General features: G+C 35.8%; 3 protein-coding genes across 3 annotated transcripts; all 3 read left to right on the top strand.

The window, feature by feature from the left end:
* Positions 1–10,881: 10,881 nt before the first annotated feature.
* LOC117907712 (patatin-like protein 2) lies at positions 10,882–13,256 on the top strand. Its single transcript, XM_034821355.1, has 7 exons — positions 10,882–11,157; positions 11,517–11,698; positions 11,832–12,018; positions 12,165–12,326; positions 12,424–12,726; positions 12,820–12,995; positions 13,099–13,256. Exons 1-7 carry the CDS (start codon positions 11,023–11,025, stop codon positions 13,172–13,174), a joined length of 1,221 nt encoding a protein of 406 aa, XP_034677246.1. The 5' UTR covers positions 10,882–11,022; the 3' UTR covers positions 13,175–13,256.
* A 16,378-nt stretch (positions 13,257–29,634) lies between these two features.
* On the top strand, positions 29,635–31,774 carry LOC117907295 (patatin-like protein 2). Its single transcript, XM_034820795.1, has 7 exons — positions 29,635–29,782; positions 29,931–30,115; positions 30,240–30,429; positions 30,556–30,717; positions 30,805–31,107; positions 31,279–31,451; positions 31,541–31,774. Exons 1-7 carry the CDS (start codon positions 29,648–29,650, stop codon positions 31,632–31,634), a joined length of 1,242 nt encoding a protein of 413 aa, XP_034676686.1. The 5' UTR covers positions 29,635–29,647; the 3' UTR covers positions 31,635–31,774.
* Positions 31,775–65,196: 33,422 nt separating this feature from the next.
* On the top strand, positions 65,197–67,306 carry LOC117906166 (patatin-like protein 2). The gene is made up of 7 exons (XM_034819127.1): positions 65,197–65,411; positions 65,560–65,744; positions 65,871–66,060; positions 66,187–66,348; positions 66,436–66,738; positions 66,907–67,079; positions 67,168–67,306. Exons 1-7 carry the CDS (start codon positions 65,277–65,279, stop codon positions 67,259–67,261), a joined length of 1,242 nt encoding a protein of 413 aa, XP_034675018.1. The 5' UTR covers positions 65,197–65,276; the 3' UTR covers positions 67,262–67,306.
* The last annotated feature ends 1,688 nt before the right edge of the window (positions 67,307–68,994 follow it).

The following is a 68,994-nucleotide window of genomic DNA, read 5'->3' as shown; positions in this document are numbered from 1 at the left end:
CCCAAAGTTTGACAATAGGTTAAAAACTTGCTATAAATTTGCGCAGTGATCCTCCAGTTTCTAGCTTTTTACAAGTATATCATTTATATAAACTTTCATTGTTTTGCCTAACATTAGATAGAATATCTTTGTCATGAGTCACTGATAAGTGGCTCCTGCATTCGTAAGGCTGAAAGACATAACATTGTAACAAGAAGTTCTAAAAGGGATTATGAATGTTGTCTTTTTTGACAACATTTTATGCCCTGAAGTGGCATCAACTGTTTGATCAATGTGTGGTATAGGGAAACTATCTTTTGGGCACGCCTCATTCAGGTTAGTAAAATCAATATAGACCCTCCACTTGCTTTTTTTTTTTTGGTACAACTACTACATTAGCTAGGTTCCCAAATGAATCCATCATCGAACAATTGGGATATTTCATGCTGAACTATTTGCTGCTTTTTTTGAATTGAGTCTCCTTACTTTCTAACAGATAGGCTTTGATTCTAGGTGGATCCCGAGTTTATGGCTAATCACTTCAGGGGATATTCCTAGCATGTTTGAAAACTTCCAAGCAAAAAGTCTGGCATTCATATCTAGTTGGTTAATAGCTATTTCTCTTGCCATGTCAGCATAAAGCTGACATAGGTAACTCTATCTGGTCCCTCATTTTGTATTTCTATGCAAACGAGCGGGTCAACAACTGGAGGCTCTTACTCACTCCCTCTCTTTTAGTAATTGTTATTTCTGTTGGGCCTCACTGTTAGTGCAGACACTTTCGATTTTCTCTCCTACGAGCTTGACATTTACCTGATAACACTGCCTTGCGGTTAGTTAGCTTCCAATTAGATCAACCTGTCCCATTTTTGTAAGAAAACTGACTTTTTGGTGATAAGTTGTTGGGGTAGCTTTCATTTTGTGAATCCATTCTATTCCCAGTATAGTGTTATAAGGCGAAGGATCTAATATGACTGAAAAACAGGCGTTTAGGGCTGGCTTCTGCTAGCAAAATTATTTCCCCTAAAGACCGAGATATTAAGCTATTGAAGTTTGTTAGTACTCTGTCTGGGCTTCCTAAAGTAGAAATTGGGATGCCCATCTACTTATAAGCCGAGATGTGGAGAAAATTAGCTAAACTGCCAAGATCAACTAATACCCAACAGACTTGGAATCTGGCAATTTTGAGTGACAAGACAAGGGCATCTTCATGGGGCACTATTCCAAGGCTGGATCCTAAGGGCTAAAAGAGACAACCCCATCCATAGGTTCCATTGTCCCTGGAACAAAGGAATATTGTTCCATGCTAATCTTCTCTACATCAACTGCTTCTTGGATCATTGCTCGTCGACGGTGCTTTGACTTCCAGCGTTGATCCACAGGTCCTCCTTGAATGATGTGAATGATTGGCGGGGTTCCATCTGGTTGAACCATGCCAACTGCAACTTGCTTGTTACTCCCAATGGTCGATCGTTCACTTTTCTTGACATATTGGGAGAGCAAGCTGACTCTCACCATGTCCTCCATCAAATAACAAAAGTGTCTGCATTCCTTAGTAGTATGTTCATGTTCTTTGTGATATTCACAATGCCGAGTTTGATCTCGCTGTGTTGAGTCCCTTAAGAGCGAAAGGCCACTTGAAATCGGGCAAACTACTCATAATGAGAAGCAACTGTCCATAAGTGAAGCTAAGTGGGGTTCACCATCAGGATTCTTTTTTACCTTCCTTATTCCTACACAACTTCTTGTCTTGTGAGGGTTACCGAGGCCCTAACATTTATTTCCTGCATTTTTTCTTGCTCGTGTTGTCTGTGTTGATGCCAAAACAGGGCTGGCAGCAACCTGTAAATCTTTTTCCAACAGGACATACTTATTGGCCCTTTTAAACAAGTCATCAACCATCTATGTCGATTTTTTCGAGAGATATTCAAAGAATAAAGTCCCAGGGCCAATACTACGTTTGAATGCTTGTAGTAAAGCATCCATATTGCACCTTTCTATCTAGAGCATTGTTTGGTTGAATCTGTGCATGAACTGACCCAAAGTCTTACTTTCTATTTTATTCTAGTTTTGAAGACTACTTATGTTAAACTTCTGCCTTGCTAAGCACAGATAGCTGCAAAGACTTCTGACATCTCCCTAAAGGTGTGAATAGAATTAGGGGAAAACCGGTGAAACCAAGCTAGGGTGGTGCCTTGGAGACTCGTTGGGAACACCTTACAAGGGAGTTCATTGTTGTCAATATCTAGCGTCATCATTTGTCGATAATGCATCAAATGGTTGAATGGATCGTATGTACAATCATACATGACGAACTTAGGAATGGTGTACCCTCTTGGGGGTTCATACATCAGAATATGTTGATCAAATGACGTTGTCATCATATCATTCAAGTGGCAAGTTGTGATCCCTAGGGGCAATTCGTTTGGGTGTTCCTGAGGGAGCCAAACTACTAAAGATAGGGGTCGAGCCATCCTTCTCGTGACTTCAACCTAGGACAACCTCATTTGTTGTCGGTTGCCCGAGTTTGAATATAATGGGGGTTGGGACCCCCGCCGAGAGGTGCTGTCTACCTCGTCGACTCTTTCAGTGACCAACATTCTTGGAATCCTGTCGTCAGATGGGCGGTGTCCCCCATGCGAGTTTAAGATGGTGTGAGGAGCTTGACCAAGGGGAACTGCATGATCTAAAGGCTCCACCATGTCATCATTATCTTGCTAGCGTATATGATCAAGATTTCTTGCTGGTTGATGCAACATTTGAATGCAAACCTATTGATTTTCTAGTTGTGTTTGCAACAAGGCATTTTCTTGCCTTAGAAACTCAGTTTGAGCAAGGATGGATTCCATTCTCCTTTCCTGCTCCACCTAGCATCTTTCAAAACCCTCGCAAATAGTTTTTAAGGCAATGGCCCTTCGGGGGGTTGTTGTACTAATTGAATCCCACGGCTAATTGTCTCCCATTGCCTAACTTCCAACACCAGACAAAAAGAAAAAGGGTTCTACGTCAAGTTCAAAGTGAAAGCTATACTTCAACATAGAAACTTCCCATAGACGACACCACTTGTTGGAGTTGAAAATTTCTTAAGGCTATAGTCCTCTACTTGCCATGCGTTTTTTACTTGCAACACAAGGCTTACCTAGTATAGCCCTGGGATAACCTCCTTTGATGGTTAAGTTAGTTGGCTTTTTTTTTGTTTTGTTTTTTTTTATATATAAAAAAGAGTATTTATTATTGTTCTTTCTTACCTCTCTATTGGTGATGGCCTAGCCAGTTGTATTGATATACCCTTCATCTACTGATAGGTGCAGAGACTATGGGGGCATTTTCCTCCTCATTATTGATTCTCTCTTTGCCATTTTAAGTAGTTACAACTCCAAGCGCTAACTATCCCCACTACTCCTCATGGTTAGCTCTTCCACATCTTACTTTGCCATTTTTCTTCTTGGGCCATTCACGCTGGCCAAGTTTTAATCCTAGCCCCAAACTAGACCAACTTTGAAGACATAGAGGAGGGCCTTAGATAGGCCCATTACCCAAAACCCCTATCCTTTTACTTTCTCTGCCTAAAACCTTTGTTATCAGCAACATTGCTTTTTGATTGAAAAGCTTAGTCCATAGGTGAAATGGAATGCTTGTTGATTCTTTGCTCATGTGGTTTTAAGCGGCTCCATTAATTATAGTTCTTAAGAAATCTTTGGATTCTTTAATTGCAGCAACTACATGATCAAACTTTTTTGACAACCTTCTTAGAAACAATACTTTTTATTTTTCCAGAATATCATTACTAAGGCTTCTAATTTGATTAATGATCTCTAAAGCTCAAGAGGAAACCTGATAAATGCTTTCACTTTCTTTCATAAAAAAAAAAAAAAATCTAAATCCCTCCATAGTGATTGAATCAATATTTAAGCATTTCAATCCCCACCAACACAACCCCACAATTAATGCCACCTACATCCACTAGCCTCAGAGCGCTCGTGACAAACAACTAACCAAAACCCCATCACCTTCAAAATGACATATCATCCCATTCTAATAATAATATTCAGCACATTACTTCAGCACCAATATTCTCCATTTTGGGAGCAGATATCCAAATCCGCATCTGTTGCACAAGGCATCAAATGAAGGGGTTTGGGCGTCTTTTCTTTCTGTACATATAAATGCTCTTTCTGTATACATAACTGCTACAGTAGTTTTTCTGGTTGGGTTGGGCAAATTTGGTTTCCCCGTTTTACTCATCCACTTTCCCAAAGAAATGCAGTGTTCATTACTTGTGCCCCTCTGTGTAAACAACAGTGAAAACATCTTAAGGAGGTTTCTCCACATAACAGAATGGTAAACCAGAGTTGACGACTCCTGAAATTGTTCATAGCAAAAAGGTAAATCAAAGTTGAAAACTCCTGTTATTGTTCATAACTGAATGGTAAACCAGAGTTCATTTTTGGTTCATGCATGCTACACTCAGCTGCCTTCCTTGATCGAGGCTTTGACTCTTTCGTCATCAACTTGATGGAGGCTTTCATCATTGTCATATCATCAATATTATTTCTCATTTTTTGAGGCCCGTGGAATTGATTTGATTGAATTTGCACCAATTGATTCTTTTGCACCTTGATAAGGCACCACATATTGCAAAAAAAAAAAAAAAAAAAAGTAGATGTTTATATAGAATATAAGCGCCACCTATTACGAAAAAAAGTTGGTGTTTATATAGAATGTAGGCGCCACCTATTGTGAAAAAAGTTGGTGTTTAGAATGTAGGTGCCACCTATTACGAAAAAAAAAGCGACATTTAGAATACTACAATTCAAATTAAGTTATTTATTTAGAAATTGTGGCCTTTGTTGTTTAGGGTAATAGTTTGGTTGGATTGATGCATTCCATTTTTAGCTATATGCTTTTACCTAATTAGTCTTGCCTAAAATTCTTAGAGTAGTACTCTACCTACAATTCCCATATTGAGTGCCTACAAGGGCCATCTTTCCATTATGATAAAATGAATTTAACAGTTGTTTTTCACTTGAATGATAACCATGTTAGTGATTTGTTCCCAATTGGTGTCTCAGCTGATTCATGTCCAGCTGGTGTTCTTTGACTGAGAGAGTAATCAACAAAATTTATAACCTATATCACCATGCATTAAGATAGCTTAGCTAATATAGCATAGTGGCTTTAGGATCGTTCACTGGGAAGGGTTTTCAACTCACAACTGATACCAATTCAAAGTAAATTGGTGCTTTTTCATTTCAAGGTTAGCTTAAGAAATAAAATACAAACTTTGTTTAAATGAGGTTTTGTTTAAAGCTAACTAAAAAGAAAGTAATGGAAATTACTTATAAAGAAAAACATTCCTTGGAGGTTCAGGTTCACAGGGGAGGTTCCTTATGCAAAAACAGAGCTTTGGTCATTTGGTTCATTTCCTCGCATTAGAGAATTAACATATAGTCGATTCTCTAACCGGTGTTGTACAGATGTAACCTTTAAATGGATTTCAGCTCTAATTCCCTCTCATTGATGCAACTTGCAATGGCTCGTGCCTCTCACCTAGCATTTGCCATTCAAGGTGATCTTTAACTTTGGACTTCCCTTCTCAAGCTCGCAAGAGATAACTAATGGATGTCTCCTTGGAGTCCAAAAGCTTGCCAAGTGTTGGCAATTCTATAAAATCCTTCCTCCAAGTCACTTCCCAAAAGCTCGCAAGAGATAAACAAGTGCATCTCCATGGACGGAGATCACGTGCCTTACCAAGTGTTGGCTCAAGTGAATTGAAGGTGTTTTAAGTTAACTAAAAACATAGAAATCATTAAAGGATCACACTTTCTATTCATTAATGGTTGAAATCACAAAGCTATAAATTCTTGCACTTGGAACCTTTCCCGACAACCTTAACTCCAAGGAACTAAAAGTCTAGCCACTCATTCTCTGGGGAAACTTCCTTAGAGCTTGTTTGGCTAGAAAGAAAACTAACGAGAAAACAAATATATGAAGGAAAAACAGAGCAAGCTCTCTAAAATATATTTCTTCCTTCCACTAATTACATAATAATTATCATTTCTAAAGAAAATTAAAAACTATATATATGAGGTTATTCACTCTTTTCCTTGCTTAAAGACTAAGGAATCCTATGATAGGTGGATTACAAGGAGAGTTTGGGGATTTAGACATCAAATATCTAAAGCAAAATATCCCAAAATATCTCAAAATGTCGGTCGGAAATATCAGGAAGCTTCAAGAGAACACCGCTGCACTGTATACTAAGAGAAAAACTCTACAGGTAAGCGTTATTAGAAGGTTCAGATATGTCTATCCGGAGAAGTTGAAACGTCCTCCTCTCCCATCCGGCTGTGAGATATCCGGCTGTAAAATGTCGGCGCATGGAATTCCGAATGTGAAATGTCGGTGGACGGAATTCCTCCCTGGGTGGAATGAGCTATGCTGAACAAGGGGGACCGTGGAGCGCGCAAGGATATCCGGATCAACTCCATCCAGATTCCCCAAGAGGACCTGCGGCGTGCTCCCCTATCCGAACTCCCTTAGGGAGAAGCACACGACACTCATGAACATCACACCCGGACGATATCATATCCTATCCGGATATGTTGTCCGGATCATTGACTTAATGTGAGCAAGCCTTGCTATAGCCCATATTCCGCCGCCATCCTGTCCGGACGCCTTGTCCGGACATCTTTTACTCCTTGCATTCCAGATTTGCTTATGGCAAAGGACTTCAAAGTTTCGGTTCTACATGTTTCTGAGCTTTCCATTGCTTTGCCATGGATTCCAAAGAATTCTCCTCAATCTCGGATTGCTTTGGTGATCAAAAAGCTATCAAAACACCAAAACTTAACACAATTTGATTAGAATTGATTGTAAGGGTCCTTAATATGTTAATTGGGTTAAAAGGTGATAACTACTACTCAAAAGTGTTTAAAAGAGTTAATTACAAGCTATGAAATAACACTTTTTGAGTAGTAATCAGTTAGTGATCATCATATCCAACCAAAGCCACATCGAGGAAATTACATGTAGGGACGAAGTCAAAGCAATAAGTATAGACGGTGCACTAATGAAACTTAGGGGCAAAATTAAAATACATACCATGCTATAAACATAGATGCCCATTTTACGTAAGTCTTCCATATTCATAGATTCTTTCTCTTAACTTGGTAGAATTTTAATAGCTCATGCGTTACCAAAGAGTACTTCAGTCTTACAATTTCTTTTTCTAGGAAAATTTATTTTGAGATCTTATAATTTTTTTCTAAAAAAAGTCTATACATCTCTCTTTTACTTCATAGCATCATGGAAGGAGCAAATTAAAATCACCCTAACAACCTCCAACTTATGGGAATCTAATTAATTACCATCCTAAACATTGATGAAGGTGGGATAAAAAGGATTATCCTAGGAATTAACTACCTTAACTTTCTAGAGTCTGAACTTCAAGTAAGATCTAAATATCAACAAGCTCCTCAAGCATCAGGAGCATCACTCTTCTATTCCATATATGGAGTGATACTAATCATGACATTCATATCTACAATCTACCTCTGCCATATCAATTCAACCAGAATTTTGTCATTTATGCCATTTTTCACTATGTGTATATTTAAATGAAGGTGTTTTTGAAGCTGCAACAATTTTCTATATTACCACTTTATTTGTGTTGATGTTAACAGTGGTTCTTATAATGCAAGTATTAACTCTAAGTGGTTTCTACTAGGTTTAGAAGTTGGATGGAGGGGATTGAAGAACTGTAAACTATTTTGATATGATGCTGGGACAAGCACAGGTGGTCTTGTGACTGTCATGCTAACTGGACCTAGTAAGACAATTTCCCCATGTTTGCCGCCAAAGGCATTGAGAATCTCTACCTTAATCAGTCTCCTAAAATTTGCCCACAACCAAAGAATTCATGAACCAGTATAATTATGTTGAATTGAATGTCACAAAGTTACTATTTTTATAGTTGTTAACATGATTTTTTCTTCTTCTTTTTTTTCCTAAATGACAGTTATGTTTTACCTCATTATAAATCCTGTTACCTTGTTACTAGTATTGGTTTCACCCTATTAGTGAATGTGTTTACTCAAGCAAGCACAGATATGGTAGACTTCCATATTTCCATGGTTTTTCAAGCCCTTCTCTCGGGAAAGAATTACCTTCGGATTCAGGTAGGCATACATTCTCATGCACGTCTTTATACAAGCATTGATACAACATCAAAGCTATTGTTGTTAAAATCCTCTATATTCTTGGAGATGAAAAATGATTTTCTTCCTTGTTTTCTGGTCCACCATAACACTAGTTTTGACACCTTCAAATAAAAATTAAACTGTTGGATGATACCCTAAAAGGAGTAGTATCTTCAGTTGATATTGCCATGGAAGAAAGTAAAAAATCTTGTAAAAGCTGGGGAACGACTGCTAAAGAAACCAGTTTCAAGGATGAATTTAATTTGGAGTCGGGTATCTTTGTTCCTACTAATCAGGAGACCAATGAAGAGGCTCGCATAAGGTTTGTAGAAATACATTTTTTATTTTTTATTTTCTGAATCAATATCACAATCACAATAAGTAGCTTTCAATCCTGCAGGTTTGCAAACCTGCTCTCCCAAGAAAAGAAGCTTCATAGCTAAATCGCCTCATGGACATGCAGCATGTAGGGCATCATCAATTTAAAATTAGCTATTTTCTTCTATAATTGATTGTGCTGTAATAAACTTCCCCTTAGCTTGGGTTTGGTTAGCTGCAATCAGCCTTAATTTAGATTCATAACCATTGTTTAGAGAGTGAATAATCACGGGTAGACTGTAATATTGCTAATGAACTGTGAAAGAATGAAATATTCTTTTGGACTTCTTTTGTGTGTTTGGTTTGCAATTCAATTTTGCTACAATATTCTTCTATTGGATACATGTGAGTTAGATTTCTGATTTTTTTTTTTTTTTTTTTCAGAAAACAACGTTTAAGATGTCACTTGCTTGAAATTGTTGACTCCATAAAAGTTAAAAACCTGCTGGATGTGGAACAAGCAAAAACCTGAAGAAGTCAGAAACTATAAAGTCGGGTATGTTTGACACGGAATGATTAAAAATTTATGAATGTCCTACAGATTTTTCTGTGGTTTCTCTCATACTATATTAAACCATTGCTGGGCAGCGTTTCAAGACAGCAAGGACCGGTTTACAAGGCAGGGGTTACAGTGAAGGACGTGGCAGCATATAATTGACTGTATTTATGAATGGACATAAACCACTGATGGGTGGTGGTGGATCTAGGGATCCAATAAGGTAAAGTAAGAGAAACTACAAGTGAATCTACCTTCTATATTTGCGCTTCTCCCTTCATCTAATTAGGTGAAGCAAAATGGATGGAATATTAAGAAAACTTCAAGCACTTTTCCTTCAACTCCTACATGAAACTTGGTATATGTTGACGAAGTTTTTCAATTACCAAGATTTCCATTTAGGAATGGTATTCTTTTTTTTTTTTTCTTTTCATTTTCACCATTATATTTTAGATTATTCTTTTTTTAAATTCAAGATTAAAAACCGGTTTATCTGAATCAACTTTATATCAAATCTACAACCACAAGAAAACAAATTATTTAGATGTAAGGATAAAGAATTTTAAAGGACAACAGTGACACAAACACAAAAATATTATCTCGGTGCCCTAATGATCCATATATCTGATTGAGAAGCACTGTGCACTGATGCAGCCTTTCTGGAGCCGACACCACCAGTCATGAAAAGAATATTATAGTAAAAAATCATAATATTACCAACAAATAAAGCATGCAAATTATATAGTGCCAAGTAATCAATGTCGTTTTCAAGGAAATGACGTTGTATAATCATTGCATAATTGAGCATAGGTTGTAATAAAAAAAGTGAAATAGCAAACTTATTTCTTTAGTAAATAATGAAATGTTTGGTGAAACATCTCCTTCACCGTCGTCTTCATCATGTTTCAAATTTATTTTTTTATTTTTTTGGTTTCTCTCACATACACTCTTTCTCTCACAAACTTAATTTCTTTTTTACTTGTTACACCCTTTTTATCATATATTATTATGTCATCACCAATATTTATAATGAACATGATGCCGTGTATGTAATGATTAAGAGGTTGATTTGTCCTGGATCTCCGTACCATATGTTTCATGTTTATATATACTGAACAATTGAACAACATCTGTGATGAGCATGGTGTCGTGTTGTCATGCAATCCTCAAAGTTTGATTTGTCCCTTACACACAAATACAAGAACAGGAGGATGCAACAGCATGACAAAGCAGACTGCTAGTTGTACTATCATAAAATATCAAAATAATCATCCTCGTAAGCATGAGCATTCATTTGCATGTTCATTAATTTATCTTTCTTTAGTTGTTAACGATGAAACAAGGTTCTCTATGTTTAAAATAATGAAGAGTGTGCAGACTATGGACTTTATAATATGTGTATATACAGGGGAGAAAAAAAAGATGGAAAACATGCTATTATACCAGTGTTGGAAGCTGCCAGCCTTAGTGTGGATTAATATCAGAACGAGAACTAACTATACTTCAAAATGTGGTATGGAAACTTCGTGGGAGCAGACTTCATCTGTTTTTTATTTTTGAACAATGTGATTTTAATATTAGACTCATTCAACTCAATTTTCTCATGTTAAATCTGGCCAGCCGCCTTCATTCTGTGTGTAATTACTTGCAGTTGTGCGTCTCTCCATGCTTGGGAATTCTTCTCTGGACCATCATCACTGTCCACATAAACTAAAAGAATATCTGGGAAAGGGGCTCTGTGCCTTGCTTCTCGATTAGCCTATAAATAGATTCTGGACAATGCAATCCAACACAAGAGGGAAGACAACTCGAGCATTGTTTCTTTTTTCTCATCCTTTTCTTGTTCAAGGCCATCTTTCTTGGTGCCTCAAGTTCTTTTCTTTTTCTTCACATCTTTCTTTTATCCAAGGATTTCTTAGTTTCTTGTTGTAAGTTAGTGCATACAATCCTATAATTATCATTTTTCAGATGGAGAAATCACTCTTACCTCAAATCCAGCCCCCAACTTATGGTAACCTGGTAACCATTCTTAGTATTGATGGAGGTGGTATCAGGGGCATCATTCCTGCAACTATCCTTGCTTGCCTGGAATCTCAACTTCAGGTATAAATTATTTAATATTATGTGGATGATCATTTGCACATATTTCATCTCTATATTCTACTGCATGTCAAAGTAGGGTTCTTGGAGCGACTTTTCTTTAAAAATTATCACTACACAACTTTAAAAAACAGTGAACAATTTACAATCCAAATGCTCATTCAATCCCGCTCACCTACCTACCATACTACATATTTTAAAATTTGTTGTATTGTGTATAGCCTATATATGCAATCCTCAAATATATAGAAAATTATCCCTGGCTATTTATGTTACTGTGGTCCAAGTGTCAAATATAAGATAAAATAATGGATTTAGGTAACATTAACCACAAACAATTAATACAATATTGAATATATCAGGAGCTGGATGGTGATGATGCAAGGATTGCAGACTACTTCGATGTGATTGCTGGAACAAGCACAGGTGGTCTTGTGACTGCCATGCTAACTGCTCCGAATGATGAGAAGCGTCCTCTATTCGCAGCCAAAGACATCAAACCCTTTTATCTTGAGCATGGCCCTAAAATATTTCCACAGAGAAGGTAATATTTGATACAGATTGTTCTTGCTTCTCTTTTGAAGATTGATTCATACAGAGTATGTGAAAACCTAGGATTACGTCTTGTTTTGGAATTTCATGTGGTAACTAACAAAACAATTTTTGTTTAATGGCAGGGGTATTTTCGGCTGGATCATGAATATTTTTAGATCAATAGTTGGGCCCAATTATGATGGGAAATACCTTCACAACCTCATAAAGGAGAAACTAGGAAGGACTCGGTTGCATCAGACCTTGACCAGTGTGGTTATTCCAACTTTTGATATCAAGAGTTTGCAGCCAAGCATTTTCTCCTCCTATGAGGTTGATCTTGCTCTCTCTCTCTCTCTCTCTCTCTCTCTCTCTCTCGTGCTTTACCGTTTCGGCCCTCCATTTAATTGGGTTTGGATTGTGAGTCTAGATTAATTACCTGGCCAACATGTAACAGAATCTTAACTAACCTCATGCAGGTTAAAAGATCCCCAAGTTTGGATGCTCCACTGGCTGACATATGCATTGGTAGCTCTGCAGCACCAACATACTTTCCGGCCTATTTCTTTGAAAACCAAGATAAAGAAGGAAAAGCACGGGAACTCAATCTTATTGATGGTGGTGTCGCAGCAAATAATCCGGTAAGATAATAATCACTTAAAGCAATAATATATAACAAAGTGTCAGAATTTAAATATATGAGGTTTATCTTTTTCTTCTTTTGGCACCATGATCCAGGCTTTAGTTGCCATAAGCCAAGTAACGAAACAAGTTTTTGACAAAAACCCAGATTTCTTACCAATTAAACCCATGGACTATGGCCGCTTTCTAGTGATCTCAATAGGAACTGGCTCTCCAAAGTCAGAACAGAAATACAATGCCAAAATGGCAGCCAAATGGGGCGTTTTGGGTTGGCTACTTCATGGTGGTTCCACTCCTTTGGTGGATGTGTTTACGCAAGCAAGTGCAGATATGGTTGATTTCCATATTTCCGTGGTTTTCCAAGCCCTTCATTCTGAAGATAACTACCTCCGAATCCAAGTGAGCTCCTCCAATACATGCTCATGTTTCCATTTGGCTTTTGCCTTAAACCTTCTTGTGCATTGAATATTTGCTTGAACTATGTCAAATTAGGATGATACATTACATGGAACGGATGCTTCGGTTGATGTCACCACCAAGGAAAACTTGGGCAACCTTGTGAAAATCGGAGAAAGGCTGCTGAAGAAACCAGTTTCAAGGGTGAACTTGGAGACAGGTCTCTCTGTGCCAGTTGAAAATTGCGGCACTAATGAAGAGGCTCTCAAAAGGTATAGAAAAAATTAAATTGAACAAGATATTAAACTTTTTTATAATTGCATTAAGTATAAAATATCTTTTATAACAGTACAGTTGACTACCTGCTCCTTGCAGGTTTGCAAAGCTACTCTCTGATGAGAAGAGACTCCGAGAGACAAGATCACCAAATCCCAAGAAAAACTTGAAGTAGTGAGATTGACCCTTCATTGTTCCGGTACCAGTTACCCTTGGCTGTATGTGTCCAATGGCCAAAGCATGGGCTGCTTATATAGTAATAATTATACTTCAAAATATTGTAATTTGATTGATTCTTTTATATTTTCTCTCCCAAACGATTGTACTAAGCTGTATACCTCCAAATTTGTCATTTATTAATTGCTTCTGTAAGAAAATAATGTTTATTTGATATATAAATTTTCATCAATGTTAATTAAGTTATGAAATCACACACTTGATTGAACATGACAACATGCAACATTAACGAAAAAACAAAGGAATGGGTCTAGAAAAATTCCTTCTTTGAAGGTTAACTATATAATTGGAAAAAAAAAAATATCATATTTACAGAATGTTTCATTAATCAACTTAATAACTTAATTGACTTAATTTAATTTAGATGTTTGGTTAATCAATTCAATAACTTTATATAATTTAATGCTTTCATGTAATTTATTAAGAGATCAAACATATTTACTAAAATAATTTAATATCACAATTTAAAGTCAAAATTAATAACTTTAAAATAATTAATTTACTCTTAATGTCAAATATTTTTTACCTCATTTACTCATGTTTTAGTGGAAGTACATTTTATTATCATGACTTTACATTTAATTCATATTTTATAGTTAATATTTTTACATTTATCTTATATATTTACAATACTTTAAATATGAATATTTAATAAATAAATTTATTATTTAAAATTAGTTAAAATATAAATATTAATCAAAATTAATGAGAATAAATATGTTAATTTGATATTTTAAAATAGATTTTAAGTTAACCAAACAACCTTAATATTTAAAATAAAATAAAAATAAGTAATAAGTTTTTAAGTTAACAATTTAAGAATAATTTAACTTAGGGTCAATTTAAGACACCCTTTGAGTAAAAGAATGGTTATGAGACCTAATATGCATCCTATTACAAAAGAATAATTACATCCTATTACAAAAGAATAACCATAATTTGATATGCATACTGAACCTAAATACTATAAGTTTAAGTTTTTTTGGAAAATTAGTAGTTCAAGATGGTATTAAAGCTTAGTTTGGTTGAAGGTCTTAATTTGCATATCTCCTGTTTGTTTTTCTAGAAATGAATCCAAAATTTGTTTATCTCTTTGCGTGTGGGGATGGGACTGTATGTGAGGGAAGGTGTTAAGGATCACATGAGGGTGTTAAGGAGCATGATATGCATATTGAACTCAAATCCTTCAAACTTAAGCTTTTAGGAAAATTAAGAGTTCATCACCATCTTCTCCAACATTAAGGTTTAGTTAGTTATGCATACAAAAATCTTTGGAATGTACTATTTCACCATTTTTTTTTCATGGTCCTCATTATCAGAAAAGAAACTTACTTACTATTGATATTCATGGTGATCTAGGTCAAACAGCACCCAAGCATAGATGCCTTACTATCGGTGATAAGCATAGGAACTTCAGCTAGCTGCTCTAACTTATCTCTCAAAGATTATGTCACAGGAAGAGTTAGAAAATTCAATCTTATTTGGAGTAGCTGTTCCTATTTAACGCAGAAATTAACACAAATTCAATATCATTGAATTCAACACATCTCAAAAATTCAAAGAATTGATTACATACCGTTTGAAGAGCACACAGCCATGTTAAATCGAGAGATCCCCTTCAATTTATAAACCTTAAATTCTTGATTTCTTCTTCTCCTTATCAAATTTTAATACACATAATTATTTCCTTTAATTGATGGAAGAGAACTTACTCGCAAAAGGGGTTTTGTATATTTCTTTTATAGATAGGAGAAGAGGGCTAAGAATAACTGTTCAGAAAACTGTTTTGAACGTGTTATTCTAATAACTGTTTTATTCTTATTTACCCACTCCATCAAAGGGTAAATATCCTTATAGCAGTTATTAACTATTTTGGGCATTCTTTAATTGGCTAAAAACTTTTATAAGTGGATAAAAATTAAAACACTAGGTTAGCGGGCCACCCACTTAATTTTAACATGGAAATAACATTCTCCCACTTGGCCCACTAAACCGATTATGAAAACTATAATATATATACTTTTATATATAAAATATATACTGGAAATAAATTTGACACGTGATCATGATTTCAATAAACTTAGCCAATACGTCCAAAATCATATACCATAATACTGAATCAGTTTAGATCATAAATGCGAGTCATGGCGGTCACATAACCATAATGTCATGTTTCCTTCCATGCACCACACATCAATAACCCTAACTAACCCAGTCTTTAATGCCAAACAAGCCCTGTAATTTGTCTTGTCAAGACAATTCTTGTTTATCAAACAATAAAACGTGCACCCATAATTGAAAACAAGAATAAACGGAAACAATCTTTAATGCCAAATTGTCAATTACATAACCACCATTCATTATCATACATATTATGGATTCCTCAAAAGACCCATCCTCATAACATGTTCCAAATATGCCTTTGGAGGTAATCCTTTAGTTAATGGATCAGCAACCATAAGTGTGGTCCTAATATTTTCAATTGACACTTGTTGTTTCTAGACTCTTTCTTTAACAACTAAATACTTTAAATCTATGTGTTTCGATCCACTAGAAAATTTGCCATTCTTAGATAAGAAAACAGTTGCTGTGTTATCACAATATATTCTCAAAGGTTTAGCAATAGAGTCGACAACACCAAGTCTTGAGATAAAATTCCTCAACCATAAAGCATGACTTGAGGCTTCAAAACAAGCAACAAACTCGGCCTCCATCGTGGATGAAGCAGTAATTGATTGTTTTTCACTCTTCCACGATATTGCCCCATTTGCCAGCACAAAGACAAATCTTGAAGTTGACTTTAAGCTATCGAGACAACCACCATAATTAGATTCCGAGTAACCGACAATCTCTAATTGTTCTGATCTTTTATATGTGAGCATATAATCCTTTGTCCCTTATAAGTACCTCATCACCTTCTTTGCTGCTTTCCAGTGTTTGAGTCATGGATCACTTTGGTATCTTCCTAACATGCCAACAGCAAAGCTGATATCCGGTCTTGTACATGTTTGAGAGTACATCAAACTTCCCACAGCTGATGCATAAGGAATTTTCTTCATTTGCTCCCTTTCCATGTTATTCCTTGGGCACTGTTTTTTATTTAATTTGTCACCTTTCAATATAGGTGCAACACTTGATGAACATGACTGCATATTAAATCTCTCTAAAACTCGATCAATATATCCTTTTTGAGATAAACCTAGCACTCCTTGAGATCGATTCCTAAAGATCTCGATGCCAATAACATAGTTTGCCTCACCCATATCAACCATTTGAAAGTTTTTAGAGAGATGTTCCTTGGCTTCAAGTAATAAACCAAGATCACTGTTAGCAAGCAAAATATCATCCACATACAGTATTAGAAATATAAACTTGCTCCCACTAATTTTCAGATATATACACTGATCAACAGTGTTCTCTTTAAATCCGAAAGATGTAATGGTATTATTGAACTTAATATACCTCTGTTTGGAAGCTTGTTTAAGACCGTAAATGGATTTCTTTAATTTGTAAACTAGGTGTTCATTTCCTTTCTTTGCGAACCCCTCAGGTTGTTCCATGTAGATATCTTCATCCAAATTCCCATTTAAGAATGTAGTTTTCACATCCATTTGATGTAGCTCTAAATCAAAATGAGCTACAAGTGCCATGATGATTTTAAGTGAATCTTTCTTGGAAACTGGAGAGAAGGTATCTTTGTAATCGATACCTTCCTTTTGAGTGAAACCTTTGGCCACAAGTCTGGCCTTAAATAATTTGATATTGCCTTTAGCGTCATGCTTTGTCTTAAAGACCCATTTATAGCATACGGGTTTACAACTATTAGGCAATTTGATGAGATCCTAGACACCGTTATGGGCCATAGATTTCAACTCATCATTCATAGCTTCCATCTATTTACTAGAATCATCACTTTCCATGGCTTGTGAAAACGAAACTGGATTCTTTCTTATCCCAATATAGAAGTCAGATTCCTGTAGATACACCACATAATCATCTGAAATGGCAGGTCTCCTTTCTCTTTGAGATATCCTCAAAGGTGCCGATTGTGGTGGCTCTACAGCATTTTCAATGGCAATATTTTCTTGTGGTAATGAACCATCTCTATTATGTTGCTCATGTTCCTCAACTTGTTGAACAGGTTGAGGGGCAATAATTTCTTGAGGTAAAAAGGGTGGTGGGATATCCACTCTTATCTCCTCAATATCTACCTTTCTTGGTTCATTACTCCCACTGATTTGGCCATTCTCTAAGAATCTGGCATTACCGGTTTCAATCATTCTCACACTGTGGTTAGGACAGTAAAATTTGTACCCTTTCGATTTATCCGGATAGCCAATGAAATATCCAGATATCATTCTCGAATCAAGCTTTTTCTCATGTGGGTTATAGATTCTTGCCTCCGCTGGACAACCTCATATATGTATATGTCTCAAACTAGGTTTCCTATCAGTCCATAACTCAAAAGGAGTTTTTGGAATTGCCTTACTAGGAACTCTGTTCAAGATATATACATTGCAGCCTTTAAGGCTTCACCCCACAATGAAATAGGTACAGGAGAGTAACTCATCATACTCCTAACCATTTCCATTAATGTGCGATTACGCCTTTCAACAACATCATTCTGTTGTGGCGTACCAGGCATTGTTTACTGAGCACGAATGCCACACTTTTCAAGGAATTTGGCAAAAGGACCATGATTTTGTCCTGATTCATCATATTTGCCATAATATTCAGCACCTCGATTTGATCTCACAATTTTAATCTTTTTATCTAATTGTCTCTCGACCTCTGTGATGAACATCTCAAAGATGTCAATGACCCAAGACTTTTCCTGCATTAGATAAACATAACCATAACGAGATAGATCATCTATAAAGGTGATAAAATATTTCTCTTGTAAAACATGGAACATAGAGTGGTCCACAAATATCCGTATGAATTATCTCAAGAAGCTCATTACTTCTTGTAGCACCTTTCTTTGTATGTTTAGTTTGCTTTCCCTTTATGCAATCCAGGCATACCTGAAAATCAATGAAGTCAAGATTTTGTAAAATTCCTTCCTTCACTAATCTCTCAATTCTTTCCCTAGAGATATGACCTAATCTTCTGTGCCATAGGATTGAAGAATTTTCATTAATTAAGCCACGTTTTGAACCAACATTTGAATGTAGGGTTATCAAAGCTTATGCAAATTCATGATTCAAGGAAATTTTATATAAACCATCACATAAAATACCAAAACCAACTGTAATAGAATTTAACAACAAACTTAATTGTCCATAACTGAATAAAACATAATATCCAGTAGCATCTAATTTGAACAAAGAAACTAAATTCCTAGAAATAGAAGGTACATAAAAAGTGTTTAAAAGATCCATCCCATGACCCGTCTCTAAGAGTAAGCGATAGGTACCAACAACTACCACTTCGACCTTGAGACGGTTTCCCATATAGAGGAACTTTTCACTTTCCTTCAGTTTCCTGGTTGTAAGGAGTCCCTGCATTAAATTAGTCACATGAGTTGTGGCTCCAGAATCAATCCACCAAGTATTTGAAGGAACTTCAACAAGATTAGATTCATAACATACAAAAGAAAGATTTATACCTCTCTTTTCGAACCAAGCCTTACGCTTGATACAGTCCTTCTTCACATGCCATTTCTTGCCACAAAAATAGCAACTTCCGTGAATTTTCCATCATGACTCTTACTACCTTCCCCATATCCACTTTTCTTAGGTGGAAACTTCTTTCCTTTTCTGAATTTTCATTTCTTCTTCGTGACTCCATGAGTTACAGCAAGGACAAGATTATGTCCTTCTTGTGTTAATCTCAGTTCCTCTTGTATGCATTTATTGGTGAGCTCATTCAAGTTCCACTGATCGTTGTTAGTATTATAGTGGATCTTGAATGGAGCAAACTGTGATGGAAGTGAGTTAAGGACAAACTGTACCAAGAAAGACTCATCCATACTCATGCCTAGTGCCTTAAGCTTTGCAGCCTTTTCAGTCATGTTTAAAATATGTTGTTGAATACCTTTCTGACCATCATATTTCATGGTGGTCAATTCAGCCATCAATGTGCCTGCAAGGGACTTATCAGCGCGTTTGAAGCGGTCCTCAACAGATTTCAGAAATTCCGAGGCAGACTCGGTTTAAGGGAGAGAGGTCTTGGTATTATTGGCAATAGTCATTCTCATAAACATCAGACCGAGTCTGTTTGATTTTGCCCAGGATTTTGATTGGTCCACCTACTCCGGAGTACTGTCATCCATAGCTTCAGGAGGTTTATCAGTTATTAAAGCCAGGTCAAGACCCAATATGCCCAGTGAGAATTGAACCCTTTCATACCATTCGGAAAAGTTCGACCCATCAAAAACAGTCATTCCAGATGCAAGAGAGTGTAACGAAGTGGGAACTATACAAAATAGAACAATGCTCACAATAAGGCCTCAAATATAAAATAAATAACAATGAACTATTGATATCGTTAAAATTCTCATTTGGGTAAATTTTAACATATCCAATGTTCACTTGGAGGGAGCTTAAAATACTTAACTATTTTGTGTCATTTATTGTTACCTTTGGGTATCCATTTTACTTTTCTAAGCAACACAAAATAAAAGCATTAATTAATAATTAACAGAAATTGACTCTCCTTTGGGCTAGTCTCATTCTCCTAATTATAAAGAGAATTATTAAGAATTTTACAAGTCTCCTTTTATTATTTTATGCAATTTAATAAATATGAGGCTCACTAATTTAGGTTACTTTGGCAACTATCTAAACTAGTTAACCTTACATTTATAAATTGTCTAATAATGCATTAGAGAACGATCCCCGAACGGCGCTTGGAACGGACGCTTGTAGGGCCCAAAACTGGTGCTTCTCATCGACATTTGAAACGCCTGAAAAATAGTGCCTACACGCCATCTAGATCGCCTGAAAACGACGCTTGAAATGGCGCTTCTGGAGCGCCTGAATACGGTGTCATTGGAGCACTTGAAAAGTGGCACTTGAATGGCGCCTGGAATGCGCCTGGCATGGGGCCTGAAGCGCGCCTGGAACAGCATTGTAAACGGCATTGCAAATGGCGCCTAGATTGGCCCCTCGAATGGCCTTGCTGCGCGCCTTGAATGACACTTCTTGAATGTCTAAAACAACACCAAACGACACCTTTTCCGACCATCGGACTGGCGCCCAAACGGCGCCCCTCACCGGCATCGCAAATGTCACCCCCGTCACTGGTAGCGGCGCCCAGAATGAAATGACGCTTGGACGGCATCGCTCCAATCGGCGTTGCAAGGAAGACATAGTGCCTTCACTCTACGTGTTGAGGCTGGTCTTTATTTTGTTTAGATTTTCTCCTATTCGTTTTGGTGAGACCAATTAATTGAAGATAAAATCTCAAAAATTTAATCCTTATAAAACAATGATTATGAATATTTGAATTCAACTTGGCTCTGATACCAATTGTTAGTATTTAACGCGAAAATTAACACACAAATTCCAGATCATTGAATTCAACACATCTCAAAAATTCAAAGAATTAATTACATACCGTTTGAAGAACACGCAGCCATGTTAAATTGAGAGATCCCCTTCAATTTATAAACCTTAAATTCTTGATCTCTTCTTCTCCTTATCAAATTTTAATACACAAAATTATTTCCTTTAATTGATGGAAGAGAACTTACTAGCAAAAGGGGTTTTGTATCTTTCTTTTATAGATAGGAGAAGAGGGCCAAGAATAACTGTTCAGAAAACTGTTCTGAACGTGTTATTCTAATAACTGTTTTATTCTTATTTACCCACTCCATCAAAGGGTAAATATCCTTACAACAGTTATTAACTATTTTGGGCATTCTTTAATTGGCTAAAAACTTTTGTAAGTGAATAAAAATTAAGACACTAGGTTAGTGGGCCACCCACTTAATTTTAACGTGGAAATAACAGTAGCTTCCAATAATCCGGTATTGTATATCTATTACTGAAAAACAAATGAGTGATGAATTGTTATAATAATTGTGACCTACTATTGATCCCTTTCAGGCTTTAATTTTCAGTGGTGAAGTGACTAACGAGATTTGTGGGGGGAATTTCTCATTTCTTTTCTATAAAGCCAACTGATTGTGGTATCAAATTTGGAGCCTTCAAGTGAACAGACAAATTAGGAGGCTCTCATGAGGTATCAAATTAGTCTTAGATTCAGTTCTCATTGTAAATCTGTTTACTGTATAAAATTCTGTCCACTAATTATTGAATCAAAACTACATAGTAATTTCATTTCAGATGAGAACGCATGTGATCATAAACAACAATACGCCGGATTAATAAACAAGCCCCTCTACATATGCCACCTGTTCTTCTATCATTCATTAATACTGATCGAATTGCTCTCAATGTCACAGGTTTGCAGAAGGACTGTCACAAGAGAAACGCCTTCATGATGCCAAATCCCAGATGGATGTGCAGCAAATTAATCAGAAATAATCTTAAATTGAAGTTTGTCAGTTCCAGTTCAATTAATTAGTATATTAGTAAATAAATGCCATGTAGTGTGATAACTTAAATATTTGAAGACAACAATATTTAAGTGATGTTGCATTCCTCAATTAACATTTAAAGTAGTTTAGGATATATATGTTAGCATCTTCCACAATAATCTTATTTTATTTGTTAGGGCAAGTGTGGAAAATATGAGTAGTATGCCTTAATATTCAAGTTATATATAGTCCCAGTTGCAGTTATCAAATAAGATACGGTGAAGGCTAGGTGCCCATTCAACGATTCTTCTTCTTCTTCTTCTTCGTACATCAGTTGTATCTTCTTTTTCTTCCTTTTTGCCTTCCTCTTCCCAGAAAAGACCTAACCATTCTCATGGACCTAACCATTCTCAGTTTTCTATGACAGTAAAAGGACTTCTTCTTCCTCTTCTTCCCAACAAAGACCTAGAGCTCATGGACCTAACCATTCTCAGTTTTCTATGACAGTAAAAGGACTTCTTCTTCCTCTTCCTCCCAACAAAGCCCCAGAGCTTATGGACAACTAACCATTCTCAGTTCACCATGACAGTAAAAGGATAAGCTAGCATACCCCAACTCTCAACCCCATTTGTCACAGAAGGAGAAGTAACTGCATATGGAAGTTGTTATGCATATGAAATGCAAACCTTGCTCTAAACAGAATTACTACTTGGAATACATGGTGCAGTGATTAAGGGGAAAAAGGAATAGGATTTTGCTTTTATATTTTGAAATTATGAAACCTGCTGAAAGAGATGCAACTGAAAAACATCTAGTGGTCTTTTATTGTCATGCTGTTTAATTAGAAGTAATGTGTGAACAAGCCTATGTTTTTAGCATCGAAAAATTTACTGAAAATAAGAAAGAAAGTATAAACTATTGGACAAGGAAAAAGTTAGGCTAAAACGAGATGGAAGCTTAGACTTCTACAGTCTAAGTTGTCAAAACCAACCTATTCTCCCATTCAGCGTTGAAAGTTTTATGGAAGCATAACAGAATGGTATACCTTAATTTGTTGAATTCTCTAGTATTATTCATTCTTGATGCACAAGGTTGCCCTGCAATCAGCGCCACCCTGATTGACGCTTTCATGGTCATTAGTATTATTGGCTGTTGGCACATGGAAATGCCATTACCTATTAATCGCCGCACCAATTGACTCCTCCGCAACCAGATAAGGCACCACCTCTCACAAAAAATTAATGATAATAAAGTATGTTCAGAATGTCAATTACCAATTCTTGATCGCAACAACCAGGTATGTCCCCCTTATCATGTCGCTAGACACTTGAACCACAGTTATTTATGAATAAAGTATCGCCTTTGTTACATAAGTGTTTTTGACTCGTTAGTATAATCCATCTCATGTTCAGCTTGACCACTTCACCTAACTATTCTTACCTACAATTCTTTGAGAGTCCTCTTACCTAAAGTTCCCACACTATCTCTATGGGATTATCTTCTTGCCAAAGAAAATGGATACTGTTAAATTTTAGATCATACAGTATTGTATTCCTCCAAAGATGGCCATATCCAAGAATCCAAATTCAAAGCAAATACACATCATTGAAATTAAGTGGACCAGAAAGATCTCCATAAGGTTATATATGTACATGCCTCGTATTATTATATCAATATACAACTTCTTTATTTGCTTAACATACTTTATCAAAAGAGTACAGGGAGTCCTCTAACTTCTTATTTACACACTTAAAACATCAAATAGCTTCATACTATCACAAAACCTCCCTAGAAACCAACTTGTTCAATCCGAAAAATGAAAAAGTTGTATATGTTTGACACTTGCAAAACAAATGAAACAAATTAGACATGATGCTTAAACACAATTTAATGCAGGAACCCAGAACCAGTTTCTTTGGTTACAGTTATTAAATGTAAAACTCGATAGTAATTAATTATTTTCCTCTTTGTTGGCACCCACACCATCACGGATTGTGATACTTTATCAAAAACAGAAGAGGCAAGTTGGGTGAAATATTATCTTAGGTTTGATGGTGGGTAATATTGTGAAAGTTTCAGAAGGACTATAGTGCTCTTTTGTGGCAGAAGAAATAGGCACTGAAAGTCCAAGAATAAAGACATGAGAGAGAGCTTGAATTCCCACCTACAAAACAATAGTGCCACACCAACCCCACTACTCCACCAGCCTCAGAACGCTTGTGACAAACAACTCACCAAACGCCACCACCATCAAAATGACATAGCATACCCAAGTACTGGCTGCTGTTCCAACCATGGGAACCAGAGAGAATATAATTTGAAGGGAAGAGAGGAATTTGAAGAGAGAAATCTCCGAAGAAACTAGGGTGCCGAAATTTTTTATTCTAAATTATAATAAAAAAAATATATAAAAAAAGTTTGATATAATTTTTTAATTTGAAATTATAATAAAAAATACTAAAAATTTGAATATTTTTAAAATTAGTTAAAATTTAAAAAAATATATAAAAATATTTAATTAATTTTAAAATTTTTATTTATTTTTCTTCATATTTTCTTTTCTTCTATTAATTAAGGGTAAATAAAAATGCTAGTTAATTAAGGGTTTCAATACTGTTGTTTCTCAAGAAAAAGGGAAAGGGTTTACAATGAAAATCTGTCATTCATTCATGTTTTCTGAAGATCAGTTCAAAATACCCAAAAGCATGCCTATATATAGAGCCTAGAGAACTACACCCCTAACTGACTCACTAGATTACAAAACAGAAAATTCAACGGATTTATTACCAATACAAAAATACCCTGCTATTCTAATACTCCCCCTCAAGATGGAGAATGAATATTGTGAATTCCCATCTTGTTGAGAAGAAATTTAAACTATGTTGGTAAGAAAGCCTTTGTAAGGAGATCTGCAATTTGATGTTCAGAAGATACATGCATTGTTTTGAGACAACCTGTTTGTATCTTCTCACAAACAAGATGACAATCAATTTCGATGTGTTTAGTCCGTTCGTGAAACACAGGATTGGCAGCAATGTGAAGTGCTGCCTCATTATCACAGAATAATATAGCTGGTTGTTTGTGTTCAATGTGAAAATCATGAAGGAGAGACATCAACCAGACTAGTTCACAAGTGGCATTTGCCATTGCTCGATATTTTGCCTCAACTGACGAGCGTGAAACTATACTTTGTTTCTTAGACTTCCATGAAATCAATGATTCTCCAAGAAAAATGCAAAACCCACTGATGGATCTTCTTGTATCTTTACAAGCACCCCAATCTGAGTTAGTAAAGGCTTTGAGTTGGGTTGTTGAAGGAGAAGAAAAGTACAAACCTTGGCAAACCGTACCTTTAATATATTGTAAAATTTGATGAACACCTTGCAAGTGAGTAGATCTTGGGTTGGCAAGATACTGACTAAGTCGATTAACTGAGTAGGTCACATGATTTTGAGATATAGGAGTTTGCCAATCAATCACCTATATAGTCCAGCATCTTCAAGAATCCTCCCATCATCTTGAGAAAGCTGGATATTAGCTTCCATAGGTGTACTTGCGGGCTTACAACCCAAAAAACCTGTATCATATAGTAATTGAAGAGCATAATGTCTTTGGCTAACTGAAATCCCCTTACTTGACCTAGCAACTTTGAGACCAAGGAAATTTTAAGTTGTCCAAGGTCTTTGAGCTTAAATTGACTGTCAAGAAACCTTTTGAGATCTTCAATATGGTTAGAATTGTTGCTTGCAATGACAATGTCATCAACATACACCAATAAGGTAATAAGGGAGTCACCATCATATTTGGTCAACAAGGAATGATTCATAGCTGATTGTGTGAAACCTTTAGCTAACAGAACACCATAAAATTTTGCAAACCATTGTCTAGAAGCTTGTTTCAACCCATAAATTGACTTGTGGAGCTTGCAAACAACATTGGAAGGTAAGGACTCCCCCTCACGGTGATACCTTGGAGAAAGGGACATGTAAACTCCTTAGGTCATATCATTGTGAAGGAATGCATTGTCAACGTCAAGTTGAGTGAGAAACCAGCCATGAATCGCAGCAGGAGCCAAAAAAAGCTTGACAATGACTAATTTTGCTATAGGAGAGAAGGTGTCAAGATAATCTACACCCTCTTATTGAGTAAATCCCTTTGCAACAAGATGAGCTTTGTGACGCTCAAGAGAACCATCAACTTGAAATTTGAGCTTGTAGACCCATTTACATCCCACGGGATGTTTGTGGAGAGGAAGAGATGTCAAAGACCATGTACCATTTTTTTCAAGAGCTTGAAGTTCGGCCTACATAGCTTGTTGCCACTCTGAAATCACAACAGCTTCAGAGAAAGAAGTTGATTCAATGTGCGAAGAAATGGCATGAACAAGAGCACAATGAGAAGAGGAGAGCTTACCATAGCCAAAGACACTAGGAAGTGGATATGTTACAAAAGATGTAGATGAAACCGTGGAATAACAATGATAATCTTGGAGATATGATCGTAGTTTAGGGAGGCAAACAAGAAGAGAAGTGGAAAGGACAATAGGTTTGGTAAAGACTATAGGGGTGAGATAATGTTTGGATCATTAGAAATAGAAGAGGGATTGTGAAAAGTATTAGGAATGGAAGAAGGAAGAACTCGATCAAAAATTAAATCACAAAAGGAAGAGTTTGAATCAATGGACCGAAAAGGAAATAGAGATTCATGGAAAACTACATCACCGCTCATGTATATGGCATTGGTGGAAAGATTCAACAACTTGTAACCTTTATAACCAAGTGGGTAACCAAGAAACACTGAAGGGATGGCTCATGGAGAGAATTTTGTGCGATGGTGAGTAGGCTAGAACCATAACACAAGCAACCAAAAGCTCGAAAGTGAGTATAAGAGGGAACTTTATTGTACATAACTTCAAATGAAGTTTTGCTAGATAAGATAGGTGTTGGAGTCCTGTTAATAAGGTATGTGGCAATTAATATACAATCACGCCAGTATCCTAATGGGACATTGGATTGAAACAATAGTGTTTTTGCAACATTTAAAAGATGTTGGTGCTTATGCTCAACTACTGAATTTTGTTGAAGCATGTCAACGCAAGAATGAAAAGATAAAATCCCCTTTTCTCCAAAGAAATTTGAAAAAGAAAGCTGAAAGGCATTGTCACTATGCATTGATTTTATTTTAATACCAAATTGAGTATGAACAAGATTATAAAATGTTGGAAAGACATCAAGGACATCAAATTTAGCATGCATCAAGTATATCCACGTAAATCGAGAAAAAACATCAACAATGGTAAGGAAATAACGAAAACCTTCATGTGTGGGGTGAGGAAAAGAACCCCATATATCAAGGTGCAATAATTCAAAATGAGACGATGAAACTGTATCTGAAGTTGGAAATGACAAACATTTTTGTTTAGCTACATGACAAATTGAACAATGAGAAGAGTGGCCAACAAATTGTTTGAGATTTAATACATCTTTTAATGAATTGAGCCTATTATAAGAGGAATGACCTAGACGGTAATGCCAAAGCTCGTGTTTCGTCTTTGAGGCATTATTACAAACAGTTGTGACACTAGAAGGTATAGGAAAAAGGTTGGTAGGATCCAAAACATAGAGATTGTCACTACATCTACCCATCCCAATCAACTTCCCTTGCATATGGTCCAGGATAAAGCAAGATTCAGATACAAAATTCACTAAGCAATGATGATATTGGGTGAGGGTACTAACAGAAAGAAGATTGAAATGAAACTGTGGGACATATAAAACATTTTCGATAATGAAACGATCAAACAATTCAACAGACCCTACTCTAGTGATAACAACAGAATGTCCATTTGGAAGAGTAACAGTGGAATTATGTGATGAAGAGGAGGTTTTGAACAATTTCAGGGAACAACACACATGGTGCGTTGCCCCAGTATCTAATACCCAAGAATAAGATGAAACCGGAATATGAGAAATAGAAGAGGAAAGAATCACTTTACCACTGAAACAAGACACAGAAGGACTTTCCTGCAGTTGTGATTCCACCAAGGCAATTGAGCTCCATTGTAGCTAGGAACTCAATAGGGCTATAAGTTGTTGACATTGAGTGGAGGAGAGATTGCCCAACATTGATTCAAAAGGAGCTGAGTCATCAGAGAGAACAAAAGCCTGATTAGTGTGAGCATGACCTGGTGTATTCTGCAATTTGGGTTTATATCCCTTAGTAGAAGTAGGGTTCATTAAATAAATTGCATACAACGCTTCCATTATTTATTTCCTTGATCAGATCAAGTCTATATAAGTAACAAATGTAATCAAATGGACTTTGGGGGTGATAAAGCATCGCAAAGAGTTAGGAATGGATTGATGGCATTACAGCATAAATAGCTAGCTTCCATGAAATAGAAACTAAGGGATGGCTTTGGAAGGGTGGAATGGTCAAGGACTCAAGGGCACTGATTGAAAAGATCAAATCTAAACTGCTTTCAATTAAGTTGGGGTTTGGGTCAAATTTGGGATTTGAAATACAGCCGGCATGGAGTTCTCAGAATTTCTGAATATTAATGCCCAGCTAAGCCCAGCAGCTAAGATTAACATGCAAAGACCATAAGGAACAAAGTATTTCCAGCATCAATCCCCAATTCTTTAGAGCTGTTCCAATAGTGCTGTAATAGTATTATTTTTGTTCTAGATTGAGCTCAACATGAAAGTGAATAGGCCATGCTGTGTTCAAAATTTGAAGTTTCCAGTGAATGGTTCACAAATTCACTACGGCAACCAACAGATTTCCTTAGTTGACCAGTCCTTTCTTTTTTTCACTTCACGGATGCGTTGCATCTTTGCCTAACCATGATAAACAAACATGATTTTTTCGTTCATAGATGTGAAGTTAACTTTTAAATACCAATTGACCACCGTTTGGTCGAGGTAAAGTGAAGTTCATAAGGGATGCTGTCACCCTTCATACTTCCAACCTTGCTAAATAAGTGCCTAACACAGATTGATAAAGATAAAAGTACTGAAAACTTTTTGTAGTTTAATATAATACAACCTATTTTTAGTTAGCTATAACTACCAGTCAACCAAGTCTTTGCACTGCACATAATCTAAAATTCACAGGATAACCATGTAGTTTTCTACAAACTATAGAAGCCAATGATCGTGTGTACAATTTTACAGATATTAAATATGAAAACCATGAGTTCATTAGGTCAAAAAAATCATGTCTAACAGGAAATTATATAAAACCTTGCTGCTTGACATTGAATTATCATTCCTTGTCATTCACAGTGCCGTGTTGGCCAGTACTTTTCATTGCCCTGGTTGGTGTTCTTTCAAAATCATCGCCATCCCCAGTCAAGCACATCGATTTACAAACACAAAATTGTGTGCATTTAATAATAATTTTTTTTTTGGTTTGCACATTTAGCCTTGTCTCCACCATGATTCTTTGCACCAGACATAGCTAGAAACCAGAATCATTTCATAATACTTAAGTGTTTCCATGACCTGTTCACAAACTGCATTAGTTAGGAAAAAATCCTATCTCAACCTTTATTGAGTCACCTAATCCTTCTTACCAGCTATTCTCTTTGGTCTTACCTACAGTTGCCAGGAGTCATGTCTATGACCATTTGGCTAGCTTCTATAAAACAAGAAGATACTGGTTGCTTGTAGACTTTTCAACTTATCCTGAATGATGAATCCGCGGTCCAACTTGAACCAGGTCCATTTAGAAAAGTATGAGCAAGAAAAATGAGGGATATATGCTAAGGAGTCTATAAATACTCCTGTCTAGTTATCAAAGAGAACTCCAAGTCTCTACATTTCTAAGTCTCCTGCAGAAACTTCAATTCTATTCTAAGTCTCTTGAAATAACAAGTCTCTCATTTTCTCTCCTCTAGTTCATACCTCCATCACTCCATCCCTAATGGGAGAAGGTCCAAAATCACCCCTACAGCCTCCAACTTATGGAAACCTGATCACCATTCTCAGCATCGATGGAGGTGGAATAAGAGGGCTTATCCCAGGAACAGTCCTTGGCTTCCTGGAGTCTGAGCTTCAGGTAGGAAATATAAGGTTTTACATGATAATAACAAAATATGGCTTTTCCATTTGCCTTTAAAAATTAGCATATTCCTAATCTGAAACTTATATCCTATATTGGACATATTTTATACGTACTAACACTAGATTGTTTGGCCATGGTGCAGAAGCTGGATGGTGAAGACGCGAGAATTTCAGATTATTTTGATGTGATTGCAGGAACAAGCACCGGTGGCCTCGTGACTGCCATGCTAACTACTCCCAATGAAAACACTGGCCGACCCTTGTTTTCTGCCAAAGATATCAAGGACTTCTACCTTGATCACTGCCCTAAGATTTTCCCACAGCACAGGTAACAAATATATCATGATGAACATCTTGATTAAGATGACAGGATGCTAGTATTTATGTATATAAAATTAACTAGACTTCAATATTTTTTGTAGTTATTAACATGATCTTTCTTTTAAATGCAGTCATGATCCAATTCCTCATGTTACAAAGGTAGTTACAGCCTTATCAGGACCAAAATATGATGGGAAGTATCTGCACAACCTTGTTAAAGAAAAACTAGGGGAAACACGATTACACCAGACCCTTACTAATGTTGTTATCCCAACATTTGACATCAAGCGCCTTCAGCCAACAATATTTTCGACTTATCAGGTTCATCTTCTTTCCACAATTTCATTTCCTTCTAATCAACACTATGAAAATTAAGAGATTGTAATGAATGAAGGGAGCTATAATAACTTTCATATTAATACTATATGCTTGATTTCCATGCTCTAGGTGAAGAGCAGACCAAGTTTAGATGCCTTACTGTCAGATATATGTATTGGAACCTCAGCAGCACCCACTTATCTTCCAGCTCATTATTTCGAAACCAAAGACCCTGCCGGGAGAGTTAGAGAATTCAACCTCATTGATGGTGGTGTAGCTGCAAATAATCCGGTACTCATTAACTTTGAAGTTGCATCTTAGACTTCCCAGTTTTTTTTTTCTTTTCACAATTCAATTAATTAGTGATTCTTGTTTCAGACTTTGGTTGCTATTGGGGAAGTGACCAAGGAGATCACCCGGGGTAGTCCTGATTTCTTTCCTATAAAGCCAATGGACTATGGCCGGTTTCTAGTAATATCCTTGGGAACTGGGTCATCAAAAGCCGAAGAAAAATACAATGCTGATGAAGCAGCCAAGTGGGGTGTGTTGGGATGGTTGACCAGTGGTGGTTCCACCCCCTTAGTGAAAGTGTTTACCCAAGCAAGCGGAGATATGATCGACTTACACCTTTCAGAGATTTTTCAAGCCCTTCACTCGGAAAAAAGCTATCTTCGGATACAGGTACAGCTTTGCTGCTTGTGGTTTCATAAATTTACAATCACTTACAAAGTCAAATTTCTTATTTAAATTTTGTTCTTCTTCATAATTTCCTCAGTCCTAAAAATATCTGAAAGTCAATTGCTTCTTCTGTTCCTTGTCTACCACTGATACTGACACAAAGGGTAAATACAGGATGATACATTGAGTGGTATAACATCATCAGTCGACATAGCCACAAAGGAAAATTTGGATGATCTTGTGAAAATTGGTGAGGAGTTGTTAAAGAAAAGGGTCTCAAGGGTTAACCTGGATACAGGTATCTTTGAGCCTTCAAATCACGAGACCAATGAGGAGGCTCTCACAAGGTATTTAACTATTTTTAGAGTTTTATTCTAGAGTTTTCTTAGTTAATTAACTAATCATATAATAATAAAAAATCCTTCTAATTTTTCAGTTTTGCAAGACTACTCTCCCAAGAGAAGCAACGTAGAGATGCTAGGTTACCACATGGACATGCTGCCGCTTCTAAAGGATTGGTCGTTGTCTGATATGAATGATTCCTACTGTTGTAATGAATTTCTAGTTAAGTTGGAGTCCCGTTTCTGAATGTCTGCCTTTTAATTCACTATTCTTATTGTAAAAATAAATCCCAAATGGGATATTTTTAATAACCAATTTAAGCGTTTCTAGTAGTAAGTCCATAGATTCCACTGAATTTCTTCTATGGTTCTGATAGGACTGTGCAAGTCAAAATCATTGTGATTTAGTGCGACAAGATTGAATGATTTTCATTATTTTCTTGAATAAGTTCTATTTTTGTATCAACCTAAATTATGGGAATGGCAATTAATTAGAATGGACTAGAAATAATACTTATCCTTTATAAATCTACAAGAGACACTGAGATGGGTTGAAACATATATATATATATATATGATAATCAAGGTAACACAGAACTTCCCAGAAATAAGATGAGAACAAATAGATGGATAGAATCTAAAAGAGAGTGCTAGGTCGATCGAGAAGGATAGAATCCTTGTTGTCTCTCTTCAGTCATGGGAGCTTTCAGTAGCTTCTCTTGGGTAGGATGGGAAGATATGTTGCATTGAGGTCTGATTAAAAACTGGTCTACCTGAATTAACTTTATTTCAAAAACTACAAGCATGAGAAAACAAATTATTAATTTAGATGCAAGGATAAATAGTTTTAAAGGACGACAGCGACACAAACAAAAATATTATCTTGGTTCCCTAATGGTCCAGATATACATCTGATTGAGAATCACTAGGCACTGATGCAGCCTTTCTGGACCCGACACTGCCCAAGTCAATTAAAGAATATTTTTGTAAAAAATCATAATATTACCAAGGAATAAAGCATGCAAATCATTTATCGCATTATTCAAAACTTACCACCATCTTTGTTTGCCAAGTAATACAACATCATTTTCAATGAAACGACAGTACCTACCCCAATATTAAAAAAAGGTAGCAGTGTTACATAGTCAAATGTTTGTATAGTTAATAATCAAATGTTTGGTGAAAAATCTCTTTCACCACATCATGTTTTTTTTTTTTTTTTGTTTCCCTTACGTGCGCTCTTTCTCTAATTTTTTTTTTTTAAATTTATAACACCATATTTAGCATATGTTTCATGAACATAATGCCGTGCATGTTATGATTAGTTGATTTGTCCTGGTTGCCCGCACCATATGTTTCATGAGCTAGCAAATGAACAACATTTGTGATGTGATCCTCATGGTTTGATTTGTCCCTTGTACACAAATACAAAGAAGGATTTGTCCCCAGTACACAAATACAAGAATAGAAGGATGCAACAGCATGACAAAGCAGACTGTTAGTTGTACTAATTATATGTATAGAAGAGATCAACGTCGTTTCATTATCATAGAAGATCAAAACAATCATCTTGTAACATGGACGTTATAATGTGTATATACAGGGAAAAAAAAAGAAGATGGAAAACATGGTATTATACAGTTTTGGAAGCTGCCAGCATTAGTGTGGATTAATATCAGAACGAGAACTAGCTATACTTCAAAATGTGGTATGCAAACTTCGTGGGAGCAGCCATATCTCCACATTCAAGGAGCACACAGTTCGTTTGCAGAGCACTTATGATGAAGGCCATTTTGTGTACATATAAAAAATAAAGGAATATCAGGAATTAATTTGATTTCAAGCAAGAGTTATTACCTTTTGCTCGGCAATTATAAGTAGCAGCAATGTCTAACACAGTTTGTATTCTCGATTCTGCAGTTTTTGTTGTACAGTCACTAGATTTCAAACCAGATGCAAAGAGATTTAACTCTAGTATATCTCTCCACTAGTGTTTTTAAACCATGGCACTCCTTCCTCATGTTACAAATCGTGTTCTTAAATGAGACCGGCCCACTCATTAATAATGTGATTTGAATCTTTATTATCTGTTTTTCTTTTTAACAATGTGATTTGAATAGTAGACTCATTCAACTCAATTATTGGTGAAGAATCATGTATTAATCATGATTTTCTCATGTTAAATCTGGCCAGCCGCCTTCACTCTGTGTGTAATTACTTGCAGTTGTGAATCTCTGCATGCTTCGGAATTCTTCTTTGGACCATCATCACTGTCCTTATAAGAGACAGAGCTTGGACTTTATTTTCAGATAAATCCTAACAAGTCATCAGTCATACATCACAATTCCAACAAGCTAATGAAGACGACAATTTCTTGATGCTAAAACAACGCCCCATTTTGAGCGTGTGGAAACATTCTCCAATTCAACAATATCCTATTAATGGGGATCTGTGCTAGAAGCTGACTTCATCAGCATATCACATTACCTACTCGTCAATCATAAAGTCTTCACGCGAGAAAATTGTGTCTTCAAAAAAAATATAGGAAAGTGTGGTCACCAATGTTTTCAGAACTCGACCAGTGATCGAATCGGAAAAGTTACCGGTTCACGGTTCATTGGTCGGACCGGCGGTCGAACCGGTGACCTAATAAATATATAATTTATATATTATTAAAATTAAAAATAATTATAAAAATTTTAAATTATATATGAATAAGTTAAAAATCAATAATATTATCAATTAAATCATATTGATATTTTTAATTTTATTAAATGAAATATGCAAAATATTTAAATGTGAATATATTAAAAATGAAATTTTAAACTAATTTTATAATTTTTTAAAATATTATATTACTTTTATTTAATATAAAAAAAAATTTTAAAATCTAATATATATTATTTTGTTTGGCATATTAGATAACAAAAACTATATACCTGAGTGGTCTCCTAGGATGGCTATAGAATCTGGGGTCCAAGGTTCAAATCCTCTTGGGTGGGACTAGTTATTTTTTTTTCTTTGATTAGCTTGGTTAGCAATCCCACATCGAATTGTAAGAGAAATGAGGATGCAAAGGATGCCTATAAAAGCTATCCATATTGAAGGCCAATGCATTGCCTCATCTGGTGGGCTCAAGCCTTAGCCCACAATATGGTTGAGTGGGGTATAGGCTTTGTCATTATGAGACAAGGCCTAGCATGGGCTTTTGCCAAATCTTTTTATACAAGGGAGCCTTTAAAATGGTGGTCCAACTAGAACTGTTTGGTTTGATTAGAATCATTCGATTCCACCAGGTCACCAGTCCGACTGTCGGTTTAGGCGGTTCGTGACTGGTTTAATTCTTAAACGGTTTGCTCTGAATGATCTGAGCCATCCTCTATTTGCAGCCCAAGACATCAAGCCCTTTTATCTTGAGCATGGCCCTAAAATATTTCCATAGAGAAGTTAATATTTGATACTCGATTGTTCTTGCTTCTCTTTTAAAGATTGATTCACATAGATGTCAAAATACTAAAAAAAACTCCATAGAAATGGATAACTCTGATAAGTTTTTTTATATTTCACTGCATCCATCAATATACTGATATATATCATATACACGAAGTCTAACTGATTCCTAAATTGTATATGGTAACATTAACAAATACATGGTAAGCCAATCCGTCAATCTTTTCCTATATGTACAGCTAATATGATTCCTAAATTGTATATGGTAACATTAACATTCCTATATGTACAGTCGATATGATTCCTAAATTGTAAATGGTAACATTAACATCCCCCCTCAAATTAATGCTGGTAAGTCAACCAGCAACAATTTGCCAACAAGAAATTGATGCCACTGTCGAGTCAAAGCTTTGGTGACGATATCAGCCACTTGGAGATCAGAAGAGATATGAGGAAGAGATATCACCCGACTTTCCAAGGTGTCTCAAATAGAATGACAATCAACCTCAATGTGCTTGGTAAGTTCATGAAAAATAGGATTGGTGGCAATCTGAATAGCACTAGTGTTATCAGCATGAAGAGGTGTAGAAGTAGTCTGAGGAAACCCAAGCTCCTCAAGAAGACCGTGTAGCCATATAATTTCAGAACAAGCAGTAGACATGGCACGATACTCAACCTCAGTAGAGGATTTAGAAACACAATCTTGTTTCTTACATCTTCAAGAAATTAAGGCATCACCTAAAAACATACACCAACTCGTATTAGATCGACGTGTATCTAGACACCTAGCCCAATCAACATCACTATAGGCAACAAGTTGAAGAGAGGAGCCGGTAGGAAAGAATAACCCACGAGTAGGTGAACCTCGAAGATAACGGATGATGCGTCAAACTGTAGCAAGATGGAGATGTCGAGGAGAAGTCATAAACTGGCTGGCCTAATGAACAACATAGGAGATATCATGTCGAGTAGTGGTCAAGTAGATAAGACTCCTAACTAGGTGCCGATAGAGAGTAGGATCATGCAGAAGGTCTCCTTCATCTTTCTCGTATTTGACATTTACCTCCATAGGAGTATCAACAGAAGAAGTGTCCTCCAAACCAGCCAAAGTGATAAGATCTTAAATATACTTATGCTGGTTCACGAAAATACCACTAGCCTGATGATGAACTTCCAATCCTAAGAAGTATGTGAGATGTCCAAGTTCTTTCATATGGAAAGTTGTATGTAACATTCGTTGAAGCTTAGTAATCAAACCATAGTTAGTGCCAGTAATGATAATATCATCCACATAAACCAAGAGAAGGACTATACCCAACACAGACGTGTGGAAGAAGAGAGAAGAATCATACTGACTTTGGGTAAAACTAAAGAAAAGAATTGTACTGCGAAACTTCTCAAACCAAGCCCGGGGTGCTTGCTTGAGCCCATATAAAGAACGTTTTAGCTTATAGACATCATGAGGAGAAGAATTAATCATACCAGAGGGAAGCCTCATGTAAATCTCTTCCTGGAGATCACCATGAAGGAAAGCATTCTTTACATCCATTTGATGTAGTTGCCATGACTGTGAAGCGGTAATAGCTAAGATGGTTCAAACTGTGGTCATTTTGGCAACAGGAGCAAATGTCCCCTCATAATCAACCCCATATTCCTGCTTGTTATCCAGAGCTACGAGGTGAGCTTTGTACTGGTCCAAAAAGCCATCAGAAAGAAGTTTTATAGAGAAAACCCATTTACTCCCAATAGGTTTGACTGTAGGAGGACAAGGAACAATATCCCAAGTATGATTCTTCTCAAGTGCTTGAAGTTCTACTTGCATTGCATTTTGCCAACACTCATGTTTCATGGCCTGTTTGTAGCAAAAGGGAATACAAATAGTGGATAAAGTAGCAACAAGAGAGACAGGAGAGAAGAATCCATACCAATCAAGGGGTCGAGAAAGATGAGTAGATCGATGAAGAGTGGTAGAAGCAGGAGCAGGATCAGGCATCAGGTTAAGATTGAAAGAGGACACAGAGGAAGTGGAACCGGACTCATGTTGACTACATCTTTCATACAAAAAACCAGGTTTAAACATTTCCACAATTGTTGGGGATAGGCAGAAGAGATATAGATGTAGATGGTAACTCAACATGAGATGGAGAGAAATATTGATTTTCAAAGAAAATCACATTCCGAGAAACTTGTATACGACGAGCATGGGGATCATAACAAACATAACCCTTGTGAGGGATAACATAACCAAGAAAAACACACTTAACAGACTGAGCAGTAAGTTTATGTCGTTCATGAGTAGGTAGATGCACAAAACAAACACAACCAAATGTATGAAGATTAGAATATAAAGGAGAATGACCAAACAACTTAGAGAAAGGAAATACATGATTTAACATAGGAGAGAGTAAGCGATTGATCAAATGAATTGCAATAGAAAGTGCTTCACACCAAAAATGAGGAGGAACCAATGAGTCAAGTAAAAAAGTTCTTACCACATCAAGAAGGTGGTGATTTTTCTTCTCAACAACACCATTTTGTTGTGGTGTTGAAGGATAAGAATGTTGAGAGATGATCCCTTTGCTTTGAAGAAAGTCCTGAAACTCGTTAGACATGTATTCTCTGCCAGAATTAGAGCGCAAGACCTTGATGCTAGCAGAGAATTGCGTCTCAATAAGTGCAAGAAAGCACTTAAAGATTGAAAAAACTTCAGCCTTAGCCTAGAGGAATTAAACCCAAGTAAAGCGACTAAAGTCATTAATGAAAGTAACGAAGTACTTGTAATGTGCATGAGAAACAATAGGTGCAATCCCCCAAACATCACTATGTATAATATCAAAACATTGTGAGGCACGAGATGTGGAATGAGGAAAAGGTAGAACTTTACTTTTTCCAAGTTTACATGACGTACAATCGAAAGAATGATCAAAAGAAGAATAGGTTTTATTTCCCAATAATCCAAAATTAAACAAAGTATGAAGTACATCAGAGTTTGCGTGGCAAAGACGTCTATGCCACATCTTATGTCTAGAACCAACAACATTACATGCAAAAGAAAGTAAAGGAAAACTAGGAAAAATAGTGGAAGGAGAAACATGAAGAGGAAAGAGTCATCTCACTTTAGGCCCCTTCGCGATCATCTTCTCGGACATTTGATCCTGCACAACACAACCAGAATGAGAGAAATTGACATTACAATTATTATCAACCAATTGACCAATAGAAATAAGATTTGTGGAGAGGTCAGGAGACACAAAAACATCAGTTAAGGAAGATGAAAAATCACCAACAGTATTGATAGGCAGAGAACTGCCATCAGCAATCTTAATTTTCAGATTTCCATCATAATTTTTGACACTGGAAAGAGAAAGAACAATATTCATCATATGGTTAGAAGCTCCAAAGTCAAAATACCATGGCTTAGAAGAAACAGTATGATTACCTAAGAGCCCAAAAGCAGAAATGATCATTTGTTGTACCATTTCAGGAGTGAGTGTGTTCAGGTTTTCTAAGACTGTAGGAGCAGGAATAGGAACAACCGACGAGGCAACAACCAATGCAGCATAACTAGAGGCATAGGTGGAGGCATGATAAGCAGTACCTTACTTCCTTTCAGACTAAATGGGACAAGCAGAGATGATATGACCTTATTTCTTGTAGTAGTTACAAAACTTCTTGGGACAATCCCAAGCATTGTGACCAAAATCTTTACAACTAAAGCACCGGACAACATGCATGTCTCAACCCTTATTCCGCCCCTATGCTGCATAAGCCACTGAAACAGGTGCACTAACATTAGCACGATGTTCCATGGTAGCTTGAGTTATGATATGCTGCTTCTCACATATAAGTTCACTCGAGCAGGCATCCAGAGATGGTACAGGATGACAATTCATCACATTAGACCGTGTAATTTCAAAGTTGGGTCGTAGCTTCATCAAGAATTGATCTCGCTTGTTGGTTACATGCACTGCTTGGACAACAGAGAGAGCTATAGCGGGAACATTAGCAAAAACAATGTCGGAATAATCAGTCCAAAGAGTTTGAAAACCAAAAAAATATTCCTCAATTGAGAGACTTCCTTGTGTGAAATTAGCCATCTCATACTCCAATTGAAAATGCCTAGCAGAGTTGTCTTGATTGTAAACCATGTGGCGATAATTCCACATAGCAGCAATAGTTTTATAAGGCCTCAGATTGAGAACAAGGTGAGGTTCAACCGATCTAAGGATCCAAGTCATAACTCGAGCATCCTCAATTTCCCACTTAGACAAAGCCTTGGCATCATGAGGTGCAAGACTACTCCCATCAAGATGACCCCATAATTCTTTTCCTTTGACAAATAATTTAAATTGAAACTCCCAAGCACAATAATTTTTTCCAGTAAATCTAATAGGAAATGATTCCAACTTATCTGATGACATGATGCAACCAAGAGACAAAGGAAATAGCCCACAAAAGAATTGGAACAGAAACGACCAAGAACTAGGTCGCGATGAACCTGATCAACACTATTTTCGATGCCAAGCATTTGATAGGTAGAAGATCACGAACTCCACTCAGAAGGTGTCGAAACCTTGCTTTGATAACTCTGATAAGTTTTTTTATATTTCATTGTATCCATCTATATACTGATATATATCTTATACATGGAGTCTAACTGATTCCTAAATTGTATATGGTAACATTTACAAATATATGGTAAGCCAATTTGTCAATCTTTTCCTATATGTACAACCAATATGATTCCTAAATTGTATATGGTAACATTAACTATATTAGAGTATGTGAAAACCTAGGACTATGTCTTGTTTTGGAATTTCATATGGTAACTAACAAAAAAATTTTTGTTTAATGGCAGGGCTATTTTTGGCTGGATCATGAACATATTGAGATCAATAGTTGGGCCCAAGCATGATGGGAAATACCTTCAACACCTCATAAAGGAGAAACTAGGAAGGACTTGGTTGCATCAGACCTTGACCAGTGTGGTTATTCCAGTTGATGCTCATCCTATGGGAGTTCCCCTGCTTCCAAATACTTAATAATCGGTCCCATCCAACTTCCTTGGGCATCACACACCTAACTTACCTGGCCTTTTTCTAGTATTGATGGATTGTTTTGATAATAAATGGGCAAAGTTACTATTTGCGTAATTGCTAAGGAAATTGCTACCTCGACTAATGCATCTACCCGAGCATTCTCTTCCCTAGTGATCTAAGTCATCTTCCACTCATTGAATTTTTGAAGCTGGAGCTTAACTTTATCAAGATACCTCATCATTCTAACATATCTTGCTTCATCATCGCTTTGCACTTGGTTTACCACTAGCTGTGAGTCACTCCATATATCGAGGTGGCTAGCTTGGACTGACAATGCCAGGCCTATGTCGACAAGCACGGCTTCATACTCAACCTTGTTTTTTGAAGTGTAAAAACCCATCCGAACTGCCTGCTCCAAGCATTCTCCTATGGGAGATTGCAGGACAAGCCTTATTCCCGTTCCTACGCCACGTGACGCTCCATCAACATAGAGAATCCAACATTCCATTGACATTTGGTCTGAGCGACTTTAGAATCTGGCCATTCAACTATAAAGTCTGCTAAGACTTGTCATTTGAGCGACAAATGGGATAAATACCGCAAACCAAATTCACTCAATTATGTGGCCCATTTTACTAGTTGCTCGAACAACTCAGGCCTATGTAAGATAGCCCGAAAAGGACATTAGATAAAACATTCACTTGACGCACCTAAAAGTAGGAGCACAACTTCTTTGAGATCACTCGCAAGGCCAATGCCACCTTTTCTAGTAGGGTATAGTTTTGCTCGGCCAGTAGCATCGCCTTATTGACATAATAGACTGGTAATTGACACCAACTTAAGCAAAACCGCACTAATTGCCAATTTTGATGTTGCTAAATACAAAAATAGGGGATTTCCCAGTTGAGGACTTTTTAAGATTGGGGGCGAAACCAAATAGTTCTTTATAACTAAGAGCGTCTCCTCGTGCTCCAATGTCCATTCAAAGATCTTGGTTTTCTTTATTACATTAAAGAAAGGCTTCGGGTGGTCAGTGTATTGGGAGATAAAACGGGCTATTGCAACCATTTTTCCTATTAAATGTTGTACTTCTTTTTTATTACGTGGAAAAGGTAACTCTTGTACTTCCTTTATTTGAGCAGGATCTATCTCTATACCACACTCTATGACTAGGAAAACCAAAAACTTACCAATAGATACATCAAATGCACATTTAGTTGGATTTAACTTCATCCCAAAGTGCGACAATAGGTTAAAAGCTTGTTGTAAATTTGCGTAGTGATCCTCCCGTTTCTAGTTTTTTAGAAGTATATCGTCTATATAAACTTTCATTGTTTTGCCTAACATTAGATAGAATATTGTAGACCCTCAATTTTGTCCCTTTAACACATGTCTTTAAGTTCGTTTTCAGTGCTCCATAGTAGTTCCTTGGTGGCCCAGTACTACTCACCACTTAGCTTTTTCTGAGTCACCTTGGAGACTTTGGTTGAGGGATTATTTGATCCCTTATTGTGACCCTTGGCAGCCCTAACTTAGACTTAGGTTTTTCTTGTTTTTTTTAGGATAGCTTTTAGATACACTTGGCCAATTAGGCAGAACCCTAGGCCCACTTAGGCACCCTAGGCCCATTAAGGCCCTCTAGGCTCACTTAGCCATCCTAGGCCTACTTAGACAATTTAGGTTCGCTTAGATACACTTAGGCACTTTAAGCCCATCTAGGTGCACTTGGCCAATTAGGCAGAACCTTAGGTCCACTTAAGCACTTTTCTAGGTTTAGTTTCACTGAAATTTGTTTTCTCGTTTTTTTCTTTATTCATTTATTTTATTGATTAATTTTAGGTTTAAGTGAGTTTTGATTTATTTTATATCATTATTATCTGTATTATTTTTTTTGTTTATTTATTTTATTTTATGATTGTATGAAAGGATTTTTTTTTTTTTTTAATTTTTTTGGTGGTTTGAGTTTGACACCTTGATTATTATTATATGTTGCATTAGTTTAACTTCTTTTTATTGAAGATGTCTATTATTTATTTATTTATTTATTTATGTATTATACTTTTCATCTATTTATTCATATTTTCTTATTTACTTATTTAATCACTTCTCCAAACTTTAGTGAAACCAATGTTGACTTTTAACCACTTGAATTATTTCGACTTCAGATATGCTTGAGATTGCTTAACTAATTTTGATTGAATAATCTTGTTCTTTTTATCCTTTTTTATTTTATTTTTATCTTCAATCTCCGAATTTTATTTCTTTTCTTTTTTTATCTTTTTATTTTGCATGAGGAAACGGGCTGCTATTGACTTTCGAGAGAATATCCACATCTTTAAAAGAAAGAAAATTACCAAAGCTGGTTTTGGTAAATGAAAATAAGAAGATGAAGCGTGTACATGGACGGAAAAGTGAGTTGTGTTCAGAATGAAGTGAAATTCTGAGCCGCATAGAAAAGACATATTCGGCTGGTCAAAGAGGGACGCCTATGGGAAGGGATCAAGATGGCTTGAAGGTGATTCCCGACATGTAAAGAAAACATATTCAGTGGCTCAAAAGAGGATGCTCATGGGAATGAATGAGGCCAGTTATATGGGAAAGATACAGAGGAAGAGAAGAGTTTTTTTTTTAGGAAAGGAAATTTTCAGAGAAGCGTGATGAAGGGAAGGGGCTGCTGTTCCTTCCATTACCGTGGCTGGAGAGAGGAGTTGAATGGGGGGAAGGACGTTTTTTACAGAGGATCAGCAACGTTCGGAGGGAGAGGAAGACGTCATTCTTTGTGATCGTGAGTGCCATCTTCATAGTTGATCGTCACTCACATCTCCATCATGGACTTGGAAAGAAGGGCTACAACTAAAGATTACCACTTGTCTCTGTCTTGAGAAGTTCATCAGCAGTGTGCTTTCTCTCAGATCAACCAGACGTCTCACCACGGGAACACCGGCTTCACCACTGCCAGTCCGCACGTCTTGATCATTCTCCCATCACCATAACAAGAAACACCTGCAATGCCGTATTAATCATCATCGAACCGGTATCTTCTCATCTCGGCATCTGCATCTCAAAAATCTTTTGGTTTTTGGGTGCATCAAATCTCCATAGAAAGGCTGAAGAGTACGCCTTCATCTAAGAGGAGGTTTCAAGTTTCTGTTGGCATCTCCATTTCCGACGTCTTTTTCTTAGGAAATTTGAGATTTTTGTTCACACCTTCAGCACCAACTCCACGCTGCAATTTGTAGCTGCATGCCTCCCCCCCACGATCTGTATCCATCGCCAGTTCACGCATCAAGTCTTCATCCCCACGGGCTGCATCCACTTCCAGTCTACACATCAAGTCTTCATCCACACAGCTGCCACTTTGAGGAGAAAACAGTCCACGCACCAACAGATCCTCCACGGGGAGCATTTTCAGCGTCAACTCCACATCATAGCTGGTGGTCATTTTCTTGCTCTTCACCACACATCCGGTTTGCTTTGATAACCGGCCAACACCAAGCACAACAGTCGGTGATCCTCTACTCGTTCTTCACCGTACCAGCCGCACATCACCTTGCCTTGGTAGCATCACAGCCGACTAGGTAAGTTAGTTTATTTTTATATAGGCTTTCAAGAGAATTTAAGGTTTAGTTTATTTTCACTTTGGATTATTATGTTGGGATGAAGTGGTTTGACTTATTATGTTAGTTTTAATATATTTTGTTTTAGTATGGCAACATGAATCTCACTCTTATTTAATTTCGATTTATTACATAAAGATTATAATTGTGTTTAAAGCTAATTTTGATTTATCGTATTAAATTCAGAAAATGCAATTTTATGTAAATTTAACTTTCAAAAAAAATAATATGTAATTTGATCTCTATTTAATTTGGTTTTTGATTCAATTAATTATTTGTTATTTATTTATTTATTTATTTGCTACTAATTTAGTTATTTGTTATTTATTTATTTATTAATAAGATTGACCCTATGGGTTAAATATTCAATTTCAAAAAAAAAAAAAAAAAAAAAAAAATCTGTTTTGGGTAGTTTGTTTCAACTTTAGGTTTAAGTAAAATATTAGTTTGTCGAAATGATTTATTTTATGTGTTAAATATTTGATTTTAGACTTGCCTTAATTAGTGTTGAAAACATTTGTTAAGTTTATATTTTATTTTAGTAATGTAAGTTTATTTAAAAAAATTAATTCCATGAGTTCGTATTTTGTTTTAGCTATATTTATTTATTCACGTGTTATCTATTTGTTTATTTATTAATAAGATTGATTTTATAGGTTAGAAATTTAGTTTAAAATTTTTTTTTAGACAGTTTTTTTTAATTTAATTTCAGGTTTAAGTAAAATTTTAGTTCGTTAAAATAATTGATCTTATGTATTAGATATGTGATTTTTTAGATTTGCCTTAATTAGCGTTTAATTCGTTCACCTATTCGATTTAGGTATTTTATATAATATTAGTTCATTAATAAAGTTAATTCTATGTTTGAAAATTATTGTTTGCTTTGATTTAATTTGGCTCATTTTAGTTAATCTAGATGTGTTTGTGTGTTTAATTGATCTCATGCTAATTCTTGATTGTTATTCTTAATAGATGTGTTTCTTAAATATTCGTCATTAATTCTTGGTGGGTATCTCGTTAGCTTATTTGATCTAAGTTTAAATAGTTTAATTGCCTTGGTAGTCTCTAATAAAATTTACTTTTCAGAGGCCATCGGAAAATAGTGAAGATTGGCCTCCAATCTCACCACTTCAATTTTCTCGGTTGTCAAAAATTCTGCTTTGTGATTTTGTTCTCTTTTGTTTTGCTTGGTATTTGATTCACACGTTTTATTGTTTTCAAATTAATTTCTTTCATTTTTAAAATATAACACTGTTTTCAAAAGATCCCTTTAAAAATCCATTTCAAAAATTCATTTAGAGTTCTTAGAATCAAAATCTCATTCCCTTTAGAAATCCATTTCAAAAATTCATTTAGAGTTCTTAGAATCAAAATCTCATTTTTTTAAATAATGTGCAACCATGTTTTGATCGGTTCACATCTTTCAAATAAAATTACAGTTTTGAATAAAACACGAATCAAAGCTTGTGGTCTCAAATAAATGGGATAATTCTAAGCTAGATTCGTGTATATCAATTGGGGAATTGGTGAAACCCCTGCATAAGAAAATCTTTTCAAAAATTATTTTTGTTGCCACTTTTGTCATTTGTTGAAATTATGTCTATCTTTTTTTAGGAATTGTATACAAGATGAGTTGATAATTAGTGTTTTCATATACTTTGATAATTTCTGCTATGCTAATTAGATAACGAGCATGCTAGGATTTCTATATTTTATTATTTATTATCTAACCCCTCATGTCTTATGGAAGCGCATTGTAAGTAATCTATGTTATCCAGGTACGTCCCCTATCACCTACTTTCTAAATTTTGTAAACAATCATGTCGCTGTGAAATATGCATATGTTTGATAATCCTTAGGTGCTTAGATGTATGCTAGATTCGCTATGATTAAATACATGTTGTGTGTTATACTTCTATACTAACTTTGATGTCTTGTGATAACACTTAAGAAGTAGTCCAGGTACGTACCCTAAATCTTCTTCATGATTGTGATTAATTTTACTGCTAAGCATGCTATTTTTCGAAATCACCTAGCCTACTTAGGTATCCATAATTAACCGATTAATTGCCACATTCCCCTTAACTTAGTTAGTAGAGACCTTTATAGGGCTTAGAGGGGTGCTACCTTTTAAAGGTGCCTTCCCAATAGGTAACCTGATCCCCGGACTTAGACTCGGGTTTTTCAAAGACATGCTTTTTCCAAAAATTATGGAGTCACATTTTAGGGTTTTCTTTCTTGTTTTATTTTCCCTTTAAAATAAAAATAAAATAAGTGGCGACTCCAACTTTTTCCAAAAATTAATTTTTCACGAATAAAAAGCGAGTCTCGCCGATCGAGTGAGGACGCACGTGCCAATTTGCGGGTCCACAAATTGGCAACTCCACTAGGGACCTTGAGGATCAAACTTGAACACTATTTAAGGAAAATGTGGCATTTAATTGGTCGATTAGTGGGTACCTCTTTTTAGGCAAGGTGATTTGACTTGCTTGCTTATTTGGTTTGCTATCTTAACATGTTTGATTGCCTTGGATGATCACTTGATTGTTTTGCTCACTTAGCATGATTCACTCTCACATATACTAGATAGGACTTTGTTTGTTTGATATTTATTTGATTCGCATGACTGTTTGATGTGATCACTTAACTGTTTGATGTGATCACTTAACTGTTTGTTCACTTTAGCATGATTCACTCTCACATATGCTAGATAGGACTTGGATTGTTTGATATTTATCTGCTTCGCATGACTGCTTGTTGCATGAAAACCCTTTCTCTTGCATGTTCGAATGATTGCTTGTCTTTGTTCACTATTTCACTTTAGATTTTAGGTTTTTCGGATGCACCCACATCCTTCACTATGCACTTTAGATTATCCCTGAGCGCTGAGAGATGGGAGAGCCTTCACCGTTAGGAAACCCCTTGGGAACGCAAGGAAGTGCATGTGTGGAGGTGATGACCACCTTGCATGGAAGCACCCCGTCTCCTTGGAGGCGTGCAGAGGGTTGCGTACCGCCGGAGGGTACGATCGCTTCTGCTAGGGATCCTTTAACCCACCCATTTTATCTTATAGAGCCGCCTTAACCTTGTAGGTTAACCTTGTAGATTTCATTCTTTCTCTTAACTTGGTAGAACTTTAATATCTCATGCTTTATGAAAGAGTACTTCAGTCTTACAATTTCTTTTTCTATTAAAATTTATTTCAAGATCTTACAATTTTTTCTAAAGAAAGTCTATACATCTATCTCTTTTACTTCATACCATCATGGAAGGAGCAAATTAAAATCACCGTAGCAACCTCCAACATATGGGAATCTAATTAATTACCATCCTCAACATTGATGAAGGTGGGATAAAAAGGATTATCCTAGGAATTAACTACCCTTAACTTTCTAGAGTCTGAACTTCAGGTAAGATCTAAATATCAACAAGCTCCCCAAGCATCAGGAGCATCACTCTTCTATTCCATATATGAAGAGTGATACTAATCATGACATTCATATCTACAAGCTACCTCTGCCATATCAATTCAACCAGAATTTTGGCATTTATGCCATTTTTCACCTGTGTATATTTAAATGGAGGGCGTTTTTGAAGCTGCAACAATTTTCTATATTACCACTTCATTTGTGTTGTTAACAGTGGTTCTTACAATGCAGGTATTAACTCTAAGTGGTTTCTACTAGGTTTAGAAGTTGGATAGAGGGGATTGAAGAATTGTAAACTATTTTGATATGATGCTGGGACAAGCACAGGTGGTCTTGTGACTGTCATACTAACTGCACCTAGTAAGACAATTGGCCCATGTTTGCCGCCAAAGGCATTGAGAATCTCTACCTTAATCAGTCTCCTAAAATTTGCCCACAACCAAAGAATTCATTAACCAGTATAATTATGTTGAATTGAATGTCACAAAGTTACTATTTTTATAGTTGTTAACATGATTTTTTTCTTCTTTTTTTTTTTTTCCTAAATGACAGTTATGTTTTACCTCATTATAAAGATAATCAAAGCCTTACTAAGTCCAAAATATGTTGGAAAGTTTTTGCAAAGCCTTGTTAAGGAAAAACTTAAAGACAAACAACTATGGATATGGTTGACTTCCATATATATTGGGATGGTTAACTAGTATTGGTTTCACCCCACTAGTGAATGTGTTTACTCAAGCAAGCACAGATATGGTAGACTTCCATATTTCCATGGTTTTTCAAGCCCTTCTCTCAGGAAAGAATTACCTTCGGATTCAGGTAGGCATACATGCTCATGCACGTCTTTATACAAGCATTGATACAACATCAAAGCTATTGTTGTTAAAATCCTCTATATTCTTGGAGATGAAAAATGATTTTCTTCCTTGTTTTCTGGTCCACCATAACACTAGTTTTGACACCTTCAAATAAAAATTAAACTGTTGGATGATACCCTAAAAGGACTAGTATCTTCAGTTGATATTGCCATGGAAGAAAGTAAAAAATCTTGTAAAAGTTGGGGAACGACTCCTAAAGAAACCAGTTTCAAGGATGAATTTAATTTGGAGTCGGGTATCTTTGTTCCTACTAATCAAGAGACCAATGAAGAGGCCCACATAAGGTTTGTAGAAATACATTTTTTATTTTTTATTTTCTGAATCAATATCACAATCACAATAAGTAGCTTTCAATCCTGCAGGTTTGCAAACCTGCTCTACCAAGAAAAGAAGCTTCATAGCTAAGTCGCCTCATGGCATCATCAATTTAAAATTAGCTATTTTCTTCTATAATTGATTGTGCTGTAATAAACTTCCCCTTAGCTTGGGTTTGGTTAGCTGCAATCGGCCTTAATTTAGATTCATAACCATTATTTAGAGAGTGAATAATCACGGGTAGACTGTAATATTGCTAATGAACTGTGAAAGAATGAAATATTCTTTTGGACTTCTTTTGTGTGTTTGGTTTGCAATTCAATTTTGCTACAATCTTCTATTGGATACATGTGAGTTAGATTTCTGATTTTTTTTTTTTTTTTCAGAAAACAACGTTTAAGATGTCACTTGCTTGAAATAGTTGAATCCATAAAAGTTAAAATCTGGATGTGGAACAAGCAAAAACCTGAAGAAGTCAGAAACTATAAAGTCGGGTATGTTTGACGCGAAATAATTAAAAAGATCCGTGTGTGGCACAGACGAAGAATCATATGGGTAGTCAGCTATTGACCACTGTAAGTCTTCGAGGCATATTCTTAAACAGAAGACCTCTATGCACCTAGGTATTGAATTCAGTGCCCATGTTAGGCCTGGTCCACTTACTTTTAAGAGCCAAAATAGTGAATGCAAGAGACCAGGTCAATATGACTAGGTCTAGGGATCCGATAAGGTAAAGTAAGAGAAACTCCAAGTGAATCTATCTTCTATATTTGCGCTTCTCCCTTCATCTAATTGGGTGAAGCAAAATGGATGGATTACTAAGAAAACTTCAAGCACTTTTCCTTCAGCCCCATCTTCATCCAAAGTAAATGAAAATGCGAGTTAAGTCGGTGTTTTAACAACTTCAGAATTTTGCCATTAGCTCATTTTTCTCAATTCATCCAAGCCCTTAAATCATACCTCCACACGCGAGACTTTTTGGTAGAAAGTTGTGCATACTAGGAAGACATGAACCCCTATCTCACATATGTTAATTGATCCACATAAGTTGAGATATCAAAGGTACGCATGGTAAAAGAAAACCCTTAAACAAAAGTAGCTGGGCTATAAAGGATTGCCATTATTTATTGCCTTGATCAGATCAAGTCTATATATGTGATAAATGGTAAGCAAATGGACTTCCCAGGTTATAAAGCCTCACAAATAATCAGGAATGCATTGTTAATTACATTAGATCATATCTAGCTAGCTTCCATGAAAAGCAATAGTTCTGCCCTGGTTAGTTACCCATCCTATTATATATGGGTTTGTAGGTTCAGTTTGTGAAAATGAAAGATCTAACCAGGAGAAGGCATTGCATATATATGTGAAGTATTGAGTCTGTAAGTAAACTAGTGAGGTGTGATGCAGGGTTGTGTGTTTTGATTTTTTATTTAGTTCCTTTTATTTAGCATCATTATATATGGTGAAAAAAAATATCTCAGAATAAAATAGTTCTTGCATGGATTGTGGTATTGAAATGAGGTGAGAGCTTAATTTGGAATGGTGGAATGGTCAAGGCCACTGATTAAAAAGATCAACATAAGCTTTACAAAGACCATAAGGAACAAAGTATTTCCAGCATATGTACCCATAATCCCAATTCTGTAGAGAAGTTGGAATTATCTTGCATTAGTATTATTTCTGCTCTAGGTTCAGCTAAACTTGAAAATGAATAGGCCACGTTGTGTAAGAAATTTGAAACTTCTAGTGAATTGTTCACTAATTCACTAGGGCGATCAGATTTCCATAGTTGAACAGCCCTTTCTGCGAGTGTTTAGCTAGGTTGGCAATTCCAGACAAAATTCCTAAGTGTCCCCTAACTCGGCTTTCCAATTCCTCTTCGGACTACTTGACTTTGAAGACTAAGACTTTGCTAAGAGGCCGAGGTATGTAGCCGAGTGTGTGGTGATTGAATGTGAATCAACCCTGTTTGTAATCTTTAAATGTGTTAGAAAAATTGTTTTTGGTGCAAGGCTTTTATTCCCCTGTTTCTGGATCGATCTAGGTGCAAGGGCAAATCGATCCAACTAACTTGTTTTTAAGATCAAATCTCAGCCATTAGATTAAGGGATTCTTTTTACACTTTAAAACACAATCTTCTCTCATTTTCTGGGTAGTGACTGCAGAAAACGTGGAGAGAGTTGCAGCCACTCCATGTGTTTTTCAATTTCTCATCTCTTTTCCTAATTTAGGGGTTTTTGGTTGCAAAGAAAATCCAATTCTCTTAATGTTTTCCAAACTAGTTTTTAATGGATTTTCTTGAGCAATAAATGGGTTGATTCATTCCTTCATTCATATCTCAATCTCTCATTCTATTTGGGTTTGTGCAAAAACCATTTTCTTCTTGTGTGGATTCAAGAAGAGGCTGAGATTGAGCTTGGTGCGGACTTCGAGTGTGCTCCGAAAGATGAAGGTGAGAAGCTGAAAGTGAAGGTACTAGTTAAGTGGTTCGGGAAGGATTGGTTGGCTTAAGTTAGGTAAAACCTTGTACTCAGTTTTTATTCTTCATAGTGGAGTTTTTCAATCGGTGGTAGGCCCATGATTTTTTATCTCTTTAGAGGTTTTTCACGTTAAAATTCGGTGTTAATTGTCTCTTTCTCTCACTTTACACTTTGATTTATGTTTTTAATATTATTGATTACTTGGGCAAACATGTTGAATGGAAGAAATATGAGGTGATATAAGTGTAATGATCCATGGAATATCCTTAATAATTTTTTTGCTCATTTTGGTTAATGATATCATGAAGTAAATTGATATGAGTTGAGGAGATATTTGTTCTTTTGATTCATTTTTGAGGATTGTTGAAGCATTTGCATGTGTATTGCATTTATAAATTGTTGGGAGAGTGTTGGTCCATACATTCTTGCTTGTGTATGTTATGCTTTGTTGAATAGTTGTTGGAAAAGAAGTTTCTTGACATTGAGAAAGTCTAAGGTTAGGTAATCTTTGTTGGGAGAATTTTTAAATTGTTCTACAACACCTATTCACCCCCTTCCCCTCTAGATGTAATCCATTATTGAGATTTACCTTTTCAATTGGTATCAGAGCAGGTTTTTAAAGAAAAAAATCATTTTCGGTCCTTGAATCTCAATCATGGAACCTCATCAAGAGGGAGCTTCCATTGGGAGACTAGTATTTTTAACTGACGAAAATTATTCTCATTGGAAAGTGAGAATGCAATATTTTCTCAAAATGCAAAGTGAAAAAGTTTGGAACATCGTTGAATTTGGTTGGTCTCCACCTAAGGTGTTGGATAGAGAAGGTAGACCAACTAATGTTATCAAGCCTAAATTGGAATGGGATAGAAGTGAAAATGAAGCAAGTGAGAATAATGCTAGAGTCATGTACTCCATCTTCAATGCCATTAGTACGGATGAATTTCGTAGGATTGCTACATGCACTTCAGCTAAGGAGGCTTGGGATATCCTCCAAGTGACTCATGAAGGAACTAATGCCGTGAAAGTGTCCAAGCTTCAAATGTTGACTTCTAGGTTTGAGACCATTAGAATGGATGATCATGAAACTTTAGAGAATTTCATGCAAAACTGATGGACATTGTGAATTCTAGCTTCAATCTAGGTGAACCCATCTCTAACTCTAAGGTGCTTCAAAAAATTTTAAGGTCTCTTCTGGAGAGATTTAGAGCTAAAGTCACCGCCATTAAAGAGTCTAAGGATGTGGATTCCTTGAAGATAGATGAACTTATAGGTTCCCTCCAAACCTTTGAGATTACTCTTGTATCACCTAGGAAAGCTAAGGGAATTGCTTTAAAAGCTATTAAAGAAGAGTCCCTAAGTTTTGAAAGTGAGGATGATGAGAAAATGTCGGAGGGTGATCTTACTAAGTTTGCTAAAAAAATTCAAGTACATGAAATTCATAAAAGACAAGAAAGAATCAAATGATGGTAAAAAAAATGGAGGAAATCAATTGGAAAAGAGAAAAAGATGGAGAAAGGTGTGAAAAAAGAGTTGAAAATTGGAAGGATGCTTCATGTAAGCAACTCCAGCTGGAGATACTAAGCTCATGTATCACTATGGAATGCATTCATGCATTCAGCCACAATGGTATAGTATGCATTTTTATTCTCATCAGGTGAGATGGAAAATGATTAATATAGATAGGGCATGTACTTGTGAATGAAAACACTGATAAAATGTTTACTTCTATTTGTAACGAAATCATGGTTTTATATATTAAGAAAAAAACAAAAAAAAAAAAAACTGAATAAACTGTATACATATTTGAAAAGAAAGCACAAGCCCACAGGATCCATCAAAAAACCCGAATTTCCGCCTGAAGCTCAAACTCTAAGAAGTTCAGGATGATTCCTGGGATAGTCCCTCGAATACCACCTCCATCAATGCTAAGAATGGTAACTAGGTTTTCAAAAGTTGGAGGTTGTACTAGCAAATTTGTTCCTTCCATCAGAGATTGAGGACAATGTATAAAAGAGACAACTAGAGGAAGGTGTAGTTTTAAGAGGACTAGAGAAAGAGATTTGGAGTTGTAGGAGGCTTAATTTGAGAGATAGAATTGAAGTTGTTAAAGCTTTGAGTTCTCTCTGGTAAGGTGATGAAAGGTATTTATAGATTCCATAGTGTCTCCAGGCCTTGAGTTTCACCAATACCCCGAGAATAACCCTCTCCTATTTTACCACTAAACAATCACATGATTCCCAATTTGGCCGAACTTGTAGTTTCGTGGACAAGGGGAAGTTGTTCTACATATTCTTCACCAATGCAATAATTCTTTATATTCTAATCACTATAGCCTTTCCTGTATAGTAATGAGACCGGAAGGAATTGTAGGTTAGACCAAAAGAGAGTTGTAGGTAAAACAGTTGAAGAACATGGTAGCTACAAAGCACAAATGCGATCATGAATGGAGTTCTAAAATATGCTATTTATATCTGTGGATAGAATTAAATTAATCAAGCCACCAATTACCATTAACTCTGGCCTTAGCCAGAAATAAGAAATCTTTTGATAGCTCAATAACTGTACCTCAAAGGATACGGAAACAATTGAAATCTTATCAAGACTTACTAAGAAACTTGTGCAATATCAACAAATTTGTATAAAAACATATCAAAAAGTTTTGAAATGGAACCGGGGCGCCTTAAGCAGGACATTTGGGGAAGTCATCATTCCAAGCACGCCATTGACTGTAATTTTTGAAATTAAGGTGATGACTAGGTATAACACCGCTATGCTCCATAAACGCCATCAACTATGATTTTTGAAAGGCAATTAGGAATAGCACCACTATGCAAGGATAATAACAGGTGAATTCAACGCAATACAACAGGGAGACTGGAATTTGGATTTGATTCAATATGTTAGTTTTTTCCTAAAAATCAAATGAGAATTGCTTTACTTGCTATTTTAAATGAGAAGTGGGGTTGACATTAATTGAGATTGTAGATTCTATGTTGGCATCATGACTAATTGTTTCATGAATCAGTCTTCCAGAAAGATGAAAATGAAAAACTTCAAAATTTTTAACAAGAAAAGTCGGTGAACTATACCGATAGCAACTTTTTATATTCTTCTTAATCTTAATATTTGGAAACAGTTGCTTCTCCAATTTGGATGTTAGACCATCTCAATACCCCTCCATTTATCTTTTAGGGTTTGGATGGTTATAAAAGATCTTTTATAGCAGTACAGTTGACTACCTGCTCCTTGCAGGTTTGCAAAGCTACTCTCTGATGATTGATTCCTTTATATTTTCTCTCCCAAACGATTGTACTAAGCTGTATACCTCAAATTTGTCATTTATTATATGCTTCTGTAAGAAAATAATGTTTATTTGATATATAAATTTTCATCAATGTTAATTAAGTTATGAAATCACACACTTGATTGAACATGACAACATGCAACATTAACGAAAAAACAAAGGAATAGGTCTAGAAAAATTCCTTCTTTGAAGGTTAACTATATAACTATATAACGAAAAAAATTATCATATTTAGAGAATGTTTCATCAATCAACTTAATATAACTTAATGACTTAATTTAATTTAGATGTTTGGTTAATCAATTCAATAACTTAATATAATTTAATGTTCTCATGTTATTTATTAAGTAGATCAAACATATTTACTAAAATCATTTAATATCACAATTTAAAGTCAAAATTAATAACTTTAAAATAATTAATTTACTTTTAATGTCAAATATTTTTTCCTCATTTACTCATGTTTAGTGGGAGTATATTTTATAATCATGACTTTACATTTAATTCATATTTTATAGTTAATATTTTTACACTTATCTTATATATTTACAATACTTTACATATGAATATTTAATAAATAAATTTATTATTTAAAATTAGTTAAAATATAAATATTAATCAAAATTAATGAGAATAAATATGTTAATTTGATAATTTAAAATAGATTTTACGTTAACCAAACAACCTTAATATTTAAAATAAAATAAAAATAAGTAATAAGTTTTTAAGTTAACAATTTAAGAATAATTTAACTTAGGGTCAATTTAAGACACCCTTTGAGTAAAAGAATGGTTATGAGACCTAATATGCATCCTATTACAAAAGAATAACCATAATTTGATATGCATACTGAACCTAAATACTATAAGTTTAAGTTTTTTTGGAAAATTAGTAGTTCAAGATGGTATTAAAGCTTAGTTTGGTTGAAGGTCTTAATTTGCATATCTCCTGTTTGTTTTTCTAGATATGAATCCAAATTTTGTTTATATCTTCGCGTGTGGGGATGGGACTGCATGTGAGGGAAGGTGTTAAGGATCACATGAGGGTGTTAAGGAGCATGATATGCATATTGAACTCAAATCCTTCAAACTTAAGCTTTTAGGAAAATTGAGAGTTCATCACCATCTTCTCCAACATTAAGGTTTAGTTAGTTATGCATACAAAAATCTTTGGAATGTACTATTTCACCATTTATTTTCATGGTCCTCATTATCAGAAAAGAAACTTATTTACTATTGATATTCATGGTGATCTAGGTCAAACAACACCCAAGCATAGATGCCTTACTCTCGGTGACAAGCATAGGAACTTCAGCTAGCTGCTCCAACTTATCTCTCAAAGATTATGTCATAGGAAGAGTTAGAAAATTCAATCTTATTCGGAGTAGCTGTTCGTATTTAACGCGAAAATTAACACACAAATTCCAAATCATTGAATTCAACACATCTCAAAAATTCAAAGAATTAATTACATACCGTTTGAAGAACACGCAGCCATGTTAAATCGAGAGATCCCCTTCAATTTATAAACCTTAAATTCTTGATCTCTTCTTCTCCTTATCAAATTTTAATACACAAAATTATTTCCTTTAATTGATGGAAGAGAACTTACTAGCAAAAGGGGTTTTGTATCTTTCTTTTATAGATAGGAGAAGAGGGCCAAGAATAACTGTTCTGAACGTGTTATTCTAATAACTGTTTTATTCTTATTTACCCACTCCATCAAAGGGTAAATATCCTTACAACAGTTATTAACTATTTTGGGCATTCTTTAATTGGCTAAAAACTTTTGTAAGTGAATAAAAATGAAGACACTAGGTTAGTGGGCCACCCACTTAATTTTAACGTGGAAATAACAGTAGCTTCCAATAATCCGGTATTGTATATCTATTACTGAAAAACAAATGAGTGATGAATTGTTATAATAATTGTGACCTACTACTGATCCCTTTCAGGCTTTAATTTTCAGTGGTGAAGTGACTAGCGAGATTTGTGGGGGGGATTTCTCATTTCTTTTCTATAAAGCCAACTGATTGTGGTATCAAATTTGGAGCCTTCAAGTGAACAGACAAATTAGGAGGCTCTCATGAGGTATCAAATTAGTCTTAGATTCAGTTCTCATTGTAAATCTGTTTACTGTATAAAATTCTGTCCACTAATTATTGAATCAAAACTACATAGTAATTTCATTTCAGATGAGAACGCATGTGATCATAAACAACAATACGCCGGATTAATAAACAAGCCCCTCTACATATGCCACCTGTTCTTCTATCATTCATTAATACTGATCGAATTGCTCTCAATGTCACAGGTTTGCAGAAGTACTGTCACAAGAGAAACGCCTTCATGATGCCAAATCCCAGATGGATGTGCAGCAAATTAATCAGAAATAATCTTAAATTGAAGTTTATCAGTTCCAGTTCAATTAATTAGTATATTAGTAAATAAATGCCATGTAGTGTGATAACTTGATGTGTTGTGTGCCTTGTTTGAAGACAACAATATTTAAGTGATGTTGCATTCCTCAATTAACATTTAAAGTAGTTTAGGATATATATGTTAGCATCTTCCTCAATAATCTTATTTTATTTGTTAGGGCAAGTGTGGAAAATTTGAGTAGTATGCCTTAATATTCAAGTTATATACGGTGAAGGCTAGGTTCCGGTTCAACGATTCTTCTTCTTCTTCTTCTTCTTCTTCTTCGTACATCAGTTGTATCTTCTTTTTCTTCCTTTTAGCCTTCCTCTTCCCAGAAAAGACCTAGAGCTCATGGACCTAACCATTCTCAGTTTTCTATGACAGTAAAAGGACTTCTTCTTCCTCTTCCTCCCAACAAAGCCCCAGAGCTTATGGACAACTAACCATTCTCAGTTCACCATGACAGTAAAAGGATAAGCTAGCATACCCCAACTCTCAAACCCATTTGTCACACAAGGAGCAGTAACTGCATATGGAAGTTGTTATGCATATGAAATGCAAACCTTGCTCAAAACAGAATTACTACTTAGAATACATGGTGCAGTGATTAAGGGGAAAAAGGAATAGGATTTTGCTTTTATATTTCGAAATTATGAAACCTGCTGAAAGAGATACAACTGAAAAACATCTAGTGGTCTTTTATTGTCATGCTGTTTAATTAGAAGTAATGTGTGAACAAGCCTATGTTTTTAGCATCGAAAAATTTACTGAAAATAAGAAAGAAAGTATGAACTATTGGACAAGGAAAAAGTTAGGCTAAAACCAACCTATTCTCCCATTCAGCGTTGAAAGTTTTATGGAAGCATAACAGAATGGTATACCTTAATTTGTTGAATTCTCTAGTACTATTCATTCTTGATGCACAAGGTTGCCCTGCAATCAGCGCCACCCTGATTGACGCTTTCATGGTCGTTAGTATTATTGGCTGTTGGCACGTGGAAATTCCATTACCTATTAATCGCCGCACCAATTGACTCCTCCGCAACCAGATAAGGCACCACCTCTCACAAAAAATTAATGATAATAAAGTATGTTCAGAATGTCAATTACCAATTCTTGATCGTAACAACCAGGTATGTCCCCCTTATCATGTCGCTAGACACTTGAACCACAGTTATTTATGAATAAAGTATCGCCTTTGTTACATAAGTGTTTTTGACTGGTTAGTATAATCCATCTCATGTTCAGCTTGACCACTTCACCTAACTATTCTTACCTACAATTCTTTGAGAGTCCTCTTACCTAAAGTTCCCACACTATCTCTATGGGATTATCTTCTTGCCAAAGAAAATGGATACTGTTAAATTTTAGATCATACAGTATTGTATTCCTCCAAAGATGGCCATATCCAAGAATCCAAATTCAAAGCAAATACACATCATTGAAATTAAGTGGACCAGAAAGATCTCCATAAGTTGGTATCCTCCCTAGAAACCAACTTGTTCAATCCGAAAAATGAAAAAAGTTGTATATGTTTGACACTTGCAAAACAAATGAAACAAATTAGACATGATGCTTAAACACAATTTAATGCAAGAACCCAGAACCAGTTTCTTTGGTTACAGTTATTAAATCTAAAACTCGATAGTAATTAATTATTTTCCTCTTTGTTGGCACCCACACCATCACGGATTGTGATACTTTATCAAAAACAGAAGAGGCAAGTTGGGTGAAATATTATCTTAGGTTTGATGGTGGGTAATATTGTGAAAGTTTCAGAAGGACTATAGTGCTCTTTTGTGGCAGACGAAATAGGCGCTGAAAGTCCAAGAATAAAGACATGAGAGAGAGCTTGAAACAGAATTTAAGCATTTCAATCCCCACCTACAAAACAATAGTGCCACACCAACCCCACTACTCCACCAGCCTCAGAGCGCTTGTGACAAACAACTCACCAAAACGCCACCACCATCAAAATGACATAGCATACCCAAGTACTGGCTGCTGTTCCAACCATGGGAACTGGAGAGAATATAATTTGAAGGGAAGAGAGGAATTTGAAGAGAGACATCTCCGAAGAAACTGGGGTGCCGAAATTTTTTATTCGAAATTATAATAAAAAATAAAAAATAAAAAGTTTAATATAATTTTTTAATTTGAAATTATAATAAAAAATACTAAAAATTTGAATATTTTAAAATTAGTTAATATTTTAAATATATATATATAAATAATTAATTAATTTTAAATTTTTTATTTATTTTTCTTCATATTTCATTTTCTTCTATTAATTTCCTTCTTTATTTTCTTTTTACACTTTTTTCCTCAAATGTTACACGAGTCAAAAATGTTAATACAAGAGTCTATGAACGTATGTAAAAATCTATGAATGTCTTATTTTTCTGTGGTTTCCCTAGGACTCTATTAACCATTACTGGCCAGCGTTCCGGGACAGCAAGGTCTGGTGTTCAAGGCAGGGGTTAAGGTCGTGGCAGTGTAGAACTGACTAGGATTGTATTTATCAATGGACATAAACTGCTAGTGGGTGGTGCTCCTGGTTAATTAGCTGGGTCTAGGGATTCAATAAGCTAAAGTAAGAGAACCCTAACTCCAATTGAATCTACCTTATATTGGCTGATTTCTCTTCTTCCTTCATCTTAGCTGAAGCAAAATGGATGGGTTACAAAGGAAATTAACTTCAAGCACTCTTCCTTCAGCCCCATCTTCATCCAGAGTAAATAAAAATGCTAGTTAATTAAGGGTTTCAATATTGTTAGTTGTTTCTGAAGAAAAAGGGAAAGGGTTTACAACGAAAATCTGTTATTCATTCATGTTTCTGAAGATCAGTTCAAAATACCCAAAAGCATGCCTATATATAGAGCCTAGAGAACTACACCCATAACTGACTCACTAGATTACAAAACAGAAAATTCAACGGATTTATTACCAATACAAAAATACCCTGCTATTCTAATACTCCCCCTCAAGATGGAGAATGAATATTGTAAATTCCCATCTTGTTGAGAAGAAATTTAAACTGTGTTGGTAAGAGAGCCTTTGTAAGGAGATCTGCAATTTGATGTTCAGAAGATACATGCATTGTTTTGAGACAACCTGTTTGTATCTTCTCGCAAACAAGATGACAATCAATTTCTATATGTTTGGTCCGTTCGTTAAACACAAGATTGGCAGCAATGTGAAGTGTTGCTTCATTATCACAAAATAATATAGCTGGTTGTTTGTGTTCAATGTGAAAATCACGAAGGAGAGACATCAACCAGACTAGTTCACAAGTGGCATTTGCCATTGCTCGATATTTTGCCTCAGCTGACAAGCGTGAAACTATACTTTGTTTCTTAGACTTCCATGAAATCAATGATTCTCCAAGAAAAAAGCAAAACCTACTAATGGATCTTCTTGTATCTTTACAAGCACCCCAATCTAAGTTAGTAAAGGCTTTGAGTTGGGTTGTTGAAGAAGAAGAAAAGTACAGACCTTGGCCAACCGTACCTTTAATATATTGTAAAATTCGATGAACAGCTTGCAAGTGAGTAGATCTTGGGTTGGCAAGATACTGACTAAGTCGATTAACTGAGTAAGATAGATCAGGATGCGTGATTGTGAGATATAGGAGTTTGCCAATCAATCACCTATACAGTCCAGCATCTTCAAGAATCTTCCCATCATCTTGAGAAAGTTGGATATTAGATTCCATAGGTGTACTTGTGGGCTTACAACCCAAAAAACCTGTATCATATAGTAATTGAAGAGCATAATGTCTTTGGCTAACTGAAATCCCCTTACTTGACTTGGCAACTTCGAGACCAAGGAAATATTTAAGTTGTCCAAGGTCTTTGAGCTTAAATTGACTGTCAAGAAACCTTTTGAGATCTTAAATATGGTTAGAATTGTTGCTTGCAATGACAATGTCATCAACATACACCAATAAGGTAATAAGGGAGTCACCATCATATTTGGTCAACAAGGAATGATTCATAGCTGATTGTGTGAAACCTTTAGCTAACAGAACACCAGAAAATTTTGCAAACCATTGTCTAGAAGCTTGTTTCAACCCATAAATTGACTTGTGGAGCTTGCAAACAACATTGGAAGGTAAGGACTCCCCCTCACGGTGATACCTTGGAGAAAGGGACATGTAAACTCCTTAGGTCATATCATTGTGAAGGAATGCATTGTCAACGTCAAGTTGAGTGAGAAACCAGCCATGAATCGCAGCAGGAGCCAAAAAAAGCTTGACAATGACTAATTTTGCTATGGGAGAGAAGGTGTCAAGATAATCTACACCCTCTTATTGAGTATATCCCTTTGCAACAAGATGAGCTTTGTGACGCTCAAGAGAACCATCAACTCGAAATTTGAGCTTGTAGACCCATTTACATCCCACGGGATGTTTGTGGAGAGGAAGAGATGTCAAAGACCATGTAATTTTTTTCAAGAGCTTGAAGTTCGGCCTACATAGCTTGTTGCCACTCTGATATCACAACAGCTTCAGAGAAAGAAGTTGATTCAATGTGCGAAGAAATGACATGAACAAGAGCACAGTGAGAAGAGGAGAGCTTACCATAGCCAAAGACACTAGGAAGTGGATATGTTACAAAAGATGTAGATGAAACCGTGGAATAACAATGATAATCTTGGAGATATGATCGTAGTTTAGGGAGGCAAACAAGAAGAGAAGTGGAAAGGACAAAAGGTTTGGTAAAGACTATAGGGGTGAGATAATGTTTGGATCATTAGAAATAGAAGAGGGATTGTGAAAAGTATTAGGAATGGAAGAAGGAAGAACTCGATCAAAAATTAAATCACAAAAGGAAGAGTTTGAATCAGTGGACCGAAAAGGAAATAGAGATTCATGGAAAACTACATCACCGCTCATGTATATGGCATTGGTGGAAAGATTCAACAACTTGTAACCTTTATAACCAAGTGGGTAACCAAGAAACACTGAAGGGATGGCTCATGGAGAGAATTTTGTGCGATAGTGAGTAGGCTAGAACCATAACACAAGCAACCAAAAGCTCGAAAGTGAGTATAAGAGGGAACTTTATTGTACATAACTTCAAATGAAGTTTTGCTAGATAAGATAGGTGTTGGAGTCCTGTTAATAAGGTATGTGGCAATTAATATACAATCACGCCAGTATCCTAATGGGACATTGGATTGAAACAATAGTGTTTTTGCAACATTTAAAAGATGTTGGTGCTTATGCTCAACTACTGAATTTTGTTGAAGCATGTCAACGCAAGAATGAAAAGATAAAATCCCCTTTTCTCAAAAGAAATTTGAAAAAGAAAGCTCAAAGGCATTGTCACTATGCATTGATTTTATTTTAATACCAAATTGAGTATGAACAAGATTATAAAATGTTGGAAAGACATCAAGGACATCAAATTTAGCACGCATCAAGTATATCCAAGTAAATCGAGAAAAAACATCAACAATGGTAAGGAAATAACGAAAACCTTCATGTGTGGGGTGAGGAAAAGAACCCCATATATCAAGGTGCAATAATTCAAAACGAGACGATGAAACTGTATCTGAAGTTGGAAATGACAAACATTTTTGTTTAGCTACATGACAAATTGAACAATGAGAAGAGTGGCCAACAAATTGTTTGAGATTTAATACATCTTTTAATGAATTGAGCCTATTATAAGAGGAATGACCTAGACGGTAATGCCAAAGCTCGTGTTTCGTCTTTGAGGCATTATTACAAACAGTTGTGACACTAGAAGGTATAGGAAAAAGGTTGGAAGGATCCAAAACATAGAGATTGTCACTACATCTACCCATCCCAATCAACTTCCCATGCATATGGTCCAGGATAAAACAAGATTCAGATACAAAATTCACTAAGCAATGATGATATTGGGTGAGGGTACTAACAGAAAGAAGATTGAAATGAAACTGTGGGACATATAAAACATTTTTGATAATGAAACAATCAAACAATTCAACAGACCCTACTCTAGTGATAACAACAGAATGTCCATTTGGAAGAGTAACAGTGGAATTATGTGATGAAGAGGAGGTTTTGAACAATTTCAGGGAACAACACACATGGTGCGTTGCCCCAGTATCTAATACCCAAGAATAAGATGAAACCGGAATATGAGAAATAGAAGAGGAAAGAATCACTTTACCACTGAAACAAGACACAGAAGGACTTTCCTGCAGTTGTGATTCCACCAAGGCAATTGAGCTCCATTGTAGCTAGGAACTCAATAGGGCTATAAGTTGTTGACATTGAGTGGAGGAGAGATTGCCCAACATTGATTCAAAAGGAGCTGAGTCATCAGAGAGAACAAAAGCCTGATTAGTGTGAGCATGACCTGGTGTATTCTGCAATTTGGGTTTATATCCCGGTGGATATCCATGCATCTTATAGCACTTGTCAATAGCATGACCTTGGAGCCCACAGTGAGTGCACTAGGGATGTTGATGCTTCCCTTCAGAGGCAAGATTACCGGTATTAGCATTAGCCGAAGCCAAATTTGATTCACTTAAAACAACAAAATCAGACCGGGGAAATTCCATTATTAATGGTTCTTTGACGTTCCTCCTGGACTACTAACGCAAAAACTTTCGTGAGTGGTGAAATGGGTTCCATCATCAAAATCTGACCACGTGTCTGAGCATAAAAGTCATTAAGACCCATCAAAAACTGTATGACATACTCCTGTTGTTGAAACTCCAGCCACGCCTGCATTCCACCATAGTGACAAGCAGGTAAGGGTTGAAAGTTCTTGAGCTCTTCCCAAAGTATCTTGGAATGAGTATAACATGTGTTGACATCGAGCGCCCCTTGCTGCAAAGCAATCAAATGTTTCTTCAACTGAAATATATGAGGGGCGTTGCTTTGGCGAAAACGATCCCTCAGATCATTCCAAATCTCACAAGTTGTCGCACTGTACATCAATCTAATAAATACAACAGATTTATTACCAATACAAAAATGCCCTACTATTCTAATAAATACCTTTAGATTTTCAACATTGACTCATTTCTCAGTTCATTCCAGCCTTTAAATCATACTCTACATTGTGAACTTCTTTGGTAGAAAGTTGTGCAAACTATGAGGACAAGAAAACCCTATCTCATATATGAATTGCAGCAGATATTTAAGTTGAGATCAAAGCTACATATAACGAAACAAAACTTTTTAGGTAAATTGCATACAATGCTTCCATTATTTATATCCTTGATTGGATCAAGTCTATATAAGTAATAAATGTAATCAAATGGACTTTGGGGGTGATAAAGCATCGCAAAGAGTTAGGAATGGATTGATGGCATTACAGCATAAATAGCTAGCTTCCATGAAATAGAAACGAAGGGATGGCTTTGGAAGGGTGGAATGGTCAAGGACTCAAGGGCCCTGATTGAAAAGATCAAATCTAAACTGCTTTCAATTAAGTTGGGGTTTGGGTCAAATTTGGGATTTGAAATACGGGCCGGCATGGAGTTCTCAGAATTTCTGAATATTAATGCCCAGCTAAGCCCAGCAGCTAAGATTAACATGCAAAGACCATAAGGAACAAAGTATTTCCAGCATCAATCCCCAATTCTTTAGAGCTGTTCCAATAGTGCTGTAATAGTATTATTTTTGTTCTAGATTGAGCTCAACATGAAACTGAATAGGCCATGCTGTGTTCAAATTTTGAAGTTTCCAGTGAATGGTTCACAAATTCACTACGGCAACCAACAGATTTCCTTAGTTGACCAGTCCTTTCTTTTTTTTCACTTCACGGATGCGTTGCATCTTTGCCTAACCATGATAAACAAACATGATTTTCGTTCATAGATGTGAAGTTAACTTTTAAATACCAATTGACCACCGTTTGGTCGAGGTAAAGTGAAGTCCATAAGGGATGCTGTCACCCTTCATACTTCCAACCTTGCTAAATAAGTGCCTAACACAGATTGATAAAGATAAAAGTACTGAAAACTTTTTGTAGTTTAATATAATACAACCTATTTTTAGTTAGCTATAACTACCAGTCAACCAAGTCTTTGCACTGCACATAATCTAAAATTCACAGGACTCAGAACTGTAATTATAAAAAGTATTGGATAACCATGTAGTTTTCTACAAACTATAGAAGCCAATGATCGTGTGTACAATATTACAGATATTAAATATGAAAACCATGAGTTCATTAGGTCAAAAAAATCATGTCTAACAGGAAATTATATAAAACCTTGCTGCTTGACATTGAATTATCATTCCTTGTCATTCACAGTGCCGTGTTGGCCAGTACTTTTCATTCAAAATCATCGCCATCCCCAGTCAAGCACATCGATTTACAAACACAAAATTGTGTGCATTTAATAATAATTTTTTTTTTTTGGTTTGCACATTTAGCCTTGTCTCCACCATGATTCTTTGCACCAGACATAGCTAGAAACCAGAATCATTTCAGAATACTTAAGTGTTTCCATGACCTGTTCACAAACTGCATTAGTTAGGAAAAAATCCTATCTCAACCTTTATTGAGTCACCTAATCCTTCTTACCAGCTATTCTCTTTGGTCTTACCTACAGTTGCCAGGAGTCATGTCTATGACCATTTGGCTAGCTTCTATAAAACAAGAAGATACTGGTTGCTTGTAGACTTTTCAACTTATCCCGAATGATGAATCCGTGGTCCAACTTGAACCAGGTCCATTTAGAAAAGTATGAGCAAGAAAAATGAGGGATATATGCTAAGGAGTCTATAAATACTCCTGTCTAGTTATCAGAGAGAACTCCAAGTCTCTCTACATTTCTAAGTCTCCTGCAGAAACTTCAATTCTATTCTAAGTCTCTTGAAATAACAAGTCTCTCATTTTCTCTCCTCTATCACTCAAGTTCATACCTCCATCACTCCATCCCTAATGGGAGAAGGTCCAAAATCACCCCTACAGCCTCCAAGTTATGAAAACCTAATCACCATTCTCAGCATCGATGGAGGTGGAATAAGAGGGCTTATCCCAGGAACAGTCCTTGGCTTCCTGGAGTCTGAGCTTCAGGTAGGAAATATAAGGTTTTACATGATAATAACAAAATATGGCTTTTCCATTTGCCTTTAAAAATTAGCATATTCCTAATCTGAAACTTATATCCTATATTGGATATATTTTATACGTACTAACACTAGATTGTTTGGCCATGGTGCAGAAACTGGATGGTGAAGACGCGAGAATTTCAGATTATTTTGATGTGATTGGAGGAACAAGCACCGGTGGCCTCGTGACTGCCATGCTAACTACTCCCAATGAAAACACTGGCCGACCCTTGTTTTCTGCCAAAGATATCAAGGACTTCTACCTTGATCACTGCCCTAAGATTTTCCCACAGCACAGGTAACAAATATATCATGATGAACATCTTGATTAAGATGACAGGATGCTAGTATTTATGTATATAAAATTAACTAGACTCTACAATATTTTTTGTAGTTATTAACATGATCTTTCTTTTAAATGCAGTCATGATCCAATTCCTCATGTTACAAAGGTAGTTACAACCTTATCAGGACCAAAATATGATGGAAAGTATCTGCACAACCTTGTTAAAGAAAAACTAGGTGAAACACGATTACACCAGACCCTTACTAATGTTGTTATCCCAACATTTGACATCAAGCGCCTTCAGCCAACAATATTTTCGACTTATCAGGTTCATCTTCTTTCCACAATTTCATTTCCTTCTAATCCAAACTATGAAAATTAAGAGAATGTAATGAATGAAGGGAGCTATAATAACTTTCATATTAATACTATATGCTTGATTTCCCTGCTCTAGGTGAAGAGCAGACCAAGCTTAGATGCCTTACTGTCAGATATATGTATTGGAACCTCAGCAGCACCCACTTATCTTCCAGCTCATTATTTCGAAACCAAAGACCCTGCCGGGAGAGTTAGAGAATTCAACCTCATTGATGGTGGTGTAGCTGCAAATAATCCGGTACTCATTAACTTTGAAGTTGCATCTTAGACTTCCCAGTTTTATTTTTCTTTTCACAATTCAATTAATTATTGATTCTTGTTTCAGACTTTGGTTGCTATTGGGGAAGTGACCAAGGAGAACATCCGGGGTAGTCCTGATTTCTTTCCTATAAAGCCAATGGACTATGGCCGGTTTCTAGTAATATCCTTGGGAACTGGGTCATCAAAAGCCGAAGAAAAATATAATGCTGATGAAGCAGCCAAGTGGGGTGTGTTGGGATGGTTGAGCAGTGGTGGTTCCACCCCCTTAGTGCAAGCGTTTACCCAAGCAAGAGCAGATATGGTCGACTTACACCTTTCAGAGTTTTTTCAAGCCCTTCACTCTGAAAAAAGCTATCTTCGGATACAGGTACAGCTTTGCTGCTTGTGGTTTCGTAAATTCAGAGTCACTTACAAAGTCAAATTTCTTATTTAAATTTTGTTCTTCATAATTTACTGAGTCCTAAAAATATCTGAAAGTCAATTGCCTCTTCTGTTCCTTGTCTACCACTGATACTGACACAAAGGGTAAATACAGGATGATACATTGAGTGGTATAACATCATCAGTCGACATAGCCACAAAGGAAAATTTGGATGATCTTGTGAAAATTGGTGAGGAGTTGTTAAAGAAAAGGGTCTCAAGGGTTAACCTGGATACAGGTATCTTTGAGCCTTCAAATCACGAGACCAATGAGGAGGCTCTCACAAGGTATCTAACTATTTTTAGATTTTATTCTAGAGCTTTCTTAGTTAATTAACTAATCATATAATAATAAAAAATCCTTCTAATTTCTCAGTTTTGCAAGACTACTCTCCCAAGAGAAGCAACGTAGAGATACTAGGTCACCCCATGGACATGCTGCCGCTTCTAAAGGATTGGTCGTTGTCTGATATGAATGATTCCTACTGTTGTAATGAATTTCTAGTTAAGTTGGAGTCCCGTTTCTGACTGTCTGCCTTTTAATTCACTATTCTTATTGTAAAAATAAATCCCAAATGGGATATTTTTAATAACCAATTTAAGCGTTTCTAGTATTAAGGTATTGTAAGTCCATAGATTCCACTGAATTTCTTCTATGGTTCTGATAGGACTGTGCAAGTCAAAATCATTGTGATTTAGTGCGACAAGATTGAATGATTTTCATTATTTTCTTGAATAAGTTCTATTTTTGTATCAACCTAAATTATGGGAATGGCAATTAATTAGAATGGACTAGAAATAATACTTATCCTTTATAAATCTACAAGAGACACTGAGATGGGTTGAAACATATATATATATATATATATATGATAATCAAGGTAACACAGAACTTCCCAGAAATAAGATGAGAACAAATAGATGGATAGAATCTAAAAGAGAGTGCTAGGTCGATCCAGAATCCTTGTTGTCTCTCTTCAGTCATGGGAGCTTTCAGTAGCTTCTCTTGGGTAGGATGAGAAGATATGTTGCATTGAGGTCTGATTAAAAACTGGTCTACCTGAATTAACTTTATTTCAAAAACTACAAGCATGAGAAAACAAATTATTAATTTAGATGCAAGGATAAATAATTTTAAAGGACAACAGCGACGCAAACACAAAAATATTATCTTGGTTCCCTAATGGTCCAGATATACATCTGAATGAGAATCACTAGGCACTGATGCAGCCTTTCTGGACCCGACACTGCCCAAGTCAATTAAAGAATATTGTAGTAAAAAATCATAATATTACCAAGGAATAAAGCATGCAAATCATATATTGCATTATTCTAAACTTACCACCATCTTTGTTTGCCAAGTAATACAACATCGTTTTCAATGAATAATAAAGTAAAATAACTTGTAAGGAATATGTAAACCAAACTCATTTCTATAGTTAATAATCAAATGTTTGGTGAAAAATCTCTTTTACCCTCTTGTCATCTTCATCATGTTTTTAATTTCCTTTTTTTCTTTGTTTTTCTTTTTTGTTTCCCTTACGTACACTCTTTCTCTAATTTTATTTATTTATTTATTACACCCTATTTAGCATATATTATGTCATCACCAATATTATAATGAACATAATGCCGTGCATGTAATGATTAGTCGATTTGTCCTGGTTCCCGCACCATATGCTTCAAGAGCAAATGAACAACATTTGTGATGAGCATGGTGCCGTGTTGTCATGTAATCCTTATGGTTTGATTTGTCCCTTGTACACAAATACAAAGAACGATTTGTCCCCAGTACACAAATACTAGAATAGGAGGATGCAACAGCATGACAAAGCAGACTGCTAGTTGTACTAATTATATATATAGAAGAGATCAAAATAATCATCTTGTAAGCATGAGCATTCATTTTCATGGACTTTATATTATGAGTATATACAGGGAAAAAAAAAAGATGGAAAACATGGTATTATACCAGTGTTGGAAGCTGCCAGCATTAGTGTGGATTAATATCAGAACGAGAACTAGCTATACTTCAAAATGTGGTATGGAAACTTCGTGGGAGCAGCAGTTCGTTTGCAGAACACTTATGATGAAGGCCATTTTGTGTACATATAAAAAATAAAGGAATATCAGGAATTAATTTGATTTCAAGCAAGAGTTATTACCTTTTGTTCGGCAATTATAAGTAGCAGCAATGTCTAAC

The sequence above is a fragment of the Vitis riparia genome, chromosome 18 (genome assembly GCF_004353265.1).
Source record: "Vitis riparia cultivar Riparia Gloire de Montpellier isolate 1030 chromosome 18, EGFV_Vit.rip_1.0, whole genome shotgun sequence".
Lineage (NCBI taxonomy): Eukaryota > Viridiplantae > Streptophyta > Magnoliopsida > Vitales > Vitaceae > Vitis > Vitis riparia.
Note: the sequence above shows the minus strand (reverse complement) of the source record. Positions and strands in the feature narration are given on the sequence as shown.

Coding starts and splice junctions, on each gene's coding strand:
- LOC117907712 (XM_034821355.1), top strand. CDS start 11,023: ATGGAGAAATCACTCTTACCTCAAATCCAGCCCCCAACTTATGGTAAC. Junction 12,327..12,423: donor GTGTCGCAGCAAATAATCCG/GTAAGATAATAA, acceptor ACCATGATCCAG/GCTTTAGTTGCCATAAGCCA. Junction 12,996..13,098: donor AATGAAGAGGCTCTCAAAAG/GTATAGAAAAAA, acceptor TGCTCCTTGCAG/GTTTGCAAAGCTACTCTCTG.
- LOC117907295 (XM_034820795.1), top strand. CDS start 29,648: ATGGGAGAAGGTCCAAAATCACCCCTACAGCCTCCAACTTATGGAAAC. Junction 30,718..30,804: donor GTGTAGCTGCAAATAATCCG/GTACTCATTAAC, acceptor TTCTTGTTTCAG/ACTTTGGTTGCTATTGGGGA. Junction 31,108..31,278: donor AAAGCTATCTTCGGATACAG/GTACAGCTTTGC, acceptor GGGTAAATACAG/GATGATACATTGAGTGGTAT.
- LOC117906166 (XM_034819127.1), top strand. CDS start 65,277: ATGGGAGAAGGTCCAAAATCACCCCTACAGCCTCCAAGTTATGAAAAC. Junction 65,412..65,559: donor TCCTGGAGTCTGAGCTTCAG/GTAGGAAATATA, acceptor GCCATGGTGCAG/AAACTGGATGGTGAAGACGC. Junction 67,080..67,167: donor AATGAGGAGGCTCTCACAAG/GTATCTAACTAT, acceptor CTAATTTCTCAG/TTTTGCAAGACTACTCTCCC.